Below are 72089 nucleotides of genomic sequence, written 5' to 3'. Positions count from 1 at the left end.
TAATTTCAGTGCAGTTATAGTAACAGAACAATCAGTAATAAAAAAAAAAAAAAAAAAAAAAAAAAAAAAAAAAAAAAAACAACAGAAAGCTGAGAGGGTGATAGAGAAGATTAATTTGTTACCCCTACAAAAACATTGAAAACCTTAGTTTTGCCTTGGTATATATATAATGTAACAATCTGCTATGTAACTCTATCAGCAATTGTGTTATCTTTAAAATAATATCTGGCAATATTAAATAGTAAGGTTTCAAATATAAGGAACATGTTATAATTAGCTATATATAGGTAATGGTAACTACAGGTACTTTAGAAGACACAAACTCTAAAAACACAAGACAGTAAAAGCTAACAGACAGAAAATTTAACGATTGTTCAATACTTCGATATAAAGGACTGTATCAAGTCTAGGGTTGTTGAACATTTAATAAAAAATGTCAAGATGACATATGGACGGAGGGACGCTAAGAAAGTTTCATTAAGTCTTAATTTTAATTTCTTAAGTTAAACCTACTTGTCGTTTTGCATTTTCAATTAAGCCAATGACAATTGAACGAAATATCTTTATGTTCTGTTTTGTTGACTTGAGATCTTGTTGTTTGGTTAATGTTGTATAGAACCATTGTATGGCCAATCTGTTATATCCTTTTTTAAACACAAATAATCCAATATCAAAACAATCAAAAGCTGAAAAGAAAGAAAATGATAATTTCAGTTAAATTGATTGATTGATTGGTGTTTAACGCCACTTTCAACATAATTGTGCTATTTCGTGGCGGTCAGTTTTAATATCAGTTGAATTGAAGAACTTTCTTTAAGTGTGAAGATGGATATTTTATTTTAATAAATGTAATTACTCTTCAACTTTCAGCACTATTGTGCTATTTCGTGGCGGTCAGTTTTTATTGTTGGCGGAGAAAACAACCGACATTCGGTCGGAAAACTGACAATCTTAGTAAATTAAGATTGGAGTTGAGCGCACCTACAACGTGCGGGATTCAAACTCACAATCTCAGGCTAGTGATACAGTAGTTCGACTATTTAGACATCTCGGCCACCCACCGAGGCCACTAATTTTGTTTGTGGATGAGGACTGTATATTATATTTATTACAGTAAAAACACTGAAAGCATTTACTGATGTGTAAGACAAAGGCCCAGTCACTCGCATACTGAATAAAATTCGGACTTCATAAAGTTAGTAAATAAAAGCCAAACATTCAAGTCAATTGACACAAAATCACTACGCGCGCGTATAAAACAATCCGGAATTATTTTGATATATTTCGGTCACGATAAATCTGTGCATTAAAGGATACAGTTGCGGCGTTATATATTAACATATATATTATAAATTATATCCTTTATAAAATGTAATGAATACTGTCATTAGATTTTCTTTACGCAGATTGATTACAATATCAGCTACCCAACACAATGTGAGGCTTTGTGAGCTCATTCGCTTCTAAAATTTACAAAAAGCTTCACATTGCGGCTCACAACAGTTACTGATATACATTTTACTATAGCAATATGCCAAAATCGATACATATCTTCTATTTTCTTAATAGGGGGACTACCATTTGATACTCGGTTTTTTTTAAAATATGCCATAATTAACATTTGCAAAGGCAGCGTGAAAATAAATATCCTAACCTTCAAACTGTTGGAAATAGAATATGCTGTCCTCTCATTGATTGAAAATAAATACTCTTATTTAGAGCCAAATCCCCAAAAACATCGAATGGTCGCCCCTAAAAACTAAAACATTAACTGCAATCTTACATGCAATGTTACAAATATAAACGAAGTAAAGACAGATTATCTGCTGTCATTTCTTATGCAGTTTATTATAGGGTATGTCAGTTGGTGATATGTCGGGTTTATTATAGGGTATGTCAGTTGGTGAGATGTCGGGTTTATTATAGGGTATGTCAGTTGGTGACATGTAGGGGTTTGTAATAGGGTTTGTCAGTTGGTGAGGTGTCGGGTTTATTATAGGGTATGTCAGTTGGTGAGATGTCGAGTTTATTAAAGGGTATGTCAGTTGGTGAGATGTCAGGTTTATTAAAGGGTTTGTCAGTTGGTGAGGTGTCGGGTTTATTATAGGGTTTGTCAGTTAGTGAGACTTCGGGTTGATTTTAGGGTATGTCAGTTGGTGAGATTTCGGGTTTATTATAGGGTACGTCAGTTGGTGAGATGTCAGGTTTATTATAGGGTTTGTCAGTTGGTGAGATGTCTGGTTTATTATGGGGTATGTCATCAGTTAGTGAAATGTTGGGTTTATTATAGGGTATGTCAGTTGGTGATATGTCAGGTTTATTATATGGTATGTCAGTTGGTGAGATGTCGGGTTTATGTTAGGGTATGTCAGTTGGTGATTTGTCGGGTATATTGTAGGATATGTCATTTGATGAGAAGTCAGGTTTATTATAGGGTATGTCAGTTGTTTAGATGTTGGGTTTATTATAGGATTTGTAAACTGAATAGATGTCGGGGTTATTATAGGGTATGTCAGCTAGTTAGATGTCTGGTTTATTATAACTTATGTTAGTTGGTGAGCTGTTGGGTTTATAATGGGGTTTGTCAGTTAGTGAGATGTTGGGTTTATTATAGGGTATGTAAGTTGGTGAGACGTCGGGTTTATTATAGGGTATGTCAGTTAGTGAGATGTCGGGTTATTTATAAGGTATGTCAGTTGGTGAGATGTCGGATTTATTATATAATATGTCAGTTAGTGAGATGTCGGGTTTATTATAGGATTTATCAGTTGGTAAGATATCGGGTTTAAATATAGGATATGTCAGTTGGTGACATGTTGGGTTTATTGTAGGATATGTCAGTTGGTGAGACGTCGGATTTATTATAGGGTTTATCAGTTGGTAGGAAGTCTGGTTTATTTTAGGGTTGGTCAGTTGGTGAGGTGTCGGGTTTATAATAGGATTTGTCAGTTGGTGAGGTGTCGGGTTTATTATAGGGTTTGTCAATTAGCGAGATGTCGGGTTTATTATAGGGTTTGTCAGTTGGTGAGATGTCGGGTTTACTATAGGGTATGTCAGTTGGTGAGATGTCGGGTTTATTATAGGGTTGGTCAGTTGATGAGATGTCGGGTTTATTTGAAGGTTGGTCAGTTGGTGAGATGTCGGGTTTATTATAGGATATGTGAGTTGGTGAGATGTCGGGTTTATTAAAGGATATTTCAGTTGGTAAGATATCTGGTTTAAATATAGGATATGTCAGTTGGTGAGACGTCGGATTTATTATAGGGTTTATCAGTTGGTAGGAAGACTGGTTTATTTTAGGGTTGGTCAGTTGGTGAGGTGTCGGGTTTATAATAGGATTTGTCAGTTGGTGAGGTGTCGGGTTTATTATAGGGTTTGACAATTAGCGAGATGTCGGGTTTATTATAGGGTTTGTCAGTTGGTGAGATGTCGGGTTTACTAAAGGGTATGTCAGTTGGTGAGATGTCGGGTTTATTATAGGGTTGGTCAGTTGATGAGATGTCGGGATAATTATAGGGTATGTCAGTTGGTGACATGTAGGGGTTTGTTATAGGGTTTGTCAGTTGGTGAGGTGTCGGGTTTATTATAGGGTATGTCAGTTGGTGAGATGTCGAGTTTATTAAAGGGTATGTGAGTTGGTGAGATGTCGGGTTTATTAAAGGATATTTCAGTTGGTAAGATATCTGGTTTAAATATAGGATATGTCAGTTGGTGAGACGTCGGATTTATTATAGGGTTTATCAGTTGGTAGGAAGACTGGTTTATTTTAGGGTTGGTCAGTTGGTGAGGTGTCGGGTTTATAATAGGATTTGTCAGTTGGTGAGGTGTCGGGTTTATTATAGGGTTTGACAATTAGCGAGATGTCGGGTTTATTATAGGGTTTGTCAGTTGGTGAGATGTCGGGTTTACTAAAGGGTATGTCAGTTGGTGAGATGTCGGGTTTATTATAGGGTTGGTCAGTTGATGAGATGTCGGGTTTATTTTAAGGTTGGTCAGTTGGTGAGATGTCGGGTTTATTATAGGATATGTGAGTTGGTGAGATGTTGGGTTTATTGTAGGATATGTCAGTTGGTGAGACGTCGGATTTATTATAGGGTTTATCAGTTGGTAGGAAGTCTGGTTTATTATAGGGTTGGTCAGTTGGTGAAGTGTCGGGTTTATAATAGGGTTTGTCAGTTGGTGAGGTGTCGGGTTTATTATAGAGTTTGTCAGGAAGTGAGATGTCGGGTTTATTATAGGGTTTGTCAGTTGGTGAGATGTCGGGTTTATTATAGGGTATGTCATTTGCTGAGATGTCGGGTTTATTATAGGGTTGGTCAGTTGGTGTGATGTCGGGTCTATTATAGGATATGTCAGTTGGTGAGATGTCTGGTTCATTATAGGGTTGGTCAGTTGGTGAGATGTCGGGTTTATTATAGGGTATGTCAGTTGGTGATATGTCGGGTTTATTATAGGGTATGTCAGTTGGTGATATGTCAGGTTTATTATAGGTATGTCAGTTGGTGACATGTCGGTTTTTTTTATAGGATATGTCAGTTGGTGAGACGTCGGGTATACATTAATGAGACAGCAAGTCAACGACATAAATAAATGCTTTTATTTGAGAATTCTTTTTTCATTATAGATCTCTGATTATAGATATAGCTATGTCACTTGCATAATTGGATCTAGGAAAGAAAAAACACTTAACCGCTTGCTAAAATTAAAATTGAAGACAATTGTAAAGATACCTGTAAGTTTTGGCACTTTAATTCCAAATATGTTACCGCTAGCAATGTCACGTGCAGATACGTTGTAAGTGTTTTGTAACCTGACAAATGACAAAATAACACCATGTACGTCTGCCTCCGTAGGTAAATTTGAAACGAATGATGTCATTGTTTCTGAAAAAAAGGAAAGATTTGCTGAAGAATGGTTAGCCATTCACTATCTTTATCAAAAAGTCTTTTTATTTTCTATAATGTATATCAAAATGGACGAGTTGTCATTAAAATGGCTAATGCTGTATTTCTGTACTTATTTAGAATTAATGGAGTTGAATTAGTGCATGACACTCTGAAAAAATCAAAGGAAACTTAGTAATTATGCATTTGTTGCTGTGCTTTATCTCAAAGTCACAGTGAGAGAATCTATCAAAAATCAAAATCGCACAATATCCTGCAGGTTCAGGACTAACCCGTAGCACCGGTTTGAGCCGAATGATTTGGTAGATGTCAATAAATGTACATATGCACTGAAGAACACAGGTACAGGGTGAAATCACCAATTTCAGACTACGACGCATTCGGCACACCTCGGCAAATCTTTCAATCTGATGAAGGGTAGTGGAAACTGCCGAGGTTTGCCGATCTATTACGACAGGCAAAGAAATCTAACAATCTGATACAGTAAGGTAGCGGAATCTGCCGAGGTTTTGTCGATTGACTACGACGAGCAAAGAAATCCAACTCATGCTGTCATAATGATGGAAACTTGTCTCATCAGCAAGCATACCAAATCATTAAAAACAAACACAAAATTTCATCCAATTTTTTTTTACAAAAAATGGGGCGGGGAGGGGTATACATTTATTGTCTTTTCATGAAAACCTCTAGCAAAAATAAAAGAAAAAGTCTTGATTTGGCAATAAAAAAAGTTTTGACGGGAACGAAAATCAGTGATTTTTGTATAATAACCGCACCGTTTTAAAAAAATATTACCTTTTAGTTGAACATCGTCTGTCCTGTTGATTATATCAGTGATTGAACTTATACTTCGGCGACAGCTGTTGCGTATAGGTACATAGAAACAGGATTAGGAGGTGTTGTTATATTTCTATTACATTCCTCCGATATTTTGACCTTTAATCTTTCTGAAATTCTGTGAAAGAAAGCACAAGTTCCATTGTTACTCTAGTTAGAAAATGGGGTTATAAAAAAAAAGTCAGAAATTGTTTTATTACTTTGCCGAAAGGTAGTTTATATTGTTTAATTTTTCAAAAGTTATAGTTTAAAATATATGTCACCCAACTTAAGAAGATAGCTCTTATTTAATGTCATTTTAACAAATCAAAGTGAAAAAAATTATGCCACCGTATTTTTTTCTATAATACTTGATAGAAAAAATACTGTACAATCCTTTATGAAATTTGACTAACTTGAGTTACTTACCCCTATAAAGTTAAGTTTAAAAATGCTAATCTATCAAAGCATATTCTGATTTTGTAAAAAAAAACAACAACATAAACAGTCGTAATAATGGCATAAAACTATATGATTTTCTTCATTTAAATGAAAAGTCGTAAAACGAATCGCATTTGTCAATGTTTTAACGTCCTCTGACTTGTTTTAAGATAAAGCTGTACTTAAATACTTTTGACGGTCTTTGTTTACTGCTTGTACATTGTACCTTAATTTATCATTTGTCTAACCTGGCGTCCTCAGGTAAACTCATTTTTAGACACTGTATGTTAGCTGGCCACTTGTTTACATTACTGCAGTTACAAGGGGCGGATCCAGGATTTTTGAAAAAAGGGGGGGGGGGATTATTTCTGAAAACTGAATATATAAAACTTTTGGACGATTTTATGCTAAAAACTGATATTTTTTAATCAAAAGTACGCCTTTACGACACCACCCCTCCCCCTAAATCCGCCATATATGTACCTATTGTTAAAACTAAGGTTTATCAAAATAAAGCATATATCGTACAACTAAACATGTATAATTATTTATTTACCTTTTTAACTTGTTATACCCGTCCAAAGATTCTATGTATTTCGTCAGTGTATATGCAGTCCTCTTAGAATCTTCAAAATGTTGTGTACACGTAAATAATATTCCAATACAAGAGAAAATATTTAAGGTTATTATTACAGATGCTAATAATATACGAACAGACATCATGCAGTTCCTAAAAAAATAAAGAATGACAAAAATAAAAAAAAAATTGTCTTCCGGTTTTCGATGTAAGTTGGTTGTAATTTTTTATTATTGCCGTTGGTTATATTACTTTATTTGTGAGGGTCTGGATGGAGGTCTTTCATTTCTGTTTTCTTTAATCATTTAGGTAATTTGTTTCTATTCTTTATATATTTTTCCTTTTTTCTTTATTCTTTATATTTTAGCACCCCATTATTATCTATTTTTTAGGCCTATTTTTCTCTATTTTCTTTTTATGGCCGATTTTTCTGTAGATTTGACCGATTATTTATTTATATATCCTGTAAACCCCATCCAGGTTCTCATTTATACATTATTGTCAGAAACCGCATGAAAACATGGAAACAATACTACTATAGAATGATTTCGCCAGAATTATATTAACGTAAACATTAATTTGATAATATAAGGTATATATATTACATGTTGTTGTTCTCGGCATAATGTACTTGTAATATTTGGACAGAAATGACCACAAATCAATTAACACTTTTAGAAGAGAGTAAACCATCGAATGTGACAAACATGTATACATTTTTTTTCAAGGTCATGTTATTGATTCACTTCCTTATTATCTATATTTCCAAATGCAAAAAATGGAAGAGAAGTTAAAAGAAAAAACTAAAAACTAAAAAGACCCCCCCCCCCCCCCAAAAAAAAAAAAAAAAAAAAAGAAAAAATTGAAATAAAAGAAAATATTTCATAAAAAAACAAAACACATACATAAAGATTCGATTTTTTAAGATGAAATAATAGACAGATACGATTATTCATTATTCAGCGCTGTCGTCTTATAGCACAAGGAATGGAATTTTGTAATTTTTTTTTCATTTTTCAATTCTTCAATGAGATATGCAAAGAATGTGTCAGTTTACTAATTATCGGAATGAATTAACATAATTAATTATGAAATACACAGTCCTATCATTTATATTTTTTATTCCGTTTTTGCCTCACAGAATATCTATTTATTTTCATTTTGCATTCTTCAATGACGTTTTAAGGATGTACTTAGTTGAAAATAAAAAAATCTAGAATTTAAAATTGATGCTATAAGTCAAAAGAACATTAGTTAAGGAACAAAATAAGCTAAAAATATTGATAGGTTATTTAACTCCTTTTTGAGATATTTGATTTTGAAGAAATTGCGGGAAAAGGCTGACTCGGACTTTTACCTTATATCTAGCATTGGCATTAAAAGGGTCTCAAATCGTAAGAAAAAATCTAGAATCTGCTTAAATTTTGGTAATGACATTTTAATGAGGTATTGGAGTCTTCTATGAAAAGAAAATTGGGTGATATGGGGCAAAATATTTTACCCTGTATCGTAGGAAAAAAACCAAGAAGTCCGGACATCTGACAAAAATTCATAAACCTCACATGAGTACATCCTTAATATGACTATATTGAGCTGTTACTACTAAAGGCCATAAAAAGTATGTGCAATCTCGAAGACTTATATTGAATCGGTTATGATTGGGAAATAAAATTCTACGAGATACTCCTTGATAGCAATGATGCAGCATGGGTCGACACTGAATACGAGGGTACTAACATATTCGAAGTCTCTGTATGCATTCTGAAAGCCTGGCATCCTGGCCTATCCTTCTCGTCGATTCAGTTACCTGTCAAACAGTTAGCCAGGATCCCAGGCTAGCATTCGAAATAAATAAAACGATAAAAGATTAAGGAAATTATTATATTTTCAGTCAGGTGAATTGAAGCTCTCATGAATCGACATTGTGTAGGTTAAATATTTATAACTGGTAGCTGAAAAAATGATGCTTCTTGCTTATATTAATTAAAAAGAAATTAAACAAATGTCACTTTGTCGTTAAAAAAACACGAAAAAAACATTACATCGAAACGTTATACCTGTCCATTGAAAAAAAAATGGAACAACCAACTCTGGTCATTTGAGAAACGTTTAAATAGGAGAAAAATAGATATCAGTGTATGCTCACTTGTTTTTGTTTTAAAATATGTCTTTTGATTGAGTTAAGCCATTTCAATTGATATTTTATAGTGTGTCTTTCTATGTTGTGATGTTCCACTATTGTTTCAGGTAGGGTGAAGGTTGGCGCCTATTAAAACGTTTAAACCCGCTGCATTTGTTTGCACCTGTCCTAAGTCAGGAACCTGATGTTCAGTGGTTGTCGTTTGTTGATGTGGTTCATATGTGTTTCTCGTTTTTTATATAGATTAGACCGTTGGTTTTCCTGTTAGAATGGTTTTACACTAGTCATTTTTGGGGCCCTTTATAGCTTTCTGTTTGGTGTGAGCCAAGGTTCCGTGTTGAATGCCGTACTTTGACCTATAATGGTTTACTTTTACACATTGTGACTTGGATGGAGATTTGTCTCATTGGCACTCATACCACATCTTCTTATATCTATTAAGAAAAATGACTTTAAAGAAAACTAGTCAGGAAAAGAGCGGTACGTGGTCATATCCGTCGTGGATTTCAAACAATGATACAGGTAGGATGTACGATGTATTCAATGAGATCTTCCCGAGTCTGTTATCGATAGTTACGACTAATAATAGTTAACATATTTAATCAGTAATTATGCATGAGTTTGTTTGCATTGTTTTGTTTTCTGAAATTTAATGTATATGAAAGTCCACTCGTAATATTACACTGTTCATTGTATTATGGCATCCATATCATTTTTTATTCCAAATACGTTGAAGGAATGTGTAGTATGTTTCAATGATTTATATTCAGATAATATCTTTTCAATTGTATTTTTAAACGCAGTGTGTACTAATATATATATGTAAGTCAAATGCGTTTTGTTAAAATATACTTTTCACTTTTTTGGTCTTTTGGAAAATGTTGTTTGTGCTGTCTCTAGACCCCTCTACCAAGAAATTTGTTTTACATGCACACGTATAAAAATTGCGGTTTTTATCCAACGCAATCATAGGTTTGAACGTTGTTTTCAATTTAGACTCGTTTATATTTTTTCGTTTGGGCTTGTATGATATTTTCCTTCGGGTTTATATGATCCGTTCATCCTATTTCGACTCTTTAAAATTCAAGAGTCTAATATCTTAAATTGAGGTAAATTATATGGTCTTCCAAATACCGTTTCGATCCCTAACATCACTGAAGAGACATTAATTGTCGAAATCTGGATATGGTGTACAAATGTTTGCACCTCCTGTTTGCGGTATACCATCTTCTCCGCAAGTTTATTGTTTTTTGTTTGGTATTAAATTAAATATTAGATCCATGTTACATCTGGTGATCAATTTATTTGGCAATCGTCAATGGCAGTCAGCAGGGTTTAAGAACATCAGTTGTTCGACCTGTTAGTCAAATGCGTTTTCTTAAAATATACTTTTCACTTTTTTGGTCTTTTGGAAAATGTTGTTTGTGCTGTCTTTAGACCTCTCTACCAAGAAAATTGTTTTACATGCACACATATAAAAATTGCGGTTTTTATTCAACGCAATCATAGGGTTGAACGTTGTTTTCAATTTAGACTTAATGAATATATATATATATATATATTATTAAGAAACTACCCCTTTACAACGGGGGCACTTGCAGGCAGGGTACCTACAAATGCGTCTAAAAGCATATACAATGAATAATGTACAATGAAATAAAATACACATAGGACAATATCATAGTTAAAAATTGATTCTCTTAAAAACAAGTCAATTTTCATGTAAAACATAACAGCATTGTATATTAAGATAACATCTCTGCATTTAGAGATCACATCAATTAAATTGCACACGCAAATCACAGTTAGCTTAATTTTCTAAAATCGAGACCTGTAAGTGTACATTTCACTCAAAATCTTTTTAATAAAAGTGTCAACATGTTTACAAAAATATTCACCTAGCAGTATGTTTATTTTTTCGTAGGACGGTAACTCTGTGAAGCAAAAGTCGGGGAAGTTAGTACTTAGGTACTCATTTATATCGGCAAAATACTTAATTCGTATAGGGGAATATTCTCTCACTAAATAATACAAAATTTGGTGACTATGTTGAACTAGAGATAAAGGATACTACAGATACAGTTAAATCTGCCTCATATCTTGACTTACATCTAGAAATTGACAATGAGGGTCGGTTAAAAACAAAACTTTACGACAAAAGAGATGATTTCAGCTTCCCAATTGTGAACTTTCCATTTCTATGTAGTAACATTCCGGCAGCGCCTGCATACGGAGTATATATCTCCCAATTGATACGATATTCCCGGGCTTGTGTTTCCTATCATGATTTTCTTAATAGAGGAATGCTGCTCACAAGGAAGCTATTAAACCAAGAGTTCCAAATGGTGAAGTTGAAATCATTCCTTCGTAAATTTTACGGACGCCATCACGAGTTGGTTGACCGTTATGGAATAACCGTTTCACAGATGATATCGGATATGTTCCTTATGTCGTAACTACAATACCCTTCCATTTTCACGAATGTAACTTACCGAATTAGACTATTTACCGGATTTGTAATACCATTAGCAACACGACGGGTGCCACATGTGGAGCAGGATCTGCTTACCCTTCCGAAGCACCTGAGATTACCCCCAGTTTTTGGTGGGGTTCGTGTTGCTTAGTCTTTAGTTTTCTATGTTGTGTCATCTGTACTATTATTTGTCTGTTTGTCTTTTTATTTTTGGCCATGGCGTTGTCAGTTTGTTTTCGATATATGAGTTTGACTGTCCCTCTGGTATCTTTCGTCCCTCTTTCAGAACATTCGAGAACGAAGTGTTCCACGGACTCCTCAGATTTGCTTGAACACATTCGACAAATGGGAGTCTCGCACATATTCATTCTATACAAAACTTGATACATGGGTAAACAATTTGTTCGTGCTAACAATTTTAACCGTGTAGACTTAAATTTGAGCAAGTTTGACAAATAAGGCTGTCTACCAGGCGCAAGGTTAAATTTGGAGAACGCATTTAGACTGCTTTTATTTCTTATAACTTGAAATTCTTTTTCACGAACAAACTTTCTAAAAAACTGTTTTTAAAATATTCAGGTTAACATTTGAATTGTAAAAATGATCAAGACCAACAGTATTGAACACATTTTTCATATACTGGGGATATCCCTATCCTCGACGTATCAAATATGATTCGACATAGTCTATTCTTATCTAGGTCATGAATTCTAGCAAAATAAGACACCCATTGTCTATCAAGGAAATCATTTATCGGTTCCCAACCTAAATCTACGAAAAGAGCCAATTTTGGGATATTCGTATTAGTACTGAAAATAAATTTCGCCGATTTATATTGCCAAGTTTCAAGAATTTGTTTGCTTGAAACTGACGACGGCAGCAATACAGCACAACCGTGTGCGATAGATGGCCGTATTACCGAGTTCCAGAGGGCATCTCCGAAGGATATACGATTGAAAGATCCGTGCTCATTTAGCAACTTAGTCATATAATTGAGCTTGCGCTCGAAGTTATCTTTTAAGTAACAATGTATATGGTAGGGAAAAGTCAATGAACGGGTAAAATAAAATCCGAGATATTTGTATTCATTGGTTTCATTAAGGAGAAGATTACCTAATTGCCATTTTTTATCTTCATCTAAACGCTTACCTATTATCATAACCTTGGATTTGTTTTGGTTAAATTTTAGATTCCACTTTGAAGCAAAAATAGCTGTTATATCAAGCAGACGATGTAGTTCCGCCTCGGACTTCCCGATAATGACTACATCATCAGCAAATAGAAGGCAATTCGCTAGTTGTGAGGAAAGTTCGGCACCAAAATTGTTGGCTTCGAGCATACTTACGAGGTCATTCATTAGAACAGAGAAAAGAGCCGGAGACAAGACATAACCTTGTTTTAAGCCAAATACTTGATCAAAGAAACTTTTTTCACAATCACCAAAAAAACCTTTGTTTAATACATTACTGTAAAGTGATTTGAGCAGTTTCCAACACTTACCTTGAATGCCAGTTTTCCACAATAAGTAGAAAAGGCCATCACGCCAGACTCTGTCGAAAACTTTTGATAGGTCTAGAAAAGCAACATATTTTTTATATTTTTTAGCTTTTCGAATAGAACAAATACCTTGTAGAGTAAAACTGTGATCCTCTGTTCTTCTATTTTTTTCTAAATACCCCCTGAACCTCGCCTAAACTATTATTTTCTTCTTAAGTAGGTCATTAAAGATTCCTCCAAAATTTTCGAATATACCTTGTACACATTACATGTTAAAGTAATCCCCCTACAGTTATCAATATCATAGACAGACCCTGCTTTGAGTATGGGTTTGATTATGCCATTTTGCCAATCATCAGGTACAGCTTCGAGGTCAGTAATAATGGTGCAGAGATCAACAAGTGAATCCACAAGTGCATCGCCACCAAACTTTAAGAATTCATTGGGAATCTCATCGATACCACTAGATTTGTGCGACTGAAGATATCTTATAATTTTATCTATCTGCTCTCTGTCAATTTGTACTGAGATATGCGAGTCAGGGAAAACTTCATTCTTTCTATACTCGAAAGAAATTCCTTAACCTCATTTTGCATATTACGTTTTAAAGAAGAATCTCTGCCGAAAGAGATAAATGGTTACTCAAAATAGCATTTATGTCTTTTTCGTCCGTAAAAAGTTCGGACTTATTCTTTGGGTTCATAATTTGATTGGGGACAGTACTCTTATTTTTGCCTTTTAAAAGGTCCCAGAAGCCTTTAACTTTATTGGAGGAATTAACATATTTGTCATGAAATTGTTTCAATTTCAGAGCGTTTTCCTTCTTTTAATAGCTTCTTGGACTTTAACTTTCCTGAGCTTATAATATTAGTCAAAAGTTTGCTCGTCTCGCTATTACTGTCACGGGTTTTGTCGTGAATTCTTTTTAGTCGGTTACTTTCTTTTCTGCTTTTAATCAAAAGGTCAAGTTCTTTGTCCCAGAACCTACGATATTGCTTAGAATGGTTTGCTTTTCCGATAGAAAAATCAGCAGCATCATGAACGGACTTTTTCCATTGACCCCAAAAAGTGATAGGCACTGATGCGTTGAAATTTTGTTTTAGGGCTGACCGAAAAGTGTGCCAACCAATACTAAGAAGTGTACTAAATGTGCATATTTACCCGAACCGTTTGAAAGTCTATAGTTTCGTTTGATGTGTTTGAGCTTTTGATTTTGCCATTTGACAAGGAACTTCGAATTTTCCTTGCATTCGGGTTCGGTACTTCTGTTATTTTTCTTTTTCTATTTCTATTCAACAATAAAATATGCGTTATTTTAATTTTTTAATTTAAGCTTTGTGTCAGGTATGTTTTTGAGATTCTCTATGTCTAAATAAGCTATGTGGTATATATGCTGTGTACAAATTGTAATGTGCGCAAATTATAAATTCCCTATGTATGCAAAGAATATCTAAGTGTATAGATGTATATTTCAAGTGACTGGACTTTTCGTGAGGCAAGTGAGACTTCTGTTGTAAGGACACTCGTATGCATGCATGGGATGTTTAAATACGCAGTCACGCCTACTATGAACATTGCAACTAAATCCAGTGTGGTTGGGGAATAACTCGCTAGTAAAAGGGCCTCTGTTGATTATCTGTTTGAAGAATCAAGTTCTTATTGTTACCGATTCTACCATATTTTCCAATGGCAGTCAACGTTATCTACCACTGATGTATTGTTTACTGTAAACAAACTAATTTTCGCGAGCGATTTATTTTTCGCGAATTTCACAAGTAGAAAAATAACGCAAGTACAAATTGTCACGAATAAGTAAAACTTGGATCTTTCCTTATTCATCTACATCAAGTAAATTTGAAAATCGCGAAATAAAATCGCCGAAGTGGATTAGAAAGGGCTAAACGCGAAATAAAGTATCCGCGAAAATGAGTTGGTTTACAGTATTTGTCAACTGCATTAATCCGTAAATTCGCCACTGGACATTTTATTTAAGTGTCCAGCAATCAATCAATCATTCCATCAGAGATTATGTTGGTATATATTAAAGCGACAGTAGTTTACCTATATATGTAAATCTCGCAAATAGACAAGGAAGACACAAAGCAAGATAACAAACAAACGGAAGGAATCACATAAACTCCAAGCGAAGCGAGACCACGTACGTTGACAGGGTAATCGTCACTCTGCTTCCATGCATGTATTATCCGCCATGAGAATTCGCTCTCAGTAAAACTGTCACAATCTGGAATAAGACACAACCGGTAAAATTACAGATCAGACGACTATACTGGTATCTAAAGATCTAAGCCCGCGAAATGTGGATAGCATATACCATTCATTTCTCGAGTAAAACAAGTTCATAATTAAATTAGTGATATAATGTGCCATCTTCGACAAAGATTGAAGTTCTTATCGCTCAATGTACAAGCAATATTGTTTTCCATTATACATTTATAGAAATTGCTTATCAATAATAAATATTTTTCACATAGATGTTCAAAATGTGTACATTGTACATGAAACATACACAACGAGAACAAAATCCTCAGGCAAAAATCTGACATTGAGATTAAGTTATCGATGATTATCAAGGACTTCTTTTCTTATATCTATTGGTCCCAGAATTGAGTGACACAATTTATTCATGAATATATACCCATCTTTTCTAAACCAATGGACATGGTGCGAAGAAAAAGAATAAATAAATATATGTGATAGATCTAAAATATTATTACTCCGAAAAAAAAAGAAGTAAAATCGAGATTTTTCTGTTTGTCGTTGTAAAGCTATGTGTGTATTTTTTTCTACAAGGAAAAATGATTAAAAGATTTATAAAAATAACTACCTGTAATGAACGATAAACGAATAGCTCTGATTTTGAAATTCTCGTTCAAATGAGATACTATGTAAAATAGTTCGGATCAGTCAAATACTGTTCATTGAAATATATACTATAATGGGTAAACAGATTTGCATTAATTCATCATGTATACATTCATAAAATATCCCGATTAAAAATTTTCTTCCGGTTAAAACATTATGTTTACACATCTAGTGACGGAATATGACAATACTAAATTCCCAATTGGCACACTTCGGCAGATCTAACTATTATGTAGGGTAGCGGAATCTGCCGAGGTTTGCCGAGTGACTAAATTACATGCGTACTTCTACTGTTTCTGGTATTATCTTCATCAGGTACGCTAAATGTAAAATTGTTGTCAGTAACTATTTTTGAATTCAAAATGTCAAATAATTCACAATAAAACTAAAAATACGTGGACGATTAATTGACAGTTGGTGGTTTCATTTTCAACACATTGGCTTTTTCTTGGTGGTTGGTTTTAGACTCATGTGGACAAAGCATCCACCCTAAATAAAAGTATGCAATGCAAATGCATTGATAAATAATTTGATAAAGAATACATTGAAAGAAAATAAATAGAAATAGAATTTAAAAGAATTATGACAAAAAATAATGCATGTTTTTTAATCGTCTCCTTAAATTGTTTTTTACACATGCTTCCATATGTTTAAAGTACCATTTGTAGGTCTTTGATCTTTAGATTTTTTAATGCTGAACAACATCCTAGCATTTAAGAATACAACTAGGACAGAAGGTCATATTTAATATTTGGGAGTAGGTCATTTTGGAATATGTACCATTATTTTTGTTTACTACATTCCAACTCCCTCAGACAAAGTTGAACATAGATACATTCGGCTATTATTTCTAGATCCCTTTTGGTCATACTGCTCTTCATGTATTTTGGTACATATTCATCTGTGTGTTTTAAATAGTTGACTTTGAGCATTCCTGATGAAGATAAATCGAGAAAGCACTTCGGACACATGTAATTCATAAAGTGTTATAATATTTCTTTTTTCTCCTGCACAATTATTTTTAGATATTATTGTTAAAATCAATCCAATATTGAAATTTGTTATTTTCCAACAACATTTATGATAAAAAAAAAACAACAAGAAAACAATCGTTGTGTTTTTTTAACTTTCAATTTGTACCATTGTTAACGCTTTTAAAAATAAAAAGACACTCTCCTTAAGAAAAATAATAATAATCATAGTAAATATTATTCCTTATTTTTTTTTCTTGAACGTAGATCAAAATCAAATTTCTATTCGAAATACAACTAGTCCAGAAGCACCTTTTTTAACAGGTCATTAACAGATATATGTACCAGTCATCTTTCCTCTTTACCCTTGCATAACTGTTTTTAATATCATTGTTAAATATCATCGGACTTTTTGAATATGTAATTATTAATCAAAATTTATAAAACCAATTTCCCCCATTTTTATCAAAGACAATTGGCAGATGGCGAATTCCCAGGTCACTGTCAAGCAAATCATCTAAATTAAAATTTTAATCGGAATGATTAATATCTGTATATGTATAAAAGCTCTAAGTAATAATTCGTAATATATAAAATACCAATATTTCCTGAAGCTTTATTCGTGTAAACCTTCTTGATTAAATCCGTCTATGTTGAATGTTAAATCATTTCCAGATTTAAATATTATTTATTGTCCATTTTTCTACGGGCTATACCTATATGTATCTCTGTCAAAACCCTATATCAGTAAGGACTGAAAAAACGAAAGGAACAAATCGTAGCTATACTATGTTAATCATCTTTAACATATACAAGTATATATTCGATATTTGTTAAAATGTGGTTAAAACTGTTAACAGACAGGTTGTACTTAGTACCTTCATAGAGGTGTATGTAAGTGCGAACGTCTCTTCGAACATATAGAAATGTATTACTCGTAATATAGATATCAATCATATTTTGTCAGGTTTATACAGCGGAAGAGTTTACTTATAAGGATGATGATGGACAAAATGTGGTTTTCTTTCGTATTTTTATTTAATTTATACTGTGTTCTGGGAAATTTGTTCACGTGCACTGAAAATTTTCAGGAATCTAAAAGACTGCCGTTCAAATGTTGAAAAAATGGACAAATACATTAGACAAGAGGAATTAAAGATTGAAGTATTAAAAAGGTAATTATTGTGATAATTGATAGACACCATTAGATCATATTTTTTTTCTACAGAATTATATTTTTCTTCATAACAAAATTTTGATATTTTATTAATCCCTGTTAAAAAAGAATTTGTTTAACGAAGATTTACACAATTATAGGTCACCGTGTGGTTTTCAACAATACGAAAAATTCATTTCGTATAGTGAGTCATAAACTGCCCCGACGTGAAAAATGTGAAACAAAAACGAGAAAACTAACGAACTACTTATAACACAAGAAGTGATCTTTTCTCAACAATAGGCGTCCCTCGTCCTTTGCCGATCGTTAACCTTTCCAAAAAAAAAACCTTCTCCTGTTAAATATCTGGGCCAAATGGAACCAAACTTGTTAAAAATTATCATTTTGGTATCTATTTTAAGAAAAATGATCCCGCTTACAAACCAAAGTGACAGACATGGCTACATTTGCCATTTTCACCAATGTACATCAGATTGGTGCCGTTCATTCTAGCGTCGTGTATGTTTTCAGGGAATAATGGAATATAATGCAAGTCACGTCTAGTGCAAACGGCCTCATGATTTTTCGACTGTTGAGAGGAACATTTGCAATTTTCTGGACAGTCGATCTCTTTGAAAATCCTACAGCTGATAGCAGAAGAAGTATACAACTGTAACTGGTGTAATCATGCATTGTTGGTGTATTTTTCCTGCAACCCCCCCCAAAAAAAAGATAAATTATTACTTTTTCGTTACAGATGCGATACCTGATATAATATTCAAGTATAATCAATAGTAATATGCCTCTTCAACATATTGTGAAAAATTACAATAAAGAATACATGGTAATTTTCTCAGATTAATATGTTAGAAAACCTCCTTCTGTATTGAAAAGTATAAATAGTTTAAACAGTATAGATAACATTATACATATTTTTTTAAAGGTTAACTCATAACCATTTTACTGTATGTCGATACTTTTATTTTGGCATTGCACAAGTCATGTCTTCTTTTACTGTCCATGACGTTAAAACACTAAATCCCTGGGATGTGTTTTAGTTGATGTTAGTCTCTGGTGCATCATTGTTTATCATTAATTATGTCACCCGATCGACAATGTCGGGTGACATATTGCCTTTCCTCTGTTTCTTTTTCCCTATTATTATTATTATTATTATTTTCTTCCACATAATTTTGTCCAAAACTTTTCACAGAGCCAAAGGAACCAATTTAAGCGATTTTTCACTATAACAAGGAACCCTGACTTTCGAGTTGCAGTGCAACTTTGGAACTCAAAAATGGCTGCCATCACCATGGAAACCGAAAAAAGGTAAAAAAAATAAAATTTTAGGGTTTGGTGAATTATTTGGGTATGCTTAAACTTAAAATCATCCAATTTTTATACAATGTAGTTGTCCACTATATACAGGTTTTGGATCATTTTGACAATGATCGGAACTACTATGTTGCAATGGCAACTGCAGCATAAAATTTAAAAATTTCAAAATGCTTCAAACTTGATGAAACTTTACAGTAATGATTTAATTGATTTGATTTTTGGTGTTTTAACGCCACTTTTAAGTACCGCATTTGGGCTATTTCGTGGCTGCCAGTTTTTATTTGTGGAGGAAGCCGGAGTGCCCGGAGAAACCACCGACCTTCGATAGGAAAACTGACAAACCTAGTCAATCACAGTAATGATGAGCGGCATTTGTAGATGTGGCACTTGGAGTTGGAATTTCCAAAATGGATGCCGTTACCATGGAAACAATGCAAAAAAGGTCAAAATGCCCTAAAAACCCTTCTAAAAACCTTTATGTAGCATTTCCTCGATAATATGGTAGGTCAAACCCAGTAAAACTTTAATGGTATGTTCCCTTTCATGTACCAATGGAGGACTTGTCATTAAATTTCGAAATTGGTCACTGTTACCATGGAAACAGCAAAAATGTCAAAAATTTTAAAATGCTCCAAAGTTACTGAAACTTATTTTGTATCGTGACTGGTAAGTGTAGATGAGACTTTTGACTTTGGAAATTCCAAAATGGCCGCCGTTGCCATGGAAAAAGCAAATATGTGTAAAATTTCTAAATGCTCCAAATGTTCTGAAAATTTACAAAAAGATGTATAGCCAATCATATATCTGCATTCTAGTTGTTTTTGGCTCTTAACTAGCTTTCAGTAACTGCAAGTACTCTCAAATCGTGCTTACGTGTTAAATTGACTTGTTAATACAATTGCAACACATTTTTGTTTTTTAATATTTACTTATTTAGTGTTATATTACGGCTCACTATTTTTAACATATACCACCTTCGGTAAGTGTTTGGTATGACGATAAATTTTCACTTCTGTTTCCGTACTATGAACAACAAAATTATTTATTGTGTACTACATATTTCCATATACTTCATGTAAACGTAACAACAAAATTATTTGTATTTATCTGTGTACGTTATTTAATTAGGTGACATTTTGTCCAAGGTTATGGTTGTCTATCTGATATTGTTTTATATCTCACCCCCTTGTTTTATTGATTTTGTATTTACATTGTGTCATAGATCAAATTCATTCGTTCTGTGTATATGTTCACCCGTTTTTATTGATATGTCTTTTGATTGAGTTAAGCCATTTCAATTGATATTTTATAGTGTGTCTTTATATGCAGTGATGTTACACTATTGTTTCAGGTTAGAGTGAAGGTTGGCGCCTATTAAAACGTTTAAACCCGCTTGGTCGCACCTGTCTTAAGTCAGGAACCTGATGTTCAAAGGTTGTTGTTTGTTGATGTGATTAATAAGTATTTTTCGTTTCTCGTTTTTTATATAGATTAGACTGTTGGTTTTTCTGTTTGAGTGATTTTACACTAAACATTTTGGGGTCCTTTATATCTTGATGTTCGATGTGAGCCAAGACTCCGTGTTGAAGGCCGTACTTTAACCTATAAGGGTTTACTTTTACAAATTTTGACTTGGATGGAGAGTTGTCTCATTGGCACTCTTACCACATCTTCTTTTAACTATTTGCCCAGCTATTAAATAAATGCAAATTTACAAAGTCTAACGTACATCGGATGTTAATAACTTACCCCAACCTGACGACTCTTAAACCAATTGATATGCAGTTTTAAAAAATGTATTATCATTAACACTCTAAAGTAGTCATTTTGTCTTTAGCATGAACTGTTTTAACAATATCCTGTTGTTAGCCTTTTGCATTATTTTCAACTATCCCATTTTTAATCTGTTTGTTGCGTCGACATATTCGTAGACATGTCTACTTCCTTAAGGTCTCATTAGTTTAATACAATTTTAAAAAAGTTCAAATTTGAAATCGATCATATGAATTTTTCAACAAAGGTACTGTTGTATATAGCTATAAGGATTAAGAACAAATGTCAAATGTTGTGAACACATAAACGTTAAAGAGATAATAGTTTTCATTCAAAATAGAATATTTATCCTATGCATCTCTTAATTTTACAGTAAATATCAATGAATTCGTTGGTGGTAAAATGAGTTTTCCCAAATGTACCGTATGTATATAAAATGTTTTGAAATTTTTGTTTAAAATTGATCAAAATAGACATGCAATATAAGTAACCATGTTAAACGTCTTTATATTGAAATTGAACAAGGAGTATATTATGAGATAACATTTAAGGAAAACACTGAAGCCCGAGAGAGACATAGAATGTATAGAATACGAATAATAATTTTTTTTAACGCATTTTTTTTTTACTTTTAATGTACATTAGGGATGATAATCAGAAGAAAAGGTATTTATAAAAGTCACAGTTTGACCCTTAATATTATAGTAAAGAATACATGTGCAGAATTATCAAGTGGCAAAATAGCTACAATAAAAACAAATCTAATTTTGCCTAACATACGTTTCAAATCTTGAATCTTTATACATTTAGGACAAAACAATTAACGTAACCAAACAATTTTATATTACATATCCGTTCCTGATCAAAAGTATAAATAATGAAATGTAAGGTCGTTGTGACAGCGTCAATGACTTTTTTTCACATTATTACTAGATATATGTATATCAACTTTCGTGGATTATCAAAATATTGTACTTTTGTTGGAACTTGATTTTGTGGTTTTGACAGTTTTGTTTTAAATTGATCAAAAGAGACATACAATGACATTAAATGCTGGTGATGTTCGATGTTAATTTATTTCATGGTATTGCTTAGCCAGTTTGGAATAACTTTTTGGACTTTTTGATTTACAATGCTCTTCAACTTATTTTTTTTTGTTGGTCTTTTTACTGTTGTAATTCTAACAACATTAATGAAATATTCAGACAAAATTTCGGTCTTTACAAGTGAGAGGTTTAGATAGCTCTAAAACCAGGTTTAATCCACCATTTTGTACATAGGGATGTGCCTGTTTTTAGTCAAGAATATGACAGTTGATTTCCGTTCGTGTAGTGTGTTTGAGCTTTTGATTTTAACATATGAAAAGAGACTTTCCGATTTGAATTGTCCTTGGAGTTCGGTATTTTTGTTACTTTACTTTTTATGGATATTTATCCGAAATTGAACAAACTTTTTGAAAATTTACCGTTTATAGGTTTAGAAAAAACTAAGGTTACAACTTCCTTAAAGGCAAAGTTGACTTTTGATGATTTTGGCTATTTTTGTTATGTCCTTTTTGTCATATAGCTATCTAAATGTTTCGGCTCTTAAACATCCTTGGCTATCAAGTATTCAACTTTGAGCGTTCCTGATCAATGTGAATCCATAAAATCCCTTTGGACGCATGAAATTTATAAAGTCTTGTTTTATATATTTATTACTATTTAATTACAATCTAATCCGATTTAATCCAATGTTTATTCAAGGTATTCTCCATATCCTTACAAGGATTTCTTACAACTGATATAACATATTTTGAAATAAAAGAATAGCAGGAACACGTCCACTGAAAATACCTTTTATGTTGCACTTTGTGAATACAGCTGTTTCACAAACCACGTTTCGTTTGGAGAGAAATGCAATGTTCATAGTGCAGGGAGGGATAGTACAGAATTTCAGTATAAGTTTAAAATTTTGGAAGTTCATGGCATATAAATATTTAAAATATGTTGCACAGCCCTATGTTTTGAAATTAAATAAAAATAGATGGGCTTATCAACTTAATATAAGATATATATTTTTACGAAACTTCATAGTTAAAGTGGTGCAATTTTAGCCGTAAAAGGAGTTCCTGTGTGAAATCCCATTATCTATGTTACGGAAGTACAACCTTTGTTCGTGCTTGTTACTTTGATTATGAAGCGTTTGATGGACCTTTTTTTTAAACAATAAGGAGGATAAAATATTTCTGAATACCTTTTGACTTATTTAAAAAAAAAGAAACCTGGCAGTTACACTCTAAGTAACGACACACATGTATCTACGAATTGCTATCTTAGATACCAAATTGTATGAGTATTAAGATGAGATCGTTAAATGTCAACACAGAAATACTATGATTTGTCCTTGGAATGCATAAATGATAAAACACATAGTGTCACTTCTCTATGTCCCCTCCTTACATCGTATGAGTCCGATTAAGTCTCTTATGTCTAGGTATTAATCTAATTATTATTATTGTCAAAGTTATTACTTTACAATGTGCAAAGTCATAAATTCTATTTCATATAATAAAGCACATAATTCAAATAAAAACATGTACATTTTTCAAAATTTTGATATCATGGATACCGTTATCTTTCATTTTAGATACAACAACAATGCGTCATTTAGTCCCAACAAAAAATATTATCATACCATAAGGAAACAATTTACCAGTTTTATCACTAGACTTGACACTATCTTCAATAAATAACAATATTTGCGATTCATACTAACACACTGAGAACAACATTATATTTAGCGTGAGTATTATGTCAAAGAGACAACAACCCGACCAAAAGGCAGATAACAGTCGAAGGCCACCGATGGGTCTTCAACGCAGCGAGAAACATGTTTTTTGATATCTCAACCCTCCACCTACACCTCTAGCAAATGTAAAATGAAGAAACACATAGCAATACGCACAGTATGTATGTTATAAGGATCATCAGTACTTCACCGTTACTTTTGATACCTTAACTACTTGAATATATAACAGTGTTTGTTCTTTACACCTATATATGCGTAGGAAATCTGTTTTGTTTAAATGCATTACTTTCCAGTATGCTCTTTTTTGACTGGGTCTAATTTGATGATGTTACATCTTACAAAGTCTATCCAAATTATTTTGCCAAAACAAAATCCACTCAAGCCGGTGCTTGGACCGTTTTAGACTTGCAGTGATGCAGTTTTTTTTACCGTTTTGAATGATTCACTTTGACGTTAAGATAAAGAACAGCAAAACAAGCGATATTCCTTTGCTTTCCGTGTATTTATTGCTGTGCATATACTGATTTTACATCATACATGGATACGCCATCTTCTTTTTTCTTTGACAAAAAGCATTTAAAGATATGATCCGAGGCCTACTTGGAGACACATTTTGATTGTACCAGGATGTGTATTTAGATAAGAATTGTTTTCCTAATCGATTTAACCGTGTATGACTTCATTGTGACCTCATAACTGACATCTACATTAAAAAGTGTTCATATATTATTACCTAATGTATTCATCAGTAGTTAACACTAACATAGTATCAAAGGATTGACAAATAGTGACTTTCTTTGAGAACCCTATCGGGGCTCTCCGTTGATATGTTCTCTTTCAATATTTTTTTCAGTTTTGAGGCCTGCAGTTTAATGCGGGAAATACAATTATTATGAACATATGAAGTAAATTAAACAATACATGTTCCACTTTTCAGACACAAACGTTTATCTATGGCATGTAGTCTTTCTGGATTTTTATATCTGGACATCATTCTTAATTCAAACACTTGTTGCAAAGATGTTATGTTCATTGGTGTATCTAAATACGTTGCTTGATCTTTCAGATTCAGCTCCAGGATGAGACCAAAAGACATAGCTATCTGGTTGTGGCTCACGCTTTATGTCATGCTTGAATATAGGACAGAGACTATAGGTTGCGCCAGTCATTGTCAGTGTTTAAGCAAACCTATCGTTATTTGTTCCGGTCGAGATTTGAATTATATTCCCACAATGCCGAACGGCACGAATGTGGTTGTAATGAACGGTACAAATCTAACTCACGTCGGGCAAAATGGATTGGTCAATCTTACAGGTCAAGTAATAAAGAAAATAGAGTTTGAGAATGATATTATGTCTTACATACACCCTAATGCATTTAAAGGATTGTTATACCTGAGAAGTTTGTTCTTTTGGTACGAAAGAAGACTAAGTGTAAAGATTCTTAAAATTGTTATAGAAACCATGCCAAAAACACATCTCAAATTTCTTCATTTTCGCTTTAATCAGTGGACATCGCTCCCTCGAGACATGTTCATGAGTTTAACAAATATATCTCTACGAACACTATGGTTAGAAGGAAATAGATTTAACAATATGAATCTTTTCTCCTTTGTGAAAAAACTAAAAAAACTTTACTTATCCGGCAATTCAATATCACACTTTGCTACCACAGGCATACCCAAAACAGTCATAGAATTATATCTGAACAATAATTTGCTTCCTCTAATTCCCGATTGGTGTAAAGATCACCACAGAGGAACAAGTTTCTTACCAGATTTACGAGTTTTAGAACTCAGTTCCAACAACATCGGTGATATTGGTAAACATTCATTGTTATGCCTTCCAAGAGTGGACGTCCTGAATTTAGATGGCATACATATTGGAAAAATTAGAGACAATATTTTCGCCTCAATGAAAATGTTAAATACCGTAAAGCTATCTAAAATTGGAAACCCTCTAAAAATAATTGAAAGCTTCGCCTTTAATTCCTCATCTCTAATATCGCTTATAATGGAACAAACTTACTTTCATTTTGATAGAGCCGGTTTCAACCCACAATCAATATTTTCATCAACGCCAAATCTCGAATTTTTCAGTTTATCTCATAATTATCTTCCAAAAGATGAAAGAGTTGTATACAACATGTTTTCACATTTAGTTAAATTAAAAAAGTTGATACTGGCATCAGCTAGAATTACAATTCTTCCAAGATATGTATTTACCAAATTTAAGTCTTTAAAGTTGCTTTCTTCAGACGGAAACACAATCACAGGCTGAAACAATGGTGCTGACATTTTTCAAAACATGACATCCCTTAAAAGACTTATTCTATCAAATAATCAGATTAAAACTGTGAATGAACCTTCATTTCCGCCTAATCTGTTATCGTCAATAGATGGCATAGATTTGAGTAATAATCCGTATACGTGTGACTGTAACCTTTTATGGTTCAGTGATATGTTGAAAAGCACACCAACTAAATTTCTTCAGTACCCATCTGCAGATAGATGTCATCAACCATCTAAATTTGTTGGAAGGTTTGTGATGCTATTTGTAGAATCGAAGAAGACATGTCCGCCCTGGAATCCATTGTACACAATGGGAATATGTATAGCTTCCTTTTGGATAATAATGATGACTTTTATTGTTGTGGGAGTAAAATGTCAAACAAACATCAAAAACTATATCTATTTATGACGAGTACAATCTAGTAGAAAAAAGGGTTATATCTCTTTACCGGAAGCAGACGATTTTCAGTATCACGCATTTGTAGTGTATTGTGATGCAGATCGTTCCTGGGTTCACGATTCTTTTCTTGGAAAAATGGAACGAGGAGAGGGCGTCAAGTTATGCGTTCATCATAGAGATTTTGATGTTGGTGAATCCATTACCGAAAATATTGACAAATATTTAGAAAGATCATGGAAAGTTGTAATCATCATATCGAATGAATTTGCGAAAAGTGAATGCTGCCAATGGGAAGTTGATGTTGTTCAGGAAAGACATCGAAGACATGAACGAGATGTTGTCTTGCTTATTATGTTAGAAAGTATTGATTCTAAGCATATGACAAGTTGACTACGAACACTTTTAGATAGCGGAAGCCCTATACTGTACCAGAAAGGAATAGGCGAAGTCCTCTTTTGGAAGGCTGTTATCGAATCACTGAGAAAACCATTAGGAGACCCTCCAACGTCACTACTGTAACAGTGATAAGAAAACAAACTTTTTTCAGTTCATCAAATTTTATTCGTTTTTTTCTTCACTTTATTCAGATAACAAAAGGATAAAGTCTTACCTCAATTTACTTCAATCGAGAAACATATATATAACTCATAATTGTATAGTTCTATTTCGTAATATATATACCAATATTTCTTCTAAAGAACCTCATTTTTACACTACCAATATATTGTCCTGGATGAAAAATATACCATCGGACGTATCGTACCTCATGAAATATTTTTATATATACTTTCGTATCTTATAGAAAATTTATGTGTATGCCATATTGTACCTTATGGAAGATGTATATGTAACCATTTCGTGTCTAATAGAAGAGTATTTGATTGATAAACATGAATTTCGAATTTAGAAAAAATCATGAAATAGCAGTCAAAATCACTCGTCAATGATAAAAGTTAAAACACAACCAGAATTTGAAAGAGGTACAAAGTTTATGGCTTACATACATTGACCTTCATCTAGAAATGAGGGTCAGTTGAGCCCTTCGTTCGTGTCCTTTTTGTAGCATTCAACAAGCGTCTGCACATGTAGTATACATATCCAAATCGACTTCAATCTTATTTTATTGACAGAAGTTTGCTGCTTACAATAAAACTATAAAAGCAAGGCTTTAAATGGTAAAGTTGAAGTCATCTCCTCGACAAATTATCGGACGCTTTCATGATTTGGTTGACTGTCATGTATGACTACTGATGTTTTATTTGTAGTAGCCACAATATCTTCCTGTTCTCCTCTCCTCGATTACGAAATTATCGAATCGAAACTTCAAAAGTTGTCTTATTTGAAGGTGCATTGTTTTTTACAACAGCTGCTTTCTTTCTCTGTAGTAATTGCACATTTACTGTAATGAAGTGTTATATGTTTAAACTTTGTTCATGATTTTTTTAAGATGTTGATTTGGGCCTGGGTTTTCAATATTCTAACAAACTTAACATGTACTTGTTCACATGTTAGGTCTTTAATGGTTAGTTGTCTCATCGAAATTCATACCACATTTCCTTATTTTTATATAACTAAATACAAATAAATTTTCAATTGTTATACTTTTGCATTGTTGTCAGCCAGTATTACTTGTCTGGAGTTGGAATACTATTGAAGGCCTCAATGTGACGATGAGTTGAAGAACAGCAATAAAAGTACCGATCTTTTGCTTTGGTTTGGGCATATTTTGTGTTATGAATTGATACATTATATCTGTCTTTCCTTTTCCATTATTTCCGTATGTCTCTGTTGCTATGGAAGTTACTGTATTTGCAGAAACCACATAGATCTCTCAGACGTTAATGCCAAAGGGCCCTGTACATTTTCAACTTTTTGATTACAATAACACATCATTTAATTACAAATAAACCCTTGGAAATGGAAATAGGGAGTGTGTCAAGGAGACAACAACCCTTCCAAAGAAACATAAATAGCCCAAGGCCATAAATGGGTCTTATAGTCTGGGATAAAATACTGCAACTGAAGGAGTGCTTCAGCTGGCCCCTAAACAATAATGTATACTAGTTCAGCAAAATGGATATCACATGCATTCCGGGAAATGTTTTGATGAGTTAACTAAATCAACCAAAACCATGAATAAGTGCAGTAAATTCATGAATCATTGAAATGTTTTTTATTGCAAAAATTGAGATAGAATAGAAGTCACAAACATAAAAACTTGCATTCTTTAAAAATCTTAAACCAGTGTTTGTATGCAGAATTTCCTCACATTGTTATCAGTTGGTCAACCATTGCGATAATAAATGCATGTAAAAGTTTAATATTCCTGTTTCAATTATAGCGAAAATAAAACTGCCGCGAAACATTTTCATGTTTACAGTAATCAATCAATGTCATACTAGTATTGCAATTTCTATTTTGGTTTGTGAGTGAAGAATTACCCAAAATCCTTTAGATTCTGAAACAGCAAATTTATAAATTCATTGTTCCAGGATTATAGTAGTGATCTGCTTATGTTGTATTTTTTGTTTGTTTTTTTTAAGAAATCAAGACTCCTATTACACCTATGGTCAAAGGCCATGCCAAATTTATCTATAACAATGATTCACAGAACACAATATAAAATTAACAATTTATTTCACTGTCATGTCAGTATCTGCAGCCTTGGTTCTGGTGGCGGTGGGTTATGCATTTGTTTATCCAGTGCCTGATATTCATTAGAGTATTTAGAGATTCAAAGCTCTGGTTAAAGTCAGATATCTCCATTCCTTCTATATGTATATAATGATGGACGTGAGCCTGGAAAAAAGTACAAATAAATAAAGAAGTATCCATGGCTTTAATATCAAATATCAAGATGTGTATGATTGACAATGACTGAACTATTCAACAGATACCAATAATGATGATGTAAGGAACTATAAGTCACAGTACAGCCTTCAACAATAAGCAAAACAAACCGTATTAAAAGGTCTCTAACATGACTAAATGTGAAACAACTCAAACAAGAAAAAAAAATCTATTAATCTCTTATATATTCTACGACCAAATAAGTATTGTTCAAAGTCTATCAAAATTTTAAAAGAAGAAACAGCAAGGTCAATTAGTATAAAGTGTTTGTCAGCGACATATATTTAACAAATATTTTACAAGGCAGACAATAATATGGAATTCCAGAATAGTTTATTACTATTTTTACATATTACAAAAACTGAAGAGGACTTGCTTCACTTTACCTTTACCCGAATTTATCGATTATTTATTTTTATTTGAAAACTGAGGATTTACGTTTTTCTGTTTTTTGTCATTTGTTTATTATTAAAATATAAAAGTAATATACTTGAAGATTTTCAGGCATCAATAAGAAATTTGATGGTTCCAAATCAAGCTTATATGTTATGCCTCAGCAGAGCCAATAAACATATATTTACAACTACCATCTACAAAATTGATGTCTGCAAATCTTCAAAAATAAATACTGTTATTGTAATTCCAATGCAAGAGGAAGAAAATTTAAATCATATAAATATATATATATAATGTCTGAGCTTCCACTAATCATTTCAGACAATTAACCATGTAGAATTGATGGCATGATAATTGTATCAATATCCAATCACAACGAAAATTTTCAAAAACTGCTGCTTGAAAATTATAATTTCTTGTTTTCTTTTCTACACAACTAAGATGGTATTGTAAATCAGAAATTATTGTGTTCATTTATTATTGCGATTTATGAAGAATGGACAAAAATGCAAGATCAATTATTGCAATTTCTGGGAAACATGCATGCAGATATATGTATCAGATATTAGCATATTAGATTGTGAGTTCTTGATATTAATATCAGTCACATTGTTCCCAATAATAAACCCTAACAATAATTTCTGAGTATACAGTATCATTCTACTGCACATTATATCAACAAAATACTTACTTTACGTTTATATAATTTAACAAATCGATCCCTGAGGTCAGTAAAGGAATGTTGTATACATGTATTATTAGCTAATGTCAGTTATGAATAAGATTCACCGACAAGTGGCACTGCACAGAGTCCTGTCTTCCAACCTTCTTGGTTCCAGTTGAAAAACTTTAAGTTTGGTTTAAGTCTGAAAATACATGAATTGTGTCAATATATTGTTTCAATTACTGAAATTATTGCGTTTATTATTTCAATTTTTGAAAATGGACACATGTGAGATCAATCATTGCAATTTCAGGAATAACTGCATACAGATATGTTTATATATCAGATATCAAAATGTGAGTTCTTATTTTTGCGATACTCACCAAGTCGCATTATTAACAATAATAAAAACCTGGCAATGATTTCTGAATTTACAGTACTGTATACTTCCAGTTTTGTGTGACATGAACTTAATTGCTTCTTAGAAATCAAATGTATAATTTTTGAACTTACTGTTTCAATTTTGTATTTCTAATTTTTATTATGGATTATGTTTACATCATATCTTATATGTTATAGCTAGATTTAAATTAACCAATCAGATTTAACTAATATAAGTATATGTAAGAAAATTATAATCCCTTTCTCCATGATTAAGTATGAGTGTTAACGTTATCCCAAAGTTACAGTATTATTACTCTTAGCCTAGTATTCCTAAATCTGTGTATCTACATCTAGTAATTCTGTCACTATCAAGTTATGTAGTTATATAATGTTGGATTATTAGATCTCATATGATTTCACAACTTTGTATTTTTTTTAACTGTTGTTTTCTGCTGCCCTCTCTTCATGTGTCATATTTTATGATTGGCTATATTTTAGATTATGCCACTCCGTTGAGTTTGTTATGATATTTCTGCACTTGGTAGAGAGTTGAGAAATATGGTATTGCACTATATACATTTTGTAAATAAAAGCAGTGAAATCTTTTTGTATTATGTTTTTTTTTTTAATTTAGACAAACATTTTTTCTCAGTGATCTGCAAAAGATGTGTTCTTTCGATTTCTTCAAACATGGTCCTCTTTTTTTTCAAGATTTCATAATAGCAGATTCAGAGGATATCAAGAAAATTTTCATAATTGAATATGAACCATTGAATAATTGAGATCAAACAACCTGTCAGGGAAAGGATAAATGAGTGAATAATTGGAGAAAGCCTGTTTAAGCTTTTACAAAATTAATTAATTCAATATCATTATCAGTACCAAATGTATTGCAACAGATGCACATTTTGACAAAAATGTATCTTCAGGGATATATCGATGTTAGAGGCCATGATACAGAATTCAAGTTTGAATGTTTTCAAGACTTTTTTTGGTACTGATTTATCTTTTTTTTTTTTGGCCAGTGCAGAATATTTTGTTTAAATTACAAATAAAATGAAATTCACAACAAAGTAACAATAAGAAGTCAACATATCTACATGCTCTACTTTTCATCAACTAATTGAAATGTACCATTCTATCTTGTATGCTTTAGACAATAAATTTTATACAAGTACAACTTTTGCTGATGTAAGTAAGGCATTCGATCGAGTCTAGGTAAGGGGCCTACTTCTTAAGTTAGAAAGATATGGTATAAAAGGCAAGCTGTTATTATGGCTTGGAAGTTACTTAACAAATAGAACTCAGAGGGTAGTTTTAAAAGAGGCGACTTCCGAATTAGGTAATCTTAAAGCTGGTGTTCCACAGGGTTCGGTACTGCGCCCCCTTTTATTTCTAATATTCATTAATGACGTTGCAGATGATATGATTGGATTAAGAAGAATGATTACAGACGATACAACTATTGGACATACTGCTCCAGATGAAATTACTCTTCAATCCATAACAAATATCGATTTACAAAATATTAATTCCTGGGCAAATGATTGGCTTGTTAAATTCTATCCCAATGTTAATATCATGTTGTTTAGTATCAAAAATTTTAAAAAATAACTTGATTTTTGATTTTGGCGGAGTTCAGGTAGATACAGTTACTAGTCACAAACATTTAGGTTTATTTTTCAGCAGTGACTGTAGTGGACCAAGCATATTGATTATTTAATAGAAAAACAATTAAATGTTCTAAGACGTTTGAAATTCCGACTAAAAAGGGAATATTTAGAAAAGATATATTTAACTTTTATTAGGCCCGTTTTAGAATATTCTTCTGAAGTTTGTGATAATTGAGGACAGTTGAATTCTGAAAAATTAGAAAAATTACGACTGGAAGCAGAACTTATTGCCACTGGTCTAACAAGCTATGCTAGCACTCAATCACTTTATTCAGAGACGGGATGGGAACATTTAAAGATTAGACGGGAAGTTAAAAAAATAACTCTATTTTACAAAATTATGAAAGAGGACGCTCTAGAATACTTATTAGATTTAATACCTCCTACCGTTGCAGAAACAAACAATTACAATCTATGAAGTAGTCAAAATATATAACAAATCTCCAGCAGACTGTCCCTATATCAAGAATCATTTATTCCATCTAGTATCAAACTGTGGAATTAGCTCGATTTAAGTATAAGCAATAAACTCTCTTTAAATATGTTTAAATTAAAAATTAAACAGAAATATTACAAAAACAAATCACCCCCTACATATTTCACAATTGGCGATAGATATTTTAATGTTTTGCACGCAAGATTAAGAAATAAATGCAGTGCCCTTAACATGGATCTGTATCACGCAAATATTAAACCCAACGCAATGTGCCAAAGTGGTTATTTATATGAAAATACTCAACATTATTTCCTCTCGTATAAAAATTATACAGCTCAAAGGAATACCTTATTTTTTGAACTCAGAAAAGAAAATATACCTACTGATTTGGAAACTTTAATGTACGGTAAAGAGATATAAGAAGATGTGGTATGAGTGCCAATGAGACAACTCTCCATCCAAGTCAAAATTTATAAAAGTAAACCATTATAGGTCACAGTACGGTCTTCAACACGGAGCCTTGGCTCACACCGAACAGTAAGCTATAAAGGGCCCCAAAAAATTACTAGTGTAAAACCATTCAAACGGGAAAACCAACGGTCTAATCTATATAAAAAACGAGAAACGAGAAACACGTATGAGCCACATTAACAAACGACAACTACTGAACATCAGATTCCTGACTTAGGACAGGTGCAAACAAATGCAGCGGGTTTAAACGTTTTAATGGTACCAAACCTTCACCCTTTTTCCGAAACAATAGTGTAACATCACAACATAGAAAGACACACTATAAGATATCAACTGAAATAGCTTAACTCAATCAAAGGACATATTAACACCATTGAACATACACTGAACAAATAAATTTGACCTATGACACAATGTAAATACAAAATAAATAAACTAAGGGAAGAATAAAAAAAGTAACATATTATATCGGTAAGAAATGTTAAACAATTAAAGAAAAGAAATATGCTCGAACAAAAAAACCATCCATTTGCAATAACTTTAAACACAGGTAAATGAAAATAATTTTGTTGTTAAGTATACGTGTACAGTACCAATAGAGAAAGGAAATAGTTTTACAAAATAAATAATTTAGAATACAAAATAAAGGTAAAGATATGTTTAATATGGACATAAACACGTTAATTTTCACAAAAGTGCAGAATTATATCAAAGAGACCAATCGCTTTTCAAAGTGTATAGACATTATGGTCAACTATATAAACATTTATAGTGTAATAACTTTTTGTTGACCTCGAATGAAATTGTTCAATTTTTCCAAAACATGGATCATCCATTTGATTTTATGTATAATATCATATCAGTTGACAACAACAATCTAATTTAGTTGCTTTAAAATAAAACTTACCTTTAGAGTGAATATTTATTCCTAGATTAAAACAGTCTACTAGGTCTATCATAAATAAATTTACGGTCAACTCGACTTTTAGAAATCGATGAGCCATGTCGTTTAAATTCTTGTTCATTTCATGTCTCCATATTAATCTTGTTAATGATGTTAATATTATGTATTTTATTTTGTTCGGTTATTTATTATTTGTATGTAATGGAGAAGACGTTCTAAGTTGCAAACCTTGTGCCTGATCCTATTGTCAATGTTTTGGACAATAAAATATGTTTAAACTAAACTATCAACATATGACTAGTAAAATGTTATAATAATCCGCCGTTTCAGAATCTAATACATTCTGGGTATTATTTCAAAAGTGTACACCAAAACGTATTGATTGGCTATGAACGTTCTAAACAATTGAAATTCAACCAATGACATTACGTTATTTACATTTGGGGGAACAAACAATGAAATTACCCACAATCCTTTAGTTCTGAAACGGTGAATTGCCATCGTATAAATGTGGTACCTTTCAATATTTCTCCTAACATCTGAGATCTCTACATTTCCCCGTACCATCAAGGCACATGCTAAGTACAGGCGGTGTTTAGGATCTGCCCGCAGTAATTGACGATCTCTTGAAAATGCATCTGAGAACATTTGATCTAATCTACAAAATAAAAAAATACATTTTTTTTTATCTAAAATTAAAAGTAAAAATTTAATTTCAAATTACTAAAGTTATTTCACTTTTTTTTTCATGTCTTGTAAACCTTATTTTTTTATTATTAAAAATTTTGTTATTAATACATAATTTATTGCAGCTAAATGTAGGTGTTTCTATATACATTATTGCTTTTAATTATTATTTCACTTAAGGATGTACACCTCTAAGGAGCCAACAATTTCTAGAATTAAACTTTTATTCTTAACCTGATTTTTGGATTTATATGATTGTAAAAAATAATTGGTAAAGAAAAAATCATATGGTGGTGCACTTTTTTTTTTGCTACGGCCATTTTTCAAGTACCCAATTTTGATTATTTCCCCATTTTTCATAAATTTTTACACATTTTTGGGCTATCATCATGAAAAAAAACTATAGGTAAGTGTTAATATAAGAAAGTTTTATAAAATGTTGTTGCTTTTTCGTGTCAAATTTGCCATGCTGTCAAGTTTGTAAATTTGGGATTTTCCCTTTTTTTTTAGAACAAAAAGCATATTATTTCAACTTCTTTGTTATAAATGATTGAAAAAAAAACATATTTAAGAAATTTGAAAAGAAAAAAAAAAAAACTGATATGGGATATACATATTTCTGGTGAAATCAATTCTTATACCCCTCACCCATTTTCTAAACATTTTGGCTAATGAGACTGACTTGATTGGTTATAAAATTTGAAAATGTTATTACTCAAAAACTACTTATTGTAAATACACAATTTTTTCACAGAGTTAAGTTTGATGATAATATTTTTTAAATTCATTGATAATTTTCACTTGTATCACATAATTCCATACCGAGATTTCAACGAGACTGAAACGTCAGAAAAATACATTCTTAATATATATTCATAATCAATTGAACAAGAAAGTTAACCACTCACTGTACAGACTGTATTAATCAAGTACTAGATATATTAAAATGATAATGGATTTTTCAAAAAAATTCTGTTGATTATTTATTCATATCTTCATATGAGCTGTGACGGATAGAAAGCTACCTCATGCAAGTGCACATATACATGTACATGTATAAGACTGATTGATTTTGGAACATTCAAATACAAAATGAAAGATGAATTTTGGTCTGTCTTACAATTGAAGAGTTTTTGAAAGAACTCAATTTTCTAAACAGTTAAAGACTTTGCATAGAGATGTTTTTCAACCCGAAATAGGAAACAGATATATCTATATTCATTTGCATAAGGTTGATTTCTATCCGACATATCTAAATATATACTACTTACTTTCTGGGTGGCAAGTGGACATCTGCGGATGTGTAAAGGGGACTCTGACTTGCCACTAAATAATGTAACTTTGGCAATGGCACTAACTTCATGGTGATTTCATTCAAGTCTACATTCAATGAACCTTCAAATCTTGCAGAACTAAAAAAAAAAAAAGAACTGATGTACTTTCTAGTTTAACTGTATAAAAGGATTGATTAATTGTTGATTGCTTTACGCCCCATCAGCACAAAAGGGCTATATCGTTGCGAGTGTAAAATGGTGTATACCCTTTACCAATAGATCATATGTGTAAACAAATATAATATATATAGATATATAGATATTTAACAAATACATTTCAATAGTTCAAACCAAGGCTTCCAAAACAGTCATAGTTGCCGGACAAATATAAATTTATCGGACATTGTCCAACTGGGCCAAGCATGAAACGGACATCCTACATGGGTTAGCCATTTCAACATTTATGTGATTCAGAAAAATCAACCATTTTGACTTGACCATGTGCCTTAAACACAAACACTTTTCCGGTCATAAAAGTGACAGTACTCTATAAACAAGCCCTACTATAATCCCCTCTCATTACAATCAATATTGGCATTAATAGGGTCTCAAATCGTAAGAAAAAATATATATAATCTGCTTAAATTTTGGTAATGACCTTTTTATGAGGTATAGGAATCTTCTATGAAAAGAAAATTGGGTGATATGGCGCAAAATATTTTACCCTGTATCGCAGGAAAAAAACCAAGAAGTCCGAACATCTGACAAAAATTCATAAACCTCACCTGAGTACATCCTTAATATGACTATGTTGAGCTGTTACTACTAAAGACAAATAGGCCATAAAAGTATGTGCAATCTCGAAGACTTATATTAAATTGGTTATGATTGGGAAATAAAATTCTACGAGGTAGCTGAAAAATAATGCTTCTTCCTAATATTAATAGAAAAAAAAAAAATTAAACAAATGTCACTTTGTCCTAATAAACACGAAAAAACATTACATCGAAACGCTATACCTGTCCATTAAAAAAAATGGAACAACCAACTCTGGTCATTTGAAAAACATTTAAATAGGAGAAAAAAAAGATATAAGTGTATGTTCACTTGTTTTTGTTAATATGTCTTTCGAATGATTTAAGCCATTTCAATTGATATTCTATAGTGTGTCTTTCTATGTTGTGATGTTACACTATTGTTTCAGGTAGGGTGAAGGTTGGCGCCTATTAAACCGTTTAAACCCGCTGCATTTGTTTGCACCTGTCCTAAGCCAGGAACCTGATGTTCAGTGGTTGTCGTTTGTTGATGTGGTTCATAAGTGCTTCTCGTTTCTCGTTTTTTATTTAGATTAGACCTTTGGTTTTCCTGTTTGAATGGTTTTACACTAGTGATTTTTGGGGCCCTTTATAGCTTACTGTTCGGTGTGAGCCAAGGCTCCGTGTTGAAGGCCGTACTTTGACTTATAATAGTTTACTTTTACAAATTGTGACTTGGATGGAGAGTTGTCTCATTGGCACTCATACCACATCTTCTTTCTATCTATTAAGAAAAATTACTTCAAAGAAAATTAGTACGGAAAAGAGCGGTACGTGATCATATCCGTCGTGGATTTCAAACAATGATACAGGTAGGATGTACGATGTGTTCAATCTCTAAATCTTCCCGAGTATGTTATCGAAAGCTACGACTAATAATAGTGAACATATCTAATCAGTAATTATGCCATGAGTTTGTTTGCATGATTGTTTTGTTTTCTGAAATTTAATTTTATGAAAGTCCACTCGTAATATCACACTGGTCATTGTATTATGGCATCCATATATTTTTTATTCCCAATACGTTAAAGGAATGTGCGGTGTGTTTCAAATATTTATATTTCAACAGATAATATCTTTTCAATTGTATTTTTAAACGCAGTGTATAGTAAGAAGTATACTAAATGTGCATATTTACCCGAACCGTTTAAAAGTCAATAGTTTCGTTTGAATTGTTTGAGCTTTTGATTTTGACAATTGACAAGGGACTTTCCGTTTTGAATTTCCCTTGCATTGGAGTTCGGTATTTCTGTTATTTTTCTTTTTCTATTTCTATTCAACAATAAAATATGCGTTATTTTCTTTCTTAATCTAAGCTTTGTGTCAGGTATGTTATTGAGATTCTATATATCTGATGCTAAGCTATGTGGTATATATGCTGTGAACAAATTGTAATGTGTACAAATTATAAATTCCCTATGTATGCAAAGAACATCTAAGTGTATAGATGTCTATTTCAAGTGACTAGACTTTTCGTGAGACAATTGAGACTTCTGTTGTAAGGAAAATCATTTACATACATGGGGTGTTTAAATACGCAGTCACGTCTACTATGAACATTGAAACTAAATCCAGTGTGGTTGGGGAATAACTCGCTAGTGAAAGGGCCTCTGTCGATTATCAGTGGTTGGGGAATTACTCGCTAGTGAAAGTGCCTCTGTAGATTATCTGTTTGAAGAATCTATTTGTTATTGTTACCGATTCCGTCACATGTTCCAAGGGTAGTCAACGTTATCCAGCAGATATTCATTGTTTACTGTAAACCGACTAATTTTCGCGAGCGATTTATTTTTTAAGTAGAAAAATAACGCGAATACAAATTGTCACGAATAAGTAAAACTTGGATCTTTCCTTATTCATCTACATCAAGAAAATTTGAAAATCGCAAAACGAATCGCCGAAGTGGGCTAGAAAGGGCTAAACGCGAAATAAAGTATCCGCAAAAATAAGTTGGTTTATTGTATTTGTCAACAACATTAATCCGTAAATTCGCCACTGGACATTTTATTTGAGTGTCCAGCAATCAATCAATCAATCATTCCATCAGAGATTATTTTTGTATATATTAAGGCGACAGTAGTTTACCTATATATGTAAATCTCGCAAATAGACAAGGAAGACACAAATCAAGATAACAAACAGACGGAAGGAATCACATAAATTCCAAGCGAAACGAGACCACGTGCGTTTACCCGCCATGCGAATTCACACTCAGTAGAAATGTCTAGTGACAGAATATGCCAATACTAAACTCCCAATCGGCACACCTCGGCAGATCTAACTATCATGTAGGGTAGCGGAATCTGCCGAGGTTTGCCGAGTGAATAAATTAGATGCGTACTTCTACTGTTTCTGGTATCTTCATCAGGTAGGCTAAATTTCAAATTGTTGACAGGTAACCTTTTTTTGAATTCAAAATGTCAAATAATTCACAGTAAAACTAAACATATGTGGATGATTGATTGACAGTTGGTGGTTTCATTTTCAACACATTGGCTTTATATTGGAGGTCGTTTTTTTTAGACACATGTGGACAAAGCATCCACCCTAAATAAAAGTATGCAATGCAAATGCATTGATAAACAATTTGATAAACAATACATTAAAAGAAAATGAATAGATATAGAATTTAAAAGAATTATGACAACAAGTAATGCATGTTTGTTTAATTGTCTTCTTAACTGTTTTTTTTTACACAGACTTCCATGTGTTTCAAGTACCATTTGTAGGTCTTTGATATTTTTTTTTTCAAAACTGAACAACATCATAGCTTTTAAGAATACAACTAGGACAGAAGGTCATATTTAATATTATGGAGAAGGTCAGTTTGGAATATGTACCATTCTTTTTGTGTACTACATTCCCACTCCCTCAGACAAAGTTGAACTTAGATACATTCGGCTATTATTTCTAGATCCCTTTTGGTCATATTGCTCTTCATGTATTTTGGTACATATTCATCTGTGTGTTTTAAATAGTTGGTTTTGAGCATTCCCGATGAAGATAAATCGAGAAATCACTTCCGACGCATGTATTAGTAATTCATAAAGTGTTATAATATTTCTTTTTTCTCCTGCACAATCATATTTTTATATAATTGTTAAAATCAATTAAATATTGAAATTTGTTGTTTTCCAACAACATGTATGATAAAAAAAAACAATAAGAAAACAATCGTTGTGTTTTTTTAACTTGCAATTTGAGCCATTGTTAACGCTTTAAAAATTAAAAAGACACTCTTCTTAAGACAAATTATAATAATCATAGTAAATATTATTCCTAATTTTTTTCCTTGAAAGTAGATCAAAATCAAATTTCTAATAGAAATACAACTAGTCCAGAAACACCTTTCTTAACTGGTCATTAAAAGATTTATGTACCAGTCGTTTTTCCTCTGTACCCTTGCATAACCGTTTTTAAATATCATCGCAATTTTTGAATATGTAAATATTGATCAAAATCTATAAAACCAATTTCCCCCATTTTCATCAAAGACAATTGACAGATGGCAAATTCCCAGGTCACTGTCAAGCAAATCATCTTAATTAAAATTTTAACCGGAATGATTGATATCTGTAAATGTATAAAAGCTTTAAGTAATAATTCGTAAAATATAAAATACCAATATTTCCCGAAGCTTTATTCGTGTAAACCTTCTTGATAAAGTCCGTCTATGTTGAGTGTTAAATCATTTCCAGATTTAGATATTAATTATTGTCTATTTTTCTACGGGCTATACCTATATGTAGCTCTGTCAAAACCCTATATCAGTATGAATTGAAAAAACGAAAGGGACAAATCGTAGCCAATCTATGTTAATCATCTTTAACATATACAAGTATATATTCGATATTTGTTAAAATGTGGTTAAAACTGTTAACAGACAGGTTGTACTTAGTACCTTCATAGAGGTGTATGTAAGTGCGAACGTCTCTTCGAACATATATAAATGTATTACTCGTAATATAGACATCAATCATATTTTGTCAGGTTTATACAGCGGAAGAGTTTACTTATAAAGATGATAGTGGACAAAATGTGGTTTTCATTCGTATTTTTATTTAATTTATACTGTGTTCTGGGACATTTGTTCACGTGCACTGAAAATTTTCAGGAATCTAAAAAGACTGCCGTTCAATTGATGAAAAATATGGATAAATACATTAGACAAGAGGAATTAAAGATTGAAGTATTAAAAAGGTAATTATTGTGATAATTGAAAGACACCATTAGATCATATTTTTTTTTTCTGCAAAAACATATTTTTCTTCATGACATATTTTTGATATATTATTAATCCCTGTTAAAAAAGAATTTGTTTAACGAAGATTTACGCAATTATAGGTTACCATGTGGCTTTCAACAATACAAAAAAAATCATTTCATATAGTGAGTTATAAACTGCCCCGACGTGAAAAATGTAAAACAAAAACGAGAAAACTAATGAACTAATTATAACAAACTTGTTCAAAATGATCATTTTGGTATTTATTTTAAGAAAAATGATCCCGCTTACAAACCAGCATAACAGACATAGCTAAAAATAGAACATATAAATATAAATTGGTAAAATGCAAGGTTTGTCTATTATCTTGAAAACCTCTGCAGAAACAGAAATCTGATAGAACAAATGTTCAGAATGCTGAGATCAACCTTCTGTCTGATTACATCAAAACTGTCAGACGTCTTGTTCCAAGATTACTGATTACATCAAACTGTCAGACATCTTGTTCCCCATTTAAGACTATTTTTATCATTGTTTCTCATTTTTGCCCATTTATCTTGAAAACTGTAACAGACAGAGAGAAACTAAATATTGGAGAATGATCAGCAAGAGCTATGCATATGCAAAAGCACATTGCTCTTATGTTTTTTTTTTAAAGTTATAGCGTAATTATTCTTGAGATAACTTCTCCGGTGTGTGCTACATCAGTCTCTCAATTTAAGGCCAGTTTGTGTATTAAAATTCGAGTACGTCCTATTCTTGGCCTCCATTGCTTTTTCGTTACATTTGTAATTTTCAAAAAATTATTGGAAAAAATTGGAAGGAGGGGGGGGGGGGGGGGGGGGGGGTTGCGTGGTCAATATGCCGTTATTTACACATCAGACCATACTGGTTACAGGAACTTTGGATACACCTAACCAGGTACTTTACATCTTAGTAACAGGCAATATATGCCCTAATTTTTATAATTCATTCATACATTTTTGTATCATTCAAAACTATCAGTCAAGAGGTGTTCTACAAGGATTGACAGTTCTTCCCCTTTCGTTTGATACCTAAATAACCAAAATATATTCTACATAGTTTGATATTTACACCTATGCATAGGAACTATTGTGTTGTTAAATATGTAATAGTTTCCAGTATGTTCTTTTTTACCGTGCCCGAGTTTGTGGGATACATCTTACATATTTGCCCTATACTAGTACATAAGTTGTTTCCTGTCAAGATATCTAACATATATTTCGATGTGCCCCGTGGTTGTTTTAATGTTTGTTTTGTTTTTTGCACGCTTCATTGTGATTATCGGGTTAAATTATGACAGTACATATTTGATTTCTTTGACAGATTTATTTTATTAATATTACTCCATGGCTTTGTTCTTCAATTCACAGTTGCATGTGGCTTTATCGTTAGCATGCAAAGTATCCCGCTTAAACCGGTGCTAGAGGCCGTCGTAAACTTGCAGTGAGGTGAGAGTTTGGGACCGTGTTGAAGGCCGCGCTGTGATTTTGAGATGAAAAACAGCAAAAACGGCGATGTTCCTATGCTTTTTGTGTGTTTTGCTGTGCACATACTGATTTTTGGTCATGGATGGATGCCCCATATCCTTTCTTTTCCCTTAAGATCTACAAAAAAGTAAATGGCCGGAATCGTCAGACGCTCCCAAATGGCAATGTTTACTATTTGTTTTCTTCAATTTTGACTTTCATCTTGGAAAATATAATGAATGGAGAAAAACTTAAAAAAGCAGTATTATCAAAGAGACACAATCTATAAATATGTCTCATATCTGAAATCGTCAGAACGACTTCTCATATCCATAGATGTAATTACCCTGGAATGCAAATCCTTACATTTTTTGTGTGTGTGTTTAGCTATATAATTCAAACTACAATATACAGATATAAACTTTAAGACCGTATCTAGAAATAGGTAAAAAATAGCCAAACTTGTCAGTTGACTTATAGGCAAAACTATATAAGATAAAAAGAAACTGTAAACTGTAAAAAAAAAACCAACCCACTGTTATCAAATTGGTCAACAAAACAAAAATTGAAATTCAGCTTTTAAATGAGTTACTGCCCTTGAATGATGATCATAACCCATTTTTGAGCTTTTTGAAGAAAAAAACAAACTATAATGGTAGATAGAGAAAAACTAAACTGAAAAATGATCAGCAATACAAGATCAGCGATACTAGATCTACAACAAAAAAGATATTAGTCATGTATATTCTAGTCTGCAATGCTGAAGAGTGACCGGTGTTAAAGATGCCAGGGGCGTAGCTAGGCCAAAATGATGTGTACTCAAAGCCGGGGAAGGAAGTCATACGGCGATGGGTCTGGGGGCCGCTCAAGGCCCCTCAGACGCTCTGGGGTAAATGGTGCAAAATCCTGCATTCTCGCGATTTCCTGGGACTTAAAATAACCCCACAGAAATCTTATGTTCATGAGTAACAAATCAACTTTTGAAAATAATTAAATTTGAAAAAAAAATATTGATTAGAGAAAAACAAACTTCTAATGTGTAGTGGGTTGATCTTGATTAGATATTAAGCACAATTAAAATATATAGTGCCACCGCCATATATTTTAATTATTACCTAATCAGTCTCAATCCACTATATATTAGAAAATCCAAATTTCTAAGCCAACACCGTGCAACTTAAAGGGTAATTTTTTTATTGAGAAAATACATAATTTGAATAAATAGAATCACATTTCTCTATGTTTTATTTTATAAGTGAACAAGCAGTCTTTCTTTCAGCTTTTAATTCTCAAAGTTAATTCTGAAAATCAAGGACCATTTCCTTTCCTTTCTAATATTAAAGATGTCCAAAACCGTTTCTGCTGAAATTTGTTTTTCACGATATATGTTCAACTGACCAAGCCCAGATAAAAACGATCGGTTTTCATTGTATTTCTCAAGACTTCTCATGGTACTGAAAGACCGTTCTGCCGTTGCCGTCGAGACCGGCATACATGCAAATACGTTAAGTATGTATGTTAAAGATTCCCGGGTATAAATCCTTGTTTATAACATCATACATCATAGGTTGGACACCGTTAACTGGCCATTATACATATATTCATAAATATGTTTGAAGTCCCGAAATATACAGGAAAAGCATAAAATTATTTCCGATTTCTTTTTATTAACTTCCAAAACGAGAGTCTTTAATTTTTACCAAGCAGGGAAAACAAGCACTTTAGATCTTGAAGCATGGAAAATAAGCACATTTAATCTCGAGGCACGCCACGTATAATTAAATTGGGAATACACGTTGAACGAGGCACCCGTCTTGCACGACCGAACGTAAAATAATAAAGTAAAAACACGTTGATCGTGAAATTAAAAAAAAACAGAGAAGACGTTGCACGAAAATTACCCTAAACAATTCCCGTTAAACTTAAATTTGACTGGACTGTTTAAAAAATCTCTTATCATCACGTATGTAAGACTAAACATACCTCACAGGAAAATCATAAGAATAAATCGTTGCCCATGGTCTCTTTAGAACGGCATCATTTGAAATCTTCAGAAAAGATGTCAGGGTAAGGAGGCATAGTGGACGTAACAATTGTGTTCTGACACCTCGAGGACTCAGCTATTTTAATTGTTTGAATCAACAACACAATCACGATGCTGCTTCCGTATAAATGAAAACAGTAGACTAGTTTCCGGAACGGAATATAGCTACAAATTGACTATTAACATATTTGTGTAATACTTTTTAATTTGTTTTATAACTTTAGTTTTATTCTTACCAGATTTACCATATTTTTATTTTTGTCAAATTTTCGATGTGTACGCAACTGCGTTTTTGCGTACGGGTTGCTACGCGCCTGGATGCACATAGATGAAGGTGAGCTACACAGGCATGTTAGAGTCTCTTGTTATAATCTTTATTCGTCAGACCTCATTTTGACAAAAGTGCCTCTATAGTATATATTACTGAAAAACTTCTGTATAGTCGTCACAATGGCCAAATTAAGATCGACATTATATATAAGGACCAAGTCTATTTCGCCGTTTTTTGTCTTTGTCTGTATAATAGAAAAAAACCAAAGAATATGGGGTATACATCCATAACACAAAATCAGTACATGCACAGCAAAAAAAAAAAAAAAAAAAAAACAGACACAAAGCAAAGGAACAGCTCTTTTATTGCTGTTCTTCATCTCAAAGATACAGTGAGACCTTCTACACGAAACAAAAAACCTCTCATCCCACTGCAAGTTTAAGACGGCCCCTAGCACCTGTTCGAGCGGAATCCTTTACAAAATGATTCGGATAGACTTTGTTAGATGTATCACTACCAAATGGGACCCGGTAAACAAATCATACTGGAAAGTAGTACATATCTTAAACACGCGTAGGTGTAAAAAAAAAAATTGTAGAGTTTATTTTAGTTATTAAGGCATCAAATGAAAGGTGAAGGACCGGTGATCCTTGTAGAACACGTATTGACGTATAATTTTGAAAAATACCAAAATGTATGAAAGAATTTTAAAATTGAGGGCATATATTACCTGTTTCTCAGATATGAAGTCCCTGGTTTGGCTAATCCAAAGTTCCGATAACCAGTACGGTCCGGTGTATAAAAAACGGTATGTTGATCGCGCCTCCTCAAATGTTTGGAAGTGAGAAATTTGACGTGGATAGGATAGATGGCCAATAATAGGTAACGCTATATATGTTTACTTATTTTTAAGGAGTCGGGTGTTGGAGGTTAATGTATACTGTTGTACTGTGCCCTGTTCTAGATTTTAAGCCTTATTCAATTTCCTTTAGCGTACACCAACTTGTGCAATCTCATCATCCCTGAAGGCTTACTTTCATTTATGTGACAAAGGAACCTGTCGGATGAAGGGTTATTTTAAAGATTATTACAACCTCTAAACTGAGGTAAAAAAGAAAACAAAATGATATGACCTTACGTTTACTGTTTGATTTATTAATAGAACTTATTTTTTTTTGCTTTCAGAATATCAAAAAGCGTTAAAAATCAGCTGACAGAGGAGTTAACTGGAACAAAACCAGTACCTCCTAATCCTGTTTCTATGTACCTGTATGCAAAAACTATCAGTGACGCATCGTATTCTATTGGTAAAATATACAACAACCTCAAAGATGATAAACAACTAAAGGGTAAGGACACTCCCAAACTTTGTCTCTGTGTTCTTTCATTTGCTTTAGTTAATTTGATAGTGTTCATCTCAGGTCGTATTTCATATAATTTACGACAGTCCCGCAAAATTTAAAGTCAATGTCTTACGCTTGACTTCCCGTCTAACACAGTATCATTTGAGCAACAAAACTAACACCCTCATTTGTTTTGAAAAGTTTGTTTTGCAGAAGGATCTATTTAAGAGGGTAACTGAATGTGAAAAAGTAAACACAAATAGATATGCAATTATATTATTATTAATGTACTTACTTTTACGTTTTGCTGTAACATTTATAATGCTGTATTCAAATTTGTCCATTTTTTTTTGATTGCGTGCAAAGTCAATATTTGTTTCTCATGAAAAATAAGCGGTCTCCCACTAAGTCTTTACATGTGTGAGTTGAACGTTAGTCCTCAGAAAGTACTGACTACTGAGCTGATAATACCCCCGGGAACTGATAGTATTTTATAAGATGAAACAGTTTTTTGTATTTATTTTCAGAGTTGCAAGCGACTTTTAACTCTAAGTTACCCTCGGAAGTAGATCTGCAAGGCGTTCTTACATCGTTCGTCAGGCTTCAGAACACATATAATGTTACACCTGGAGAGATGGCAAGTGGAGATGTACTAGGAATAAAAGTTCCAATTTTAAGTGGTAGGGATTTTAACACAGAAAACAAGAACAAAAGGGAAATATATAACTGAAATTTCAATAGTTAATGAATTCTAGTCTTAAACGGTCATTTTGATCTTAACATCATCTGAAAAGTCTGAATATTAATTATTCAGTCGTGTTTAGCCTTTTGATCCATATTCAAACTTATCAACTGCGGTATATTAGAAACTGTTCAGAAAATTTGCTTGCAGTTCATTCACTACTGCTTTTTGTAGCAGCTTTTAAGACAATTCAGTATGATGTTGTTGTGAACGGGTAAAATGCAGCTACTGAACAGTCTAAACATAGACTGAAAAATTCTTATTTAACTGCAAGCTAAATGTCTGACCAGCCATGGATTTACCGCAATGGACAAGTCTCTCAATTGACTGAAAGACTGAAAATGAATTAACAACTCATTGTTCAGTTCTTTAAAAGTTGTTCAGATCAAAATGACCGTTTCAGATCAACATGGCTTGCAAGCGATTTCCTACTACATAAAAATATTAACAAAATAGCTTTTCACAAATTTTGGTATGCTGCTGGCACTTCTATTTTCCTTTTTTTTCTTGTTTTGCTTAGATTCATGAATTATACATTCTTATTCCAAACACGTAGCATTGAAAAATAACAGTTTAGGTGCAGGAAAGTTAAAATATTGATTCGCTGTTGTTTCCAAATAAATGATATAATTTGCAAAAGATAAATCCCTTTACAATTGTTTAAATGTTCTGACATATGTCATCTGCTCATTAGTGCTATATCTTTGTACCCAATCAAAAGAGAAGGATGGCAACATAACACCGCACTCCTATCAGGCAGTAAATATTTTAAAATGCAGTCCTTTATTTAAAACTGTGACTCTCTGTTGTTTCAAAATTGTTTAAAATGCCAAATAAATCAAAGTGTATTACCTATTCCATGTTATCTTAATAGATACTCTCTTTACAATATACAAATTATAAAGTCGTTGAAGCATGCATTACCTGAACATTTCTTGGATGAAGTAGGAAGAGAAATAATTAGATTTTCTACTGTTTGTTACCATGAATGAGAAGACACATTCTATAAATGTCTATCATATTCTTCACATTGTATACCCAAGCTTGACTGACAATACAAACGTTTGACTTATTTTTGTGGATAGAAGATACCTTATTTAGGTAGTTGTTGAAAAATTTCAAAGAAGGCTAAAGGAAGTTTGTATCTTGGTAAACACTTCAATTATTTACATAATGATTAAATCGATGAAAATAAGGAACTACAGAATCCTAAGTACATCTCATTATTATAATTATCAGTACATCTATTATTATTATTATTATTATTATTATTATTATTATTATTATTATTATTATTATTTTCATTAAAGATACGTATTTGTCAAACTCTTTTTTCTGTTCTATTTTAGCGTACGATTGCTATGACATTGGCAAGTATGTATATGAGAATGGACTCACAAGAATAGCTTTACAGTGGATGCAGGCATCATTAGATAAGATAAAACATTTGAACTCCACAAAAGCAAAAGATTTCTCAGCAGATTTAAATGAATTCATAACAGAAATCAAAAGACAAGTAAGATTTCTAGTATATGGTTCCAATATACATGTTTCAATAACTCATCAACGTATTTTTACAGGAGTAACACAAATTGTTTTATCAATAGAAAATGAAAGGATATGGAGTAAATGTACATGGGACAAAATCGCACAAAATACATAGAAAACATAGAAAATTATCAATGAACAGGGTTTTTATTCCTGTTCTCCATCTTGACAGTTGATGTAGGGTCTTCAACAATGAACGAATCATCCATATCCTACAACAAGGTCAAGACGGCCCCTAGCGTTGACTTAAGAGGTACTTTTGATAAAAATAAACCACAGTTCGCCTTCTTGCTCCCCAACCGCCTCGGAGTGCCAACTTGTGCGATGCTTGTGTACGACGGTTCTCCAGTCGAAAGCACCAGGGATCAAGAAAAGTGTAGTAATTTTGAAAGACATCGATCGCCGCTATTTGGTTGTGTCACAAATTTGGATTTTTCTAAATTATTAAAAACATAGCTCTCTTTCAGTTGACTCTTTCCCAATATTCTGTTAACATTATGTTAAGTTCAACGTCCAACAGTACATTTTGATTAACGTTATTTTACCAATTGAAATATTTTTTAATATAAACCTCTTCCTCTTGTGATGTATTGTGATTCAGTATTATGTTAATTCTCCCATAGTTGAATGAGACTGATTGATTAGTTGTTGGTGTTCAATTCCACGGTGGAGGAAGCCAGATCATTCGGTGAGAACAATCGACCTTCGTCTGGAAAACTGGGAAAATACGAGTTGAATAAGAAGACAACTCTGTTATTAGTAAATATATTTAATTGAGACATATTATTAACGCTTTATTTACAGGATCTAAAAGACAGAATACGAACAAGGATGCAAATATCAACCAATCAACTGCCTGGATTTAGTAAGTTCAAATATGCGGAAATACTGTCATTTTTCTAGCGTTAAGTGTATATCAATATGAATTAAAGAAGATATGGCTATTCGTTCAAACATCTCTACAGTAAACATATTGAGTAGAGGTTAATATAATATGGTATTTTACACCAACATCAATTATCTATATACGACAAGATACACTGAAAATCATAGAATAAATGATGTTGGACTTAAAATTTCATGATAATTAATATACTTTAATTAAATAAACAAAGATAAAGTAGAAATGCCTTGTTTATGTCAGTGTTAGAAGAACATTTGATGCTCAAAGTTAACGCACTTAGTTTTAAAAAGAAATAGTCATGAAATACGCGCATTTAAGTGTTAAATCTTGAATATTTTCTCATAATAGCAAAGACCGAGGATGAAACAAAACTACATGTACAATGCACGTTTTGCCTCGAGTTTCTTTTTTCCACAGTTGTTTGATAATAGTTCTATCGAATCATGAGATTCCTTGTCGATTCGCTGTTTTAGAATCTAATGCAATCTGGTTAATATATTCAAAAACGTACACCAAATCTTTGTGATTGGTTAAATCAAACCAACAGTAGTTTTCCGATGTCAAAATCTCGTAAATTGATTAGGAAAGGGGATATATCAAGTTAACAACGGACACCAAGAATATCGCATGAATTCTAAAAGAAACGAGAACGGATTAGTCGACAGGGTTATAATCTCCTGCTATACGTTATTTGTGTATTTCGTACGATCAATTGTGTTGAATCTAAAAAAATCCATTTTCTTTTAAATTGCACTCTTTATGATGACCTGCGATGGATTTTATTTTCTGAATGTTGAAATGTTATCGGACATTTTGCTAACATAGGCGATGGTTAGAATTTATGAATTGTCATGAAATTCTTATATATGGTAAATTCCGTTTCACATAAATTCTTAAAAAATGATTTGTTCAAACTGACTTTTACTAACAGGATCTTGACTTCAGGACATACTAACTAAATCAAGGTATTTTCTAAAGATCTATTACTCAATTGATAATTAAAGTTTAACGCCACTTTCAGATCTATTTTCTATATCGTGCCGCTCACTTTCTTTGTTAAGGAAGCCGGAGTACCGGGATATATTCATCGACCTTCGACAGGATAACTGACAACCATAGTCAATTAAGATTGCAGTTGAACACACGTGCGGGGTTCGAATATACAACATGAGTGTTGACAGGCTATTGATATAGTAGAAGAAATGCTAAGAACACTCGGCCAACGAGGACCTTCTCTAAAGAAGATAGTTATTACCTGCAATTGAGAAGTTCCTACTTTAGGTCTTTTTTAGTTTTATCATATCCTTGACATTTGCATCAAATTTTTGAATTCATAAATTTCTGCATCGAGCATCACTGAAGTGACACTAATTGTCGAAATGCACATTTGGTGCAGTGAAAATATTATCGTAAATGTTCTTCCGATTTATTCCTATTTTGACGTATCCTATCACACACTTTTGATGAAACCTCGAGCTCTGAATGAGAAATATACTGGAATGTACTGAACAAGGTCCTTTTAATTTAGACGCAACAGAAGTAAAAGAATTACAGTTAGTGGTAGCAAACAATTCAATGATATATTATGGGGTAGAAAGTATTAGAAATGCGAAATTTGTGAAGAAATATGAAAACACATGTCTGAAAAGAGTAAGTTTAAAACTAAACGTAGCTTAAACAACAAAACATCATTGATATAGAGAACATATGTGTATGACTTACATACTGGGCGATTCCACCATGAAAAAATCGAATTAGTAGTCACAACCAATAGTGGAAGAAGACAAACAGACAACACCATCCATATCGCCGAAAAAAAACAGGCATTTGATTGACATTAAGTTATTAATGAACTGCATTTATTATGACTCACTTTACTTTTTTATTAGTTTGTGTTTGCTCGTTGTTTGTTTTAGATCGTTTTACAATATCCTAGCAAACAATACTGAGCTATATGACAGAATAATTACTTTTGTTGGTCGTTTAGAGTCAGGGCCTTTTACGACATTGGCATCGGATAAAAAAAAAAAAAAGAAACAAAAAACTAAAAAAAATGCAGATGGAAAAACCCAAAAAAATAAAACCCCATCTTGACCTGATTTTAATGGTATTTTTTTTTATTTTCAACGAAATATTTCGTATTGATTGATATTGAAGGTCTGTAAAAAAGCTTCGTTTTTTTTCATTTTATTTCGATCGGATTTTAACATGTACACAGAGATAATAATTATGTTTGCTAATGAGACAGCTGTGAATCAAAGATTATATGCAGTGAATATAAACAACAAATTGTCATGGTACGACCTTTATCAATGTGCAAAATCATTACCTTATCTTACCAATATAGACCCCAGGCAGCAAATAGTAAAACAATTTCAGAGAAAACGAGCGGCCCTATTTAATGTAAGAGAGATACACATTTCAAATATATATGAAAATGAACAACAACCAATGGAACAGGCAGAAGGGAAGTTGGCGAGAAAACACTTGTTGTAGCATTAAACATTCCCCCTAATCTTGAATAGTCCGACACAATAGAAAAACATTCTGTGAAAATCAGTTAAAAACCACAATAACAGCTACTAAAAAAGGATCAAACACATGACAGATACCACGTTTATTATTCTGTACACCAGACGCGCGTTTCGTCTACAAAAGCCTCATCAGTGATGCTAGAATCCAAAAGAGTGAACGTAGTTACTCTCAAAATGTATCAAAGGATTTTATTTACAAAATTTTAGAGGAATAAGTTATACATCTTTTCCTCAAGATACACATTGATAATTATTTGTTTAGGATGTTCTTGGTTGTACAATGTTATCAGAATTTTTCTACAAAAATAATAAGTAATAAAATTGAAAATGGAATAAGTAGCAGTTTTAAACATTTTATTTTTCAAATGTTAAAGTGTTTATTGAATATAAAATCGAGTATATAAATACTCAGTTTATTATATAGAACTTTTAGAATAAAAGATTTATTGATCCATGTTTTATTCCATTCACTTTTGATCTTGAAACGGCGAAGTGCAGACTATTATTTTTTTAAACCTTAATTATAGGATATACAATGAAGTTTGTAAATATATAGAAATCAAAGAGATGCATTTTTTATTTTTACAAGCAACCAATCCAAATTTATTAGTCTATCATTATAGGATACTCGCTTTGGTGGAGTTTGTAAATATTTAGGAATTAAAGAGTTTACTTTTTACAAACAACCAATCAAAGTGGAGTACATCAATAAATCCCCAATGATACTGATCGTCCATGACATCATTAGTCAGAATCTTCTCGAGAAGTTAAAAGGATTTGCAAACCAGGTAGGAAATGCATTAGTAAATTTCAGGATAAAAAAGTTCAAATAAAATAACAGACAAAATAGTGGAGTTTAATAATTTGTTTTTCGTGTTTATTATTACTATATATATATCTAAAATATTTAAAACGTCTTCTGTAATTTTTAGAATCTGACCCTCCTGGTCATACGTAACCTCAATCACATCGATGGAAGCGGGCTCAACTTAAGTCGAGGGTTCAAACCCAGTCGTTCCATACCAAACGACTTAAACATAGTTACTTTCTACTTCTCTACCCTGATTGTCTCATACCAAAGGACTTAAACATAGTTACTTTCTACTTTTCTACCCTGATCGTCTCATGCCAAAAGGCTTAAACATAGTTACTTTCTACTTCTCTATCCTGGTCGTCTCATACCAAAAGACTTAAACATAGTTACTTTCTACTTTTCTACCCTGGTTGTCTCATACCAAAAGACTTAAAGGTAGATACTTTCTACTTATCTACCATGATCGTCGTATACCTAAAAACTTAAACAAATGTAGTTTCTACCTCTCTTCTAAGCACACATTCTTTTTTTGAATACTAATCGATTCGATTTAGAGTAATGTGTCTGAGTAAAGTTACATGTCACCCTGTCGATTGTTACTATGTAAAGTTTCACGTTAAAAATCTGACTGAGCTTGTCTGTCTGGTGCATTAAGGGTTCACATTTATTTCACATTAACAGGTTCTTGTCTTGATATGCGTTTAAGATTTGCCACTGAACGTTCAACGTCAATTCATCTGCATCGTTATAAGTAATTGACCTTATCAGAAGCTATTATATACATATAAAGGGCTATACGTTATATGTAATAAGTGACGGATATCAAACAATACATCGAAGTTATAATTTACCAGCAAAAAAGTGGATAAACATGTTATTAATGTCAATTATTTTATATAAAAATAATATAATAGTATGAACAAAGGAAATCAAACTTTATCTATTTATACACGTAATATATAATTATTTCTAGTTAAAAAGATCATCAGTAATGAGTGAGGATTCAGTTTCCAGGAAAGCCGATTCCAATGCAAGAACTAGCTCCACGTAAGTTTTCAATTTTAATGCTACTAATTGATTCAAATATATCTTAGAAATTTAATAATCTGAGAAAAAAGTACATTTTCTCCTTGCAAATTTTTGCAAAAACAAGGACACGGACCTGTCATTTTTTTTCTTCTACTTTTTTAGTTCCGTTACTTATATACTATCAATTTATAACAGTCTTTTCAGATCTTGTTATTTTAAAAGAGAAGCGAACATCATTAAAGCATGTGATAATAAAAGTTGGTTGCATTAAAGTCGCTTAACCTTCTGCTTCTTATGCTCCTTAACAACTCGTTTTTTTAATATATTTCCTTACAATGCAAGAATGCTATGTGTGTTTCGTTTACTAAAAGTTTCGTTTACTTACGACGAAGCGGGTTTATGCGACAAAAATTTTACAACTGTGTGCTTTACCACTTATCGTTAGTTTTAGTTTTGAAATGCGATGTAAGTCGGACAAAGCGAAATATCTTATGACTAAATAGAATTTAAAAAAAAAGATAATCAATAATTTTTTAGATATAATTGGCTTTGAACTGTCATATCGGTAAAAGACTAAAACAGAACTAGATATATATTTAGTCTAAAGCAAAACTAGATATGTCTTTAGTCTTATCAATCTTATAGAGTTATATGTCTACTTTTGATAAAAATGGTGATAGCTATATATTTGATATTCAAATGAAATTGTCTATCTCCCAGTACAACTACATGTATAATACGATATTTCTGTACTCTACGAGTTTTTTTTGGAACTACACTGTTCTATCTCATATAAGATTATAATAGCTTATTCATCTAGTTAATTCAAAGAAAAACCTTATTTTTATCTAGTATCTCGACTATTTTTCATGTATTTTTGCTGTGAAATAATTGTTATCAAAATTATCTTAACAGTACTATGCATGTATGGTTTGAACTCAATCTATGAGCAATTCTTAGCAAATCCAACAGTCTAGAACTTGGGATATTACACAGTTAAAAAATCAATGGTCTATCTCCAAAAGAAATATATGGATAAACTTCTAAAACAACATTGTTTGTAGTGAGGTGATTTATCTCCAGAGAAAAAGGATGCTTTATTTATCTAAGTCACTTGTCTATTAAAAAAAAACCAATCGAACAAAGAGTTAACCTTCATGTACGTAAATTCGATTCCTGTTTAACTTTGTTATGTTTCAGTCAAATATTTATGATATTGCGCTTTTAAACTTCATATTCAACTTCCAAACAGTTAGACAAATGGGAAATACATAATTATAAGATTCACACAACGATATATTGCTATATATGTAGAGTTATAAGAACTTGTGATCTTACAACCAACTGATACTGTTTACTAATATTTTGGCATTGCACAAGTTAATGCTTTTCTCAGACTGTTTATGATGTCTTTACACGAAATCTGGTTGATACTTTAGAGGGTGATACCATGATGTTTTTTTCTGTTGTAATTTGCTTTGCCCTAGCAGTCATTAACTCCGTGTACTCTTATGTAAAATGTTTTTGTGCCTTGTATCGTTAAGCCATTTTCAAATTATTTTTACTGTTTATTCTTATGTTGTGCTTTTACACGACCGTCCCAAATTAGGGGAAGGGTTGAGCACTAATAAACATGGTAATTCTTCCAAATTCTTAACATGTCTGTTCCAAGTCAGGATCCTGTAATTCAGTGGTTGTCATTGGTTTTTGTCACTCATATTTGTTTTTCTTATATTGCATTGTTATAAATTAGGCTGTCAGTTTCTCGTTTGAATTGGTTCACAATTTTTGCGTCTGGCCCTTTTACAGATTACTATTAGACCATACGGTGACCTTTAATGCAGGTCATTACAACACTGGTGGATAATTGTGTCATTGACAATCATACCACATTTCCTTATTTTTATACTGTTTGATTTTACTACTATAATTGTTGATTTCACTGTAACAGGTAATTTTTTGGGTAAATGAAAAAATGGCTCCCTATATCATTTTCAATATAATGGAAGACAATAAACCGGCTTGAATAATCTTGATTCATTTATTGGGCGCTAATGTTTTTGGATTGAGGAAAATGTACACTTTGTGATGTTTGCTAATTCTGCATACAAGCATATAAGGAATTGAACTTCGTTGAACAATTAAATGTGTGGTTCACTTATACCCACGAAATCCATGGAAATTGGTATCCCACGAATAATAATTAATGAACAGTAGGTATATTATCTTACCTCCTATACATTTCTGGGAATATGATTGGTTAAAATGAACCGCCTGGAGACCGTGTATATTCCATATTAGGTTAGTAGGGTTCCATATTTGGTTAGTAGGCGGGGCTTATTTCAATACACGGTTAGTAGTAGTGTTACGTCCCTTTAAAAAAACAACACGGTATTGAGGAAAAATCTTAAAGGTTTCAACAGACGAAGAAATTGACTGATGATGAACGATTAAAATAAATTCATAAAACACATTTAAAGCTAACAAGTTGTTATTGTTGGCATTTGTTTTTGTATAGACCAATGGAAGTAGGTTCTTAATACTAACGGTATTGAAGACTTGATCACTTTGATAGGCCACTAGTCTAAATACCACATGTTAAGATAGTCGGTAAGATAAATTCGTTAAATAGTGTACTAGTGACCTAATACGATGTATATGGGGTTAGTAAATTCCATATGGGAATTCGAGCTTCACTCTCACCCTATATGGCATTTACTGACCCCATATATATCGTATTAGGTCACTAGCACACTATGTAACTAATATTATCAGCATCCTTTTACTATTCCATTTTTAACTTTTGAAAATTTAGTTTGCTTGCCTCTTAACTGTTTTAGACTGTTAACTCTTGTTACAGGTATAACTTTATGGACGATATGACTGATCCTGATGTTATGAAGTTTAATGGACTTCTAGAACGTCTAACTGGACTAAGAACAAACTCTCGACAAGCCGACCACTTGCAGGTAAAAAAGGTTGAATACTTGTAATTCCATGGAATGTATAGAGGTATTTCAGACTGAACACCTACAATTACCAATATTCACACTGAAAGATTACTAAGGCCGTGTTCGCATTGCGCTAAACTCGTTGTGGTGTAAGTGTCTTCAACATGTAAACTATATTCTACTACGTTCCTATTGATACAAATCAAGCTTTACATGTGGTTTCACTTAGGTTCTAATTGCATGCAGTCGGTAGTCAATTTAGGCATTTGGTGGGAGAAGTGTTAATAAAAGTGGATATTCAGAAAGTTAATTTCATTATGAATATTTAAGGAAGAAACTTCTATTGAATAAAACAGATGATAATAATATTAAGAATTAATGGGTGCCACATGTGGAGCATGATCTGCTTACCCTTCCGTAGCACCTGAGATCACCCCCAGTTTTTGGTGGGGGTTCGTGTTGCTCGGTCTTTGGTTTTCTATGTTGTTTGTCTGTTTTTCTTTTTTCTTTTTTAGTCATGGCGTGGTCAGTGTATCTTCAACATGTGAGTTTTAATGTCCCTTTGGTATCCTTCGCCTCTCTTTTAAGTTATGTTCCAATTTTTGGTCCAAAACTGAAACTATTGCTCAGTTATTTTTAACCTGACTTATCCATTTTCAGACTCAACGCAATCATCATACACATCATTCACTTCAAATTGTTTTCCCTAAATGAGTGTTCTCTTCCAGATACAGTGATAAATGTATTGTTTTGTTATTGTTTGATTGTTGTTTACTTTACGTCCAGTGGCAAATAGTTCATTCATGTTTAGGACGACATTATATTGACAATTTATACAAAAGGCAGGTTCTCCAATAGTCGACGATGATGAAGGGAGGGAAATTTAAAATGTCACTAGATAATAAGGATACATTGTATAGGGACAGAAATTAAGCACTGCAACATGGTACATTGTACCTCAAAGAGTTGTTGCAATGGTCATGATGGTTCTCAACTGCAGAGATAGTGGCAATTTTTCTACGCGGCAACGGATTAAACCCCCCATTCGGACCTGACGTGACTTATACATCCTGCACAGAAAGAAGAAAGCCTGACTTTTGCAAGGGTTTTACTGCCAGTCAAAAGAAGACCAAGGGTTAACATCTATACCGAAGTCAACCCATGGAGTCAATAAATTCATAGCAGCAGTACCATTATCAGAATCAATTTGATAGTATATGAACAGCCAAATGAGAGACCAAACAAGTTAAAAAACCGTTAAGCATTGATGAACATTTCATTTTTTTATGCAATCATGACATTCTTGGAACGCTCAAAAAAGTACTTTAAATCAGAAAAACGATTTTTATAAAGCACTGATGACTTATCTTTCCAGTAGAGAGGAGGAGGGCAAACAAACTGTTTGACTTTCTAAAAATAAATCTGAAGCAATTGTGTTTTTCTCAAGAAATTTGGAATCAAAATATATTTATTGAAAATAAAACATCCCTCCTACAACAACAACACCTGCATAGCGTCTTACTGTTGTAGAGATTAACAAAGAAATGTTCTGTTCTATTCTATGTGATGAACAATTACATTACTCCTATCTGTAGCTTACTCGTATGAACAAATCTCATGACGAGTTACACGAACTAAAAAAAAACGTTGTGTACTGTACATGAAAACTGTAAAATAATGGAAATAAAACAAACAGAATAAAACAAAACTATAGATATCTAAAGGGCATCAAAAATTATAATTCGAAAAAAGACCACCAAAAACAATGGAAAAAAATCAAGAAAAAGCAACGACAAACAATATACCAGTCTTAAACACTACATAGACAACTAAACACTGAGATAGAAAAAAAAGATAGGTTCATCATTCGTGATTACCCTTGCATATATCTACTGCAGCGTTATCATCGTAGATTCGATCATTGTTTTTGGTATCTCTTAGAATATCGAAACACACTTAAGGCCCATTGTTTTTCCATATGTAGATATTGACATACATACATGTCGAATTAGACTTTTCAACGTGTGTGTACTTACATGAACAACACGATGGGTGCTAGATATGGAGAAGGATATTCTTACCCTTCCGCATTATAAACCGGTTTTTGGTGGGTTCTTGTTGTTTAGGGTTCATGTTGTGTTTTGTATACTGTTGTAGATATTTGATCGTTTTTTGTTTGTTTTTTGATATGACTTGTCAGTTTGTTTTCGACTTATTAGTTTGAGTATCCCTTTGGTATCGTTCTCCTATCTTATATATATATATCATGACGTATAATTCATTGTTGTGGAATACTTATCTCATTTTTTCATTTTGTTATTTTATGCATATTTATTTAGTAACGAATGCAATACTTTTGTTATTATGTAAATGTTTTCGTTTTTTTCTCTAATTCAGGTTGTTAATTACGGTATCGGCGGAGAATATCAGCCACATTTTGATTGGCTTGATGAAACACTGGTAAGGTATAAATTTTAAACAATTATTTTGATTTCGAAATAATCAGTGAAATAGAGAGACATAAAATGTAAAGTAACAAAAATGCCGATCTCTTAAGAGAGTCAAAAACGGAAAGTCCCTTTGGAGTCATTGTGGATGAATTCCCACTCGGCTTATAATTTGGGGATGGCGGATGGGGATATTAAATCATTTAAATATTGAACCGTTGTTAAAATTGACATCAGCTATAACGAACTCCAAGAAAAATCAAAACGGAAAGTCCTTTAACAAATATTTGTGTTATGATGATATTACATATTAAGCTCAGAAAAAAACCTGATCGAATATGTAAAAAATAACATAGAACTGGTTATTGAAAATGATAATACCGAGGCAGTCAAGGCAAAAACACAATAAACTACACAACAAATGCCTTTAAAATCAAAAGTTAAGAAAAAAAACCGAAAAGCACATTCCAAGTCAACGTTAAAAAAAGGCAGGCATTTCATGATCTGTATGCCACTCTGTAGTATTGTTTATCATTGATATGATCATCATGTTTTGCATGCAAAACTTCAGTATTGCAAATTAAAGGTAGACATATTAATGTATCACAACGTATTATTTCCCCATGACAATACAATTTATCATACTGCATTTCAAAATGCTAGATTTTGATTGGTTAATACAAGGGAGATAATGTACTCTATCAAATGGAAAATACTCTATTACCATTCACGCAGACGATTCATCAATTGTTCGCTTTATCAAATACGGATGATTATGTACAGTACTTGCAACCTTAGGCGTTACTGTTTGACGTGAACTTGACTGATCGGTGAATGATCGGTGACGGATGTTTGACTGATCGATGACTGATCGGTGATCGATGACCCATAGAATCCGTCAGATACGTCAAATAGGCTATGTGAGAGTTACCGTGACAACGGTCAGCGATCGATCAGTAAATTAATTGTATGCACGGATCGGACGAATACGTATATAATTAAAATTCTTATGTAAAACGAACTCCACAGTATTTACAGTCGATAAACGCGGACCTCTACGAAGACACCTTTACTCGTTAATTATGTACCACTAAAAAGCGATAAAATGTTATCATTTAAAATAAATACTCTATTTGTTGTCGTTAGATGATGAAAATAAAAATAGTATAACAGTAAAGATACATATATACAGCTTTGTTTGGATTAATTAATTTAGAGTGTTGTTTTAATTTTTGTTCTAGATTACCAATATTTCTTCTTCTTATAACATATAATGCAATGTTATTTCTGATTAGTTATTTAAAGGCCTCAGGAAAAGTTTCTTTGATGGAATTTAAAAAAAATAAGTATTAAAATACTTAAACTTTAATTTGTGTTGATTAAAGATGCAATCATTTCATTATTTTGTACTTTTTGTACATCAGGATTGGTCGTTTTTCATAAAATATGCTGAATTTCAGGAAAAAGATACTAAATTTTTGTTCGCGTTGCTTAAATATGCAAATATTTCTTCTTTCATATCAGAAATAATCCAACTTCAATTGCAATCAGTCATAGTTAATGCATTCAGATAATTACTTAAATTGTATAAGATATGAATAATTTAAGGATAGATATACATACACTATTGTTTTTATTAAATAAGAATTCAATAATTTCTTTTTTTTAATGGAAATTATTGGAACGCCTATGGCTTTTTGTACTTTTTATGGTTTAGGATTGGTTGTTTTGTATAAAATCAAAATAATATCTGATAAAATATACTAAAATGTTGTTCTCATTGATTAAAATTACCAATTTTTCTTCTTTTGATAAAAAATAATGCAATGTTATTTGTAACTTGTTATTTCAAAATCCTCCAATAAGATTTTTTTTGTAAGAATTTTGATAATGTAAGGAGAATAATACTTAAACTTTTGTTTTGTGTTGAATACGAATGCAATAATTTCTTTATATAAATAGAAATTATGAACCGTCATTTGATTTCAGTACATTTTGTACATCAGGATTGGTTGTTTTTCATAAAATATGCTGATTTTCAGAGAAAAGATACTAAATTTTTGTTCGCATTGCTTAAATATGCAAATATTTCTTCTTTTATATCAGAAATAATGCAACTTCAATTGCAATCAGTCATTATAAATGCATTTAAATAAGTAATTTTGTATAAAATGTGAATCATTGAAGGATAAATATGCATAAACTTTTGTTTTTGTTAGATAAGAATGCAATAATTTCTTTATTTTGATAAAAATTATGAACCGTCATTTGATTTTGGTTCTTTTTGTACATCAGGATTGGTTTATTTTCATAAAATATGCTGAATTTCAAGGAAAAGATACTAAATTTGTGTTCGCAATGCTTAAAAATGCAGATATTTCTTCTTTAATATCAGAAATAATTCAACGTCAATTGCAATCAGTCATAAGTAATGCATTCAAATAAGTACTTTTATATAAGATATGAATAATTTAAGGATAAATATACATAAACTTTTGTTTTTTTAAAAAAGAATTCAATAATTTCTCTTTTTTAATGGAAATTATTGAACGCCTATGGCTTTTTGTACTTTTTATGGTTCAGGATTTGTTGTATTTCATAAAATATGTTAAATTTAAGGGAAAAGATTCTAAATGTAATGTTCGCATTGCTTAAAAATACAAATATTTCTTGTTTTATATCAAAAATAATGCAACGTCAATTGCTTTCAGTCATTATAAATGTTGTTCGCATTATTTAAAATTACAAATTTCTCTTGTTTTGTTAAAAAATAATGCAATGTTATTTGTAACCAGTTATTTCAAAGGCTTCAAGATTATTTTTCTTATAAGAATTTTAATATTGTAAGTAGAATAAGGCTTAAACTTTTGTTGGTGTTGAAAATGAATGCAATACTATCTTCATTTTGATAGAAATAATGAATCACCATTTGATTTCAGTACTTTTTGTACATCAGAATTGGTTGCATTTTATAAAATATGTTGAATTTAAGAGATCAGATACTAAATTCAATGTTCGCATTGCATAAAAATACAAATATTTCTTCTTTTATATCAGAAATAGTGCAATGCAATTCCTATCAGTCATTATAAATGCCTTTAGATAAGTAATTTTTAATAAAATGTGAATAAAGAAGGATAAATATGCAGAAACTTTTGTTTTTGTTGAAATAGAATGCAATAATTCCTTTATTTGAATGGAAATTATTGACCGTCATTGGATTTTTGTACTTTTTATAGCTTAGGATTGATTATTTTTTTATTAATTTTAAAGACTATCAGAAAAAATCTACTATAATGTTGTTCTCGTTGTTTAAAATTACCAATATTTTTTTTATTTTTAAGGGAATTTGCAGCATTTTTATTTCCTATTTGTGATTTGTTATTTTAATGGCCTCGAGATAAGTTTGTTTAAAGAATTTTAAGATTATAAGGATAAAATACTTAAAAATATTTAAAAATAATACATCGAAATTTGCAGTAAATGATCATTTCATTTTATTTTCAAGAGCATTTTCGGAAAATAATAAAATCACTGAAAATCGCGATAAACACCGTTTTAGAAATGTCCGGGTTTGAAAAAATATTACCTAAATTAAAACGAAAATGGCCATTCTTTAATAGTAATATTTAAATTTAGTTTTATATGCATATTTCTTTTCTTTTTAAATTCTTAAAACTGTGCTAAATAATTAATAAAAAAAGATGTTGATCATTTGTACTTGAATGTTTCGTATTTTCCATGTCGCCATTTTAATTAAATGAAACGAAACTAAGATTTCGTAATTTGTATTAGTTTATCATGTGACGTAGTAGAGTTCAATCCGTCAGAAAGGTCGATCGGTCCTATCCGTCCAATCCGTCCGATCAGTCAAATACTTTTACTATAAGTCTGACGGATTGGTGAGGTAAGTTTGACGCGAACTTGACTGATCGGTGACTGATCGATGACCGCTGATTGATCGCTAAAACAGTAACGCCTAAGGTTGCAAGTACTGTACAAGACTTTATGGTTTATTACTTTGAATTTGAAATTTAAAAGACAGTAATAACATAACATTCAGCATAATATATTAAATAACACATAACTGAGAGGGTGATCGAGCAGATTGCTACCCCTCGAAAAGACGTACTCATCCTTGTCTTCGCCTCAGTTGACAATGTTCTCTCGGGGTATCAATATTAATCTGCTCTTCAATGCTCTCAGCTATTATGGCTATGTGATATTTGTATGATAGTGAATCATATGCGCTGTTTAGAATGAATCACGCTGGACAAACGTTATAATACACAACAATGCTATAGACCTAGGAATAAAGTTTTTAAAGTAGTAGCAAATACAAAAAAATATGCACCAAATGTTGTAAGAAATGCATTACCAATGCTTTTGATTGTCTGTACTGCCCAAAGATAAACTTGATAAACCAGTTTACAGACATGCTAATTAGATTGTATTTATATGAATATTCATATTGTAGATTGATGATTTTTTTCGTACTGGAACAAACAGGGTTTTGACTATAATACTTTACGTAAGTATTTAATTTTACTTAAGTATTAACCATAAACTTTCTATATATTCTCTTATCGTTTCTTATATCACGCAGAAAATCTTGTATCGGATTGAAATGTCTTGTAGTGATCTATTCATAAATCATTGAGTCGCTAATCGTTCCTAGTATCATCTTGAAACTTCCATGTCTGACTAAAGTGTCATATAGTGAAATTTTGAAAAGCTGCTAACATATCTCAACGACTTCTTCCTCTTTAAGGATTTAACCATTATTTCTTTCAAACAGTTTCATAAATCGCTTTGCTGCAGTTGTTTAATAAATACGTAGACGATGGTAAATAAAATTGAGAATGGAAATGGGGAATGTGTCAAAGAGACAACAAACAGGCCAAAGAGCACAAAACAGCCGAAGGCCACCAATGGGTCTACAACACAGCGAGAAAATAGTAAACTTGTTTCCGCTCTAGGTTACATAAAATAGCTCTAATAGAAAAACAAAAGATATAGGGTATCCATCCATGACAAAAAACCAGTACACGCACAGATAAAAAAACCCACACAAAAAGCAAAGAAACAGCATTATTTTTGACATTTTTACCTATTGCTGTTTGTTTTGTTCACACATTGTTGTCAATATAATGGAATTTTATGCGACTGTCATACAAGTGAGAGGTTTAGCTAGCTATAAAATTGGGTTTAATCCACCATTTTCTACATATGGAATTGCCTATACCTAGTCAGGAATATGACAGTTGTTTTCCAATCGTTTGATGTATTTGAGCTTTTGATTTTGCAATTCGATGAGGGACTTCCGAATTGAATTTTCCTTGGACTTCGATGTTTTTTGTTGTTTTTCATCTCAAAGTCACAATGAGGCCTTCAACACAGAGCAACAAAAACTCGGTTCGAGCGGAATTCTTTGCAAAATTATTCGGGTAGACTTTGTAAGATGTAACACCACCAAATCGGACCCGGTGAAAAATAACTTACTCGAAAGTAGAACATATTTTAAACAAATTAGTTTCTACGCATAGGTGTAAATATCAAACTTTGTTGAATATATTTTGATAATTTAAGTATCAAATGAAAGTTGAACATGTTGAAGGACTGTTGATCCTTGTAGAAACCTTTTGACTGATAATCTCAAATAACACAAAAAGGTATGAATAAATCTAAAAAGGAGGGCATATATTGACTATTTCAGTGGTATGCGTCTTGATACAATTTCAATACACAATTTGGCCTAAAATTGAGAGAATGATGTGGCACACATAAGATAAGTTATCTCAATAATTGAAGCTAGTTTGCATTATTGTTCTCTTAACGTCATTACATAATGGCTGTATCGAGGCGAGAATCAAAATACCGATTACACAGTCAGATGTCAAAGAACTAATGAGACCCCAGACTTGAATACCTAATACCAACATTATGCTTGATCACAAAGAAGATGATGGTGATTAGAGACATTCTTTTGACCTTTCAATCGGATAAATAGTAAATTTCATCATTTTTCTCTTAACCTGTTTTTACTTTCTGTTCTAGTATTTATTAAATCAGCCAATGAGATTCCTGCCTACAAAATGTATTTGATTTGATTTCATTACATTCAAATAAAATAACAAAATTATGTATTTATCAAATTACAGTTGAGTGACGTGGAAGTCGGCGGTTCGACAGTTTTTCCAGAATTAGGACTTGCTGTGTCACCTGTGAAGGTATATCCATGTATAAAACTTTTAAAATACGTTATAACGTGAGGGGTTTGCTCATAACTCTCAGTAGAATTAATTTATTCTAAACGTAATAACATAATATACCATGGTTTTTCTGTCGGCAGTCTTAGCCGGCGATAGCTAGATTTACATGTATAACAATGTTTCTGCTCTCTATGCTCTTCAACTTCGTATTGATTTTGGATTAAAATATTTTGATTTGAACTCAAATGACTTCATTCTCAATAGACAAGAAGTACTGGTGTCAGTTATACTGCCAAAGATCGGTGGTTCTTACACGGCACTCAGGCATCCTCCACCAATAAAAAATTACTGGAATTGGCGTTAAACACTATTCATTTTTTTTAGTGTTATATGATAGCAACACATAAACAAATAGGATCATAAGTAACATGGAATACAATTTTCAAAGCATAAAATTGAAGTTTTGGACATAATGGCCAATACACACGGCGAAATTTCATTCATTCAGCTGCATTCATATATTTCATTCGAATTGAATTATAAATATTGAACGATTTGGATATGATTGGATAGAATTGTAAGGAACATTTGAAACTTCAACCAACTCTTTTCCCGGCATCTTTTACGGAAGACACAATAGGAGCTGTCTTCCCGATTGCCCTTCAAAAATCCATCTGTTTTGCTATTAGAAAATCGGATCCAGATTAACCACCCTAACAAACATTTTATTAATTGCTCCTCGGATCGCTTCGGTGTTTCGGATCGGGATACCCGGTATTTTGTATCTGCCGGTAATAGGATTTGTTGAATGTATGTTAAATTGAAATTAAACCACAATCCATCTAATTTTGTAGGGTTCAGCTTTATTTTTTACAAATTTGGACAAAGATGAACAGGGTGACCGAGCAACATTACATGCAGGATGCCCAGTATTTTTTGGATCAAAGTGGATCGCCAACAAATGGATACATAAAAAAGACCAGGATATGAATTTTCTGCAGACCATTCCCTCAATTTGGAAATATTTTTAGTCCATGATTTCATGGGACAATTTTGAAGAACAATATTAAGTCTCTATGCAAATATTTAACTAAGATTAAAAATTTGATTTACACAAGGAGGCCATTACAGGTTACTGATTACATTTAGTAAAATCCACATGAATAAAAATGTATTTATATACTTAATTCTAATAATATAAAACAGACACCATATCACTTGAAGCAAATCACAAGATATAAGTCCATATTTTTCCCAATCTAATTAAAATATAGAACTCGGATTTCGTTATACTCCATACGAGTTCTAACCATGATGCGTATATAGTTTCACTTCTGAAGGATTTTGCATGTGACTTTTTCAACCAATCAGAATTCTGGTTATCGAATCTGAACAGTGCACGTGGAACATATACTTGAATGAGGTTTATTGAAAGGTCCCGAGGGTATCCAAAAATAAAAGCAATGGGACTAACAAGTTTATCGGTTGGAGATAGTTTTTAAATCTCTTTCGTCGTCATTACATCATATAATACCATTCAATACAAAACATTATGATAGTAAATAAATAGTAACTATAGCCATGGATATTGAAATATGTGACGTTTGTCATAGTTTTCAGATGTGCCCCATATGCTTTTATGACTTGAGGTCGGATCGTAATCGTGGAAATTAAGAGTACAGTGAACACTTTAAAAATGTACACTGTAGCGCTGATTCCCCCTGCCAGATGTGGATCAAGGATGTTGATAAGGAGGTACAAACTATGCATCGTTTGGAATGGGATATGTAAAAAGTCTAAGCATTAACCATACAAATAAATTATATGTGTATCTCAACAAGCCCCCAAGTATCTAGTAAAAATAATTCTTAGGTCGTAGGCTATATATAACACATGAATTTTCTGTACAATTCCCATGCTGTTGGGGATACATATGTACCAGAAACCAATCATAGTCTATCATAGACATAATAATTGATGTTTTACTGCTCGTTTGCTAAACATCTTCCTTCATTAGAGTACATCCAATCAAAAATTTATAAATAGAACTAAATTTTATTATTTTTTCTGATATGTACCTTTTATTAATCTTATAATCTAGATAAAAAAAGTGGCAAGGTTAAGATCTATACTTTAACAAGAGTGTACAAGCTGAAATGTCTCGCCTGCTTTACGTATGATTGAATGTATGTTGAAAGTCTGTTATATGAAGGTTTCACTACAAGCATCATTTAAACTTAAAGTCTGAAAGGACCATATTTTGTGCAAAACCAGTAAGGTAGAGCACATATTTTACTTGACACGACTCAAAATAATCATATATATATAATTGAGATAGCTGTAGAATTTTTTAAATGTGACTATCTGAATTTAGACAATCCTTAAATTTGACAGCAATTAACCATACATCAAATGACCAGGCATTTTGTAATAATAAATGTATGATTGAGATAGCTTTGAACTTAGCCCGAACTGAAAATTCTAGCTTTTTTAACCTATTAATTAAATCCTTATATGTATAGCTATCAATAAACCAAACTACCAAATAACCTGGAATTTTGTAAGATCAATATATGATTGAGATAGCTGTAGAGTTTTATTAAAATCCAAGTTAATTTGAAAATGTTATAGACATTTTTAAAGGTGACTATCTGAATTTAGTCCGAACTGAACATTCTAGCTTTTTTAACCTTTTAAGCAATAAACTAAATTATCAAATATCCTGGCATTTTATAAGATCAATATATAATTGACATAGATGGGCTGATTCAGACTATGTCAAGACCGGTCGAGATTAAATTAAAAGTTCAAAACTGAGTCGAGCATTGGTCAAGAATGGTCAAGACTGGTCGAGCATTTGTGGAGACTATATTCAGACATAAATTAGGCCATTAGTTTTCTCGTTTGAATTATTTTACATTTGCCATTTCTGGACCTGTTATAACTATGCGGTATTGGCTTTGCTCATTGTTGAAGGTCGTACAATGACCTATAGTTGTTCATTTCTGTGTCATTTGGTCTCTTGTGGAGAGTTGTCTCATTGGCAATCATACCACATCTTCTTATTTTTATATTTACCAAGATTATTAAGTACTCAATCTGACTTAAGCCTAGACAAAGGTCAAGTACAGTTAAGTACTGTCGAGTGTCAAGTCTTGTCAAGTAAAATTAGTGCTCTACCTTTCTGGTTGAGTACAAAATATGGTCTTTTCAGACTCTGAACAGTTTGTTGTGCATTCCAGACAAACATGTTCACCTTACATTCATTACATACACCCACTATAGTGGTCTTATTTCTTTGATTTCTTGGAAAATAGACCAAATCAAAACTTTCCTTTGACAAATGAACCATGAAAATGAGGTCACAGTCATATGAATTCTGCCAAACAAGCATGTACAATATAAATCTATAATTTCATATACTTAATCTGATAAACTGAAAAGAAAACATAAAAATAAGCACTTTTATGGTAATATTCTTTACAAAGCACAAAAATGTCAGTATTCACCTCAAAAGCTAACAAAACCTTCAAACAGACTTATTAAGAAGGGATATAGTTACGATACTGTTGTCAGGTCATTAAATATTGCATATTTTGGCTTTAATATTGATTCACTTATAGGGTCTTTGCATCGGAATTAAACATATTTATTCTAAAACCAGTTGTTGGCATGACACGGGTTATGTTTTTCTCATATATTATATGACGGTATAATACTAAACCCCTAACAGGAAGGATTGTGCCTGATATTCATATGATGAAGACATAATATTTCAATCAGTTTAATTGAGGTCTGGAGCTGGCATGTCAGTAACCGCTAATAGTCTGTTGTTTTTAATGTATTATTGTCATTTTGTTTATTTTCTTTTGTTTCCTATTCTGACATCAGACTCGGACTTCTCTTGAACTGAGTTTTACTGTGCGTACTGTTGTACATTTGTTTTTTCTACATTGGCTAGAGGTATAGGGGGAGGGTTGAGATCTCAAAAAACATGTTTAACCCCGCCGCATTTTTGCGCCTGTCCCAAGTCAGGAGCCTTTGGCCTTTGTTAGTCTTGTATCATTTTTAATTTTAGTTTCTTGTGTATAATTTGGAGTTTAGTATGGCGTCCATTATCACTGAACTAGTATACATATTTGTTTAGGGGCCAGCTAAAGGACGCCTCCGGGTGCGGGAGTTTCTCGCTGCATTGAAGACCCATTGGTGGCCTTCGGCTGTTGTCTGATCTATGGTCGGGTTGTTGTCTCTTTGACACATTCCCCATTTCCTTTCTCAATTTTACTGACAAATGAACCTGGCATGAAAATGAGGGCTAGATCAAATGAAACTTGCCAGACAGACATGAACACCTTATAATCATTCCATATGCAAAATATAGTGGCCCTATTGCTTCAAGTCTCTGAAAAATAGGCCAAAACCTTAAAAAATAAATGTCATATATTGAATCATGAAAAAAGGTCAAGGTCAAATAAAAAATGTTAGTCCGATATTCACATGTACACCTAACAATCATTTTATACACTAAATATAGTTGACCTATAATATTACTTATAGAATCTGAGATACAGACTTGACCATAATAATTGAAAATTTCACATGAGGAAAAAGCATGATTTTTATTCAAGCAGTCACTGAACCATTAACATTAGGTCAAGGACAATGAACATTTGATGGACAGAAACTTAGTGACTAAACATAAGGTATCTGTGTAGAAGGTATGAAACATCCAGGTCTTCCATCTTCTGAAATATCAAACCTTATTCAAATAGTTGTAGTACATGTTGTATGGCATATCGGTTTTTTTTGGAAATTTATAGAATTGTGTATTAAATGCATATGACAGATCTATATAAAAATAGATTTGGTTTATGTACATGTACACGAATGATTGTCACTGACACAATGAGCAAGATATTTCTGCTAAATTAATTTACTACTTTTATAGACACAGGACATTTAAGAGCTTCACACATTGCATAGACCATTGCCTTTCCTTCTATTGAAGACTTATATAGACATGTAGGTTTCATTCTAGATGTCATTTAATTATTTTTTGCTGTTGAATGTCTGAAAGTACCCTACAGCCACGTTTGCCTATTCTCCAGGACCCAACACATCATGTTTCTGCAGTACAGAATAGGACAAACTCTATGATGTCTCGTGGCTCATATGAAGGGTGGATGCTTCTTCAGGGGTCCTGACCCAGTCCTTCATGTTGTACTATGGTTTGACTACCGAGCTAGTCAGTATTTCTTTTAAGTTTCGATGTCTACTATACGCAACCATTGGTGGTTTTGGAAATAGCTCCCTACATTTCGCATTGCGAAGTAGTTTTTCATAATGTTTACGCAAAGCTTTATTTATATTTCCAACGAAAAGAGATATTTGGTTACAAATACTAGTGGTATCTGCTTGTCTGATTCTTGTTTAAAGCGGCGAAACTCTGACCGTTCGATATTGAGAGCCGAATCACAGTTACGATGTATTTCTTGCTCCTTATATCCCCTTTGGTTAGGATTACCTTTGAATTTACATATTGTATCTTTTAAATTCTGTTTGTTACTGTTGTTCCGATGGTGGCGAATAGCTTCCCCTTTTGTAAATCCAGAGAAGACTGTTGGGTTATGCATAGACGTCCTATCTAAATATTGAAATGTATTGGTAGGTTTGATGTATCTCTTTATATCAAGAATACCGGTGTTCTTGAACCTCTTCTCTTTATTTACGACTGAAATGTCATAAGTAAACTTTAATAAAGGGTGATGATCATTTGCTATTTTAAAGAACTCCTCATCCTCTTCTCGTGATGAATGAGCTATTATAAATGCATCATCTCTATACCTTCCGACAAATAAAATCTTATTTTTATACTTATATTTTTCAATGACTTCATTGATAACTTCGAATGCTCTAACATTGTCTAATATCACAAATTTCTGGACTGCATTTACTTCCCATACTAGCGCCTATTTTCTGTACAAAGTATCGGTCATTAAATTCAAAATAATTGTTTTTCAACACTGTGGCTACTAGCGATTTAATTGTTTCACAGCTAGGTAATTTTATCGGATAATCTTCTTTTACTGCACTGCTATAGGCCCGTCCAACAGATTGAAAGAGTTCATTGAACTCCATGTTGGTATACATGCTGGTGCAGTCAAAAAAGATAAACAGGCAATCCCGATCAGGCCTTAAATTCTCTATTTTATTTATGAAATCCCCACTATCTCTAATGTAACTGGTCTGTGTTTAAACTAAAGGTATCAAAAAGCGATCAATAAATTTGCTTACCCTTTCGGTGACAGAGTTGCATTGAGAAATAATTGGTCTGCATTTACTGCCTGTTTTTTTATTCCCTTGAATAACGTGTTCACTTAATTTGTGAAGTTTAGGGAGAAGAAAGAGACGACCCAATCTGGGTACTACTATAGTTTTCAAACCAGATCCCTGAACCGTCCCAGATTGAATATCTCCCCATTTTATAGACTTTGCAACTTATTTGTTCTAGAGGCAAAATTTTAAAAGATGG

General features: G+C 32.3%; 2 protein-coding genes and 1 long non-coding RNA gene across 3 annotated transcripts in view; 1 reads left to right on the top strand and 2 right to left on the bottom strand.

The window, feature by feature from the left end:
• The window catches only part of LOC127732110 (uncharacterized), a 3260-nt gene extending 2579 nt beyond the window's left edge, over positions 1 to 681 (bottom strand). Inside the window, exon 1 of the long non-coding RNA XR_007996063.1 lies at positions 514 to 681. This is a non-coding gene — a long non-coding RNA (uncharacterized LOC127732110). The remainder of the gene's footprint in view (positions 1 to 513) is intronic.
• Positions 682 to 27756: 27075 nt separating this feature from the next.
• LOC127732237 (tubulin epsilon chain-like) lies at positions 27757 to 37032 on the bottom strand. Its single transcript, XM_052241318.1, has 5 exons — positions 36974 to 37032; positions 36186 to 36326; positions 34745 to 34885; positions 30485 to 30561; positions 27757 to 27848 (listed from the first exon to the last, which is right to left on the bottom strand). The coding sequence occupies exons 1-5, from the start codon at positions 37030 to 37032 to the stop codon at positions 27757 to 27759; spliced, it is 510 nt and encodes a 169-aa protein (XP_052097278.1).
• A 3835-nt stretch (positions 37033 to 40867) lies between these two features.
• Positions 40868 to 66674, top strand: LOC127732236 (prolyl 4-hydroxylase subunit alpha-2-like). The gene is made up of 13 exons (XM_052241317.1): positions 40868 to 41203; positions 46219 to 46382; positions 46904 to 47056; positions 48468 to 48634; positions 49471 to 49531; positions 51099 to 51220; positions 52728 to 52892; positions 53892 to 53965; positions 56808 to 56916; positions 59296 to 59358; positions 63823 to 63876; positions 65507 to 65575; positions 66412 to 66674. The coding sequence occupies exons 1-13, from the start codon at positions 41025 to 41027 to the stop codon at positions 66586 to 66588; spliced, it is 1557 nt and encodes a 518-aa protein (XP_052097277.1). The 5' UTR covers positions 40868 to 41024; the 3' UTR covers positions 66589 to 66674.
• Positions 66675 to 72089: the final 5415 nt, after the last annotated feature.

Source organism: Mytilus californianus, unplaced genomic scaffold (genome assembly GCF_021869535.1).
Source record: "Mytilus californianus isolate M0D057914Y unplaced genomic scaffold, xbMytCali1.0.p SCAF_22, whole genome shotgun sequence".
NCBI lineage: Eukaryota > Metazoa > Mollusca > Bivalvia > Mytilida > Mytilidae > Mytilus > Mytilus californianus.
Note: the sequence above shows the minus strand (reverse complement) of the source record. Positions and strands in the feature narration are given on the sequence as shown.

Bases quoted from the DNA above. Each gene is read 5' to 3' on its own strand.
- LOC127732237 (XM_052241318.1), bottom strand. From the start codon at position 37,032: ATGGCCTATTTGTCTTTAGTAGTAACAGCTCAACATAGTCATATTAAG. The intron at 36,327-36,973 runs GTGAGGTTTATG...TTTTTTTTTTAG, and splicing joins CATATTAAGGATGTACTCAG to TTCTGCAAGATTTGAAGGTT. The intron at 27,849-30,484 runs GTGAATCTTATT...ACTTCATTACAG, and splicing joins CTGTGCAGTGCCACTTGTCG to TAAATGTGCAATTACTACAG.
- LOC127732236 (XM_052241317.1), top strand. From the start codon at position 41,025: ATGATAGTGGACAAAATGTGGTTTTCATTCGTATTTTTATTTAATTTA. The intron at 41,204-46,218 runs GTAATTATTGTG...TTTTGCTTTCAG, and splicing joins AAGATTGAAGTATTAAAAAG to AATATCAAAAAGCGTTAAAA. The intron at 52,893-53,891 runs GTAGGAAATGCA...AATTATTTCTAG, and splicing joins TAAAAGGATTTGCAAACCAG to TTAAAAAGATCATCAGTAAT.